The following is a 67,219-nucleotide window of genomic DNA, read 5'->3' as shown; positions in this document are numbered from 1 at the left end:
CCTCTTCCTGTTCTTTTCATTTCTCCTCCTTTTTGTCTTCATCCAGTTCTTCCTTCACCTCTTTTTCCTCTTTCTCCTTCTCTTTCTCCTCGTCCTTCTCCTCTGCCTCTGTATGTTTTATCCTCTGCATGTTCATCCTCCGTGTGTTCTTCTTGTTCTTCGTAGGCCTTCTCCTTATATCCCTCCTTCTCCTCCTCCTCCAACTTATCCTTCTCCTATTTCCTTCTGTTTTTCTTCTTCCTCTTCCTGTTACTCTGCTGTTCTGCTTACCCCCCTGTTCTTTATCCTCATCCTCCTGTTCCTTCTGTTCTTTTTCCACCTTCTCCTCTTCTTCTACTTCCTCCTCTTCCTCCTCCTTCTCCTTCCTTCTCCTCCTCCTCCTCTTCTCCTACCTCATATTCCTCTTTTTCTTTCTCCTCCTCCTCATCCTGTTTTTCCTCCTGTTCTTCCTCCTCCTCCTCTCCTTCCTAATTTTCTTCCTGCTATTCCTCCTCCTCCTCTTCTTCTTTCTCTTCCCCCTCACCCTCCTGTCCCCCCTCCTCCTTTTTTTTGAAAGAATCATAGAATGGTTTGGGTTGGAAGGGACCTTTAAAGGTCACCTAGTCCAACCCCCTGCAGTGAGCAGGGACATCTTCAACTAGATCAGGTTGCTCAGAGCCCCATCCAATGTGACCTTGAGTGTTTCCAGGGATGGGGCATCTACCACCTCTCTGGGCAACCTGTGCCAGTATTGCACCACCCTCATCATAAAAAATTTCTTCCTTATATATTTCTGTCTCCTCCTCCTCTTCCTCTTCTTATTCCTGTTCCTTTTCCTGTTTCTCCTCCTCCTACCTCCTCTTCTTCCTCCTCTTGCTCATTTCTCATCTTTCTCCTCCTCCTCGTCCTGTTCCTTTTCATCCTCGTCCTGTTTTTTTCCTCCTCCTTCTCCTCATCTTCCTTCCTGTGTTCCTCCTTCTCCTCCTCCTCCTCCTTCACTTTTTCCTCCAACTTCTCCTCATCCATTTCCTTTTGTTTCTCCTCATCCTTCTCTTGCACTTTCTCCTTGCCAATTGCATGAGGTTCAACAAGGCTAAGTGCCGGGTCCTGCACCTGGGTCATAACCCCTTGTACTGGGCACTGGTGAGGCCGCACCCCGAATACTGTGTTCAGTTTTGGGCCCCTCACTACAGGAAGTGGTTGAGTCACCATCCTTGGAGGTGTTTCAAAGACGTGTAGACGTGGCGCTTTGGGACATGGTTTAGCGGTGGACTTGGCAGTGTTAACTAACGGTGGGATTCGATGATCTTAAGGGTCTTTTCCCACCTAAATGATTCTATGATTCTATGAGTCTATTAATTCTCTATTGCTGTCGTCTTCCTCTTCTTCTTCCTCCTGTTTTTCCTTTTCCACCTCCTCACTCTCTTCCGCCTGTTCTTCCTTCTTCGGTACTTCATCCTGTTCTTCCACATTCTCCTGCTGTTCTTCCTCCTTCTCCACCTGTTCCTGCTGTTCTTCTGCCTCCTTCTCCTGTTCTTCTTCCTCCTCTTCCTCCTCAGTTTTCTCCTTGTCCTCCTGTTCCTCCTTCTCCTGTTCTCCCTATTCTTCCTCCTCCCTTCCTCTTTCTCCTCTATCTCTTTCTTTTCCTCTTCCTCCTGCTCCTCCGCCTTGTCCCGTTGCTTCTGTTCTTCCTGTTCTTCCTCCTCTTCCTCCTATTTTTCCTCATTCTCCACCTTCTTTTCTTCCTCATGCTCTTACTTCTCCTTCTCCTCCTCCTTGTCTTTTTATGCCACCTCCTCCTCCTTTTTCTTCCTCCAACTCCTCCTCCTGTTCCTTTCCTTCCTCCTCTTGTTCAGCCTGCTCCTCCTCCTCTCCTTTTTCCTCCTCCTCTTCATGTTCTTCCTCTTCCTCTTTTTTTTGTCCCTCTTGTTCTTTGTCCTCCTCCTTGTGTTCCTTCTCCTCCTTCTGTTCTTCTTCCTCCTCCGCCTTTTTTTTCCTTGTCCTCCTCATGGTCTTCTTCCTCTTCATCCTCCTTGTCTTGTTCTTCCTAGTACTTCTGTTCTACCTCCTTCTCCTCTTCCTCTTTTTTCCTCCTCCTTCTCACCTCGTTCTTCCTGTTCCTTTTGTTTTTCCATCTCCTCCTCATCTTCCTCTTTATCCTTCTCCTCCTCCTCTTTTGCCTTCTTTTCCCGTTCCCCCTGTTCCTTCTGTTCTTCCGCCTCCTTTTCCTTCTTCTGTGCTTTCCCACTGTTTTTCCACTGGTTCCTCAAGTTACTACTCCTTTTATTGCTCTTCTTCCACCTCTTGTCTCCTCCTTCTCCTCCGTGGTCCTTCGTTGGATTGTCTCCAGTACGTCCATGTCTCTTGTACTGGGGAGCCCAGAACTGGACACAGCACGCCAGGTGTGGCCTCACCAGTGCTGAGGAGAGAGAGGGGAAGGATCACCTCCCTCCACCTGCTGGCAAGACTTCACCTAATGCAGCCCATTCACCGGTTTTGCAGGAAGGACACATTGCTGGTGTCCCCCAGGTCCCTCAGGGCCTATTCTGTCGAGCTGCTTTCCAGCCGGGTGGCCCCCAGCATATATTGGTGCAGGGGGTTGTTCCTCCCCAGGTGCAGGACATATCACTTGAGCTTGAAGTGACGTTCAGACAGGTCTTCTCTAAACATATGGATCTCATTGGTGCCCCAACCGAGGTTGACTGAGTTGAAGAGCACCTAAGCTGCTCCTTATTTGTGCCGTTAGAGATTTCTAGAGATTTCTAAGGTGGGCAGTGGGGAGGATAGACTTTTTTTTGATGGTGTCTCATTGCTTATAGAAGCTCTCATTCACCAAGCCTGGCTCGAGGTTAAACTAACCGTGTGACAAAGTGAGAAACTGTTGGAGATGGCAGACCATGAAAGGAGAAAACTGGTTGGCCTAGTTAAGTTAAACTAGTGAGACAATAAAGGGAAAAACTGCCAGACAAAAGACACGGAAGCAGAGCGTCAGGATAAAAGGGTGAAGGAGGGAATAGAAGGTGCAGCTGTTAATGAGCTGGGGATGCCCGGGGTGCCAGTCAGAAGCCCTGTACCTGCTCCGTGCAGCCTGCAGCAAGACAAGAAACCCCCTTGTGTAGTCTGAGAATCGCATGCCTTTTGGATCCGGTGCCAAGTTCACTGGTCACCCTCCTGATCAGGGTCAGTCTGTGCCCAAAGCCGCTAGCATCCGCAGCACGGTGTGGGTGTTGTGACGTATCGCATGCTGTGATCGTGGGGTGGTGTTTCTCCGTGTAGGGGGAAAGGTCTGTTACAGAGACTGCTGCTCTCCCCAGATGCACACACCAAAACAGACTGATGAAAATACTCTAAACCAATAGTCCTGCAAAGAAGCAGTTGTTTCACGTGCCCTCGGGGGCCATCTCCAAAAAGCTGAATACGCTGCACAGAAATGTCACCTGGATCGTGCTGCCCCGAAGGCAAACCACAGCTTGCCTAAAAGGCCAGTCTAAACACAGAAAACACCGGACAAGCTGTGGCCCACACGGTATCCAATGACGGGCCAGTTTCTCCTCCTGTTACTCACAAGCTCCAAAGCTGTCATCTGCAGACCAACCTCTCTGGCAGGGTGCAGCACCTCCCTTATTCTTTAGGCAGTCAGACAAACCAGCATGGAAAACTACGATCAAATAACAAAGTTGTCTCAATTCGCCTGCGTCCTGACTGAAGCGGTAACAGCCCCACACCCAAAAAACCAAGAGATGAGCACATATCCAGCCTTTCATAAAGACCGGAGGACCGTATGGAAATTTCTTTCCGAACCCACAGGCAATCCTATGCCTGCCTAGTAGCATGAAGGGCTTGGCTATGTGTGCATTTCCTACTGTGGTAGAGATGGCAGAGTAGGAACCAGAGTTCTGGTCATCCTTTCATCATCTGGATTTGAGCTGAGAAACCTTCTAGGAAGGTCAGCTTTCCCAAGCTCATCCACAGTCCAGCAAACAGCAAAAGGGTATTCCATTTGAATATGAGTCTCCTTTGTCTTTTCGTGACGCAGTTGGGTCTGAAGGGTTGGAGGTCTCCAGTTTCTGCCCAGCTCGGTCCTGGCTGGAGAATGGGAGCAAATGTTCTTGGAGGAGACGTAGGGGTGGGCACACACAGACACAGGCAGGAGCCTTCTCTTTGGAGAAAACGAGGGCAAGAAAATGCAGAGGGCAAAGGCCAGGTCAGTCCCCTCGAGACCACGTTGCCTCGCGTCATAGAATCATAGAATCATAGAATAGTTTGGGTTGGAAGGGACCTTTAAAGGTCACCTAGTCCAGTCCCCTGCAATGAGCAGGGACATCTTCAACTAGATCAGGTTGCTCAGAGCCCCGTCACACCTGACCTTGGATGTTTCCAGGGATGGGTCCCTGGAGGGGGACGTGGATCGGGGACAGAGCTGGGAAGGGCTGTCTGGAGAAAGTCTTTGCTAAAACTGTTTGAGGACCACGAGCAAATTCAAGGTGGAGAATGGGGAAATCCTGCATTTCTGAGCCTGTGGCGGTCCCCAGGGTGCTGTCATGTCCAGTCCCCGCCCCATGGTGTGTCCCCAGCATGTGTCCCCGTGTCCCCGTGTCACAGTAGCCCTCTGTGGGGTGCCACGCCCCACAGGGGCATCACAATGGCCGGGCTCTATACCTTGCTCCTGGGGCTGGTGCTGCCCCAGTTTCTCGCGGATTTTTGCCCGGAGAGAGCAGTGCATCGATCCGGGAGATCCTGCGGCCATGAGGAGGATGAGAGCGCTCAGAGGTGAGGGGCTGGCGGGAGGTTGGGGGCTGATGCCTGCTGGAGGCAGTGTCCACCCCAGCCGGGTGCTGGGGGCTGCGTCCCCATCACCTCTCATCCTGCTGCCAGGCACCTCTGAGAGGGCTCTGGCTCCATCCTCTCCCTGCCCTCCGCGGGGCAGCTGGGGACCGCTCAGAGACAACCTGGCCCGGCCGGCTCTTGTTGGGGCTGCCCAGCCGCAGCCCCCCTGGCCTCTCCTCGCAGAGCCCCATGTCCATCCCCTGCCCAGCTCAGGGCCCCCGCGCTGGACTCGCTGCAGCGCGTTGCTGCCCTTCTGTCACTGGGGAGCCCAGAATGGGCCCAGTCCCCCAAAGTGGTGTTCCCACTGCTGCGGTGAGGGGAAGACTCCCTCCCCTCATCCCACTGACTGCCCTCTTGCCAGTGCAGTCCAGCACAGGCTGTTAGTGCTGGGGGAGGCTGGGGAGATCCTCACCCCTCCCTGGTGCGAAGCCCCGCAGCCAGCAAAACCGTTTATTTCTTTTCTTCCAGCTCTCTGCCCATGCCTGGGTTCCCAGTCCAGACCTGCGCGTTCTGAGGACAGAGGCAGGGCAACGGGGACTGTCCCTGCAGCCGTCACTACCTTTGCGGCTGTCGGGACTTCTCTGCTAAAGCGGCTGCAAGACAATGAGGTGAGGCGGGGGGGTGAGGGCTCCCCTCCATGCCGCTGGCTTCCCTGGGTGCTGCGGCAGAACGGCACCTCTGCCCTCCTGCAGGCGCTTTGTCCCCCAGCGCCGATCCTGCCGCTCAAGCTGGACTAATGCCACCGCTCCCCACTCCTTTCCCCAGGAGCTCGCAGCACTCTCCTGGGCAAGGCAAAGCCTCTGGCATAAATCCCAGCATCTCCCAGCGCCTTTGCCCAAGTGCCCGAGGCCCCTCCTTAGCTTTGGTTTGGGAACTGTCCCATCACCGGGGCTCCTGCCTGTGCCCCAAGGTGCAGGGTGCTCGTGGCTTCCCCTCCTCAGGGCCTGGTCTTGTTCCCACACCTTCCCCTTTGTCACGGTCCATTTGGATCTATCAAATTTACAGGACAACGTTCTCTGTAATTGTAATTGAAACTTTATTTCATGAGCTCATTAAGAAATACAATAAACAAACACGACAAACAGGGGTTCAATCGCCTTTTGCCCAGACTAGTCTGTGACGTGAATTCACTTCTTTGCCAGTCAAGTCATAAGGTTTCGTAACTTACAACCCGTAGCTCTTAATATCGTGCACCTATGAGCAAAAAAAGAATTAGTTAGCTAGCCGATGGGGGGAGGGCCCATCCTGCCTCCTCCGTCACGGTGCGGGCGTCCCCTGTATCACACCGGGAAGCACGAAAGCCTCAGCAGTTCAGCTGCTGTTGGATCCGCTTCAAAAGTTTTCTGAGTAAGCTGATGTTTTAAACCCTCCAGCTTGGAGGTTTGGTCTCTACCATTTCCGTAAGTTAGTGGATCCTAAGGTTTCTGAGGAAACTGCCAGACAAAAGATGATGCTGCCGCAGACAGCAATCTGCAGTGATAATGGCTGCATCACGGCCCTGCAGCTCTTTCTGGCCACCTGCCCTGCCTACGTGGGGCTCTTGCTTTGACCTAATGGCACTGCTCCCAGCACACATCAGGCCTTCGCATGAGCTGGGTTAGCCAAAATCTAGGCAGGAGTTGAGTGAACAGTCACACCCTTCCTCGCCTGGCACTTTCCCCCTGACCTCCGCCGTCTCCCGTCCTCGGGAGTGACTTCCGAGGCTCCCGCACGGCCTTTTACCCTGGCGGAGTCGATCTCCCTGTCTGGCTCTCTGCTGATGTCAGAGGCGCCACGGAAGATCTTGCTGTTCCCCGTGGCTGTCCTGACCGATGCCTGCAGCTCGTACCTCGTGCCCGTGTCACACAGATGATTTGGGGGGCAGCAGGTCTCTCTCGTGGCTCCCTGGGAATGAGGGCAGAGCAAGTCCCATCACTCCCCTTCGTGGTCTGTCCCCAGGGTGACCGAGTGGAGACATACCGGGAGCTGGAGAGCGTCTTGCAGGGAGACGACGGCTGCTTGACGAGCGGTGTCGTGAACCGCCTGATAGCGGAGGCGTCCAGGGACATGCGAGCAGCCCAGGTGAGCTTGTTCTCTTTCAGGGCCACCAAAGCAGCCTGCCTCCGGCCCTGGTTTTTGGGGAAATAGAGAGTGGCGCAGAGATGTCCCTCGGTTATTCAGACCCAGCGGAGGTCCTAAGGGAGAGGCTCTGGGGACTCGTCATTACAGGGAATTTGGAGAGGGGACGCAGAGAGCTCTGCAGAGAAGCGGACTCAGGGCTGTTCCTAACTGAGCGAGAGCTGGGTTCAAGCTCAAGGTTATTTCTCCTGCCTTGAGGAGGAGCCATGGGAACCCACCAGCCCCACGGAGAGGTCCCAGGGGGGTGTCGAGCCTGCGACAGTTTGTTCCTGGCATCTCCATGGAGAGGGGCCAGCAGCACAGGGTTGTGCCGGGGAAAAGCCTCCCTCGTCTCGCCGGGGAGCTGCTCGCCTACCCCAGGGTACAAGAGGCGGCAGCTGCCCGGCCCCGAGCACAACTGTCCCGAGGGGTCTCGCAGAGGAGACAGGGTCATTCAGCCTGTCCGAGTGCCTCAGCCGTTTTTCTTGGGAGTGTTTAACCTGTGACGCTTTTGCAGGGTGTGACAGGTGATGTGAAGACGGCCGCTAGCGACGTCCTGGTGGCGCTGGCCCGCTCCCACTTCCACTTTGTCATGTCCGAGCTCCAGAGCCACCTGAAGGCCATGGGGAAGGTCCCTGATGAGATTGTGCTCCTCACCGTGGGCAAAATGGCCCGCAGCTACGGTACGGTACTGGTTTGGGTAGGGGTCTGTGCTAATGGGGAGAGGGGATGCTCCCCCTCCCTAAGTGCTCTGTGTTGAACGGGGGGGCTATGGAGTTGCTGTGCCTCCTTGCTCCGTGCCAGGGCCGGCTGGCAGCTCTGCCTTACCAGCCCGATCCCAGTTTCTGAAGGGTGGGAACCCGTTGGAGACAAAGCCGTGGGGTCTCTGCCCCCCACTGTCCTCCCCATTTCTCCAGAGGGCTTCCTGTGTCCCCCTTGGGGAGGGCAGCCCTCCCCACGCCCTCTGGCATGTCGTGCATGGCCCAGCAGCCCCAGCCCTGCCAGGGACGGACCCCAGTCTCCCACGTCTCTCACTGACCCTCTCGGTCCCTCTGTCCCTGCCTGCTCTGCAGCTCTGCGGTGCATCCCCTTTGTGGGAATGACGCTGCTCGCCCTGCGCGCCGTGCTGAGCCGGGTGGGGAGTGGCCGGATCCTGCGCGCCGTCTGCAGCGGTGAGTGTCGGCTCCTTGGCCGGGGTCCCAGGGGCTGGGGCTGTGGGGGCCGTCGATGCCTCCATGTGATCTCAGAGGGAACGTGGTGGGTGTCAGCCCGCAGTGAGGTCAGGCCTCGATGATCCCAAACTGCTGTGAGTGTGTAGAAGAGAGGGGGAAGCCCGGGAGGTTTCCGCGCGGCGAGGAATTCCCGGGTCCCTTCCCACGGCTTCTGTTCCCCTGCTTTCCTCTGGGCTTGAAATGCCTGCTCTGAAAGGGCGTGTGTGTGGGAAGGGAAGGGGTGGGGAGGGGAGGGGCTGCAGTGAGAAATGCTGGAGGGGAACAGGCCATTGAGGAGGAGAAGGTGTGATGGGGAGGAGGAGAGAAACAGCGAGGTGTTTGAATCCAGACGCCTCAAGAGCACACATTGCCCTCAGATCCAGATCTGGTCCTGGGCTGAGCCCTGCCAAGCCGGGGACTGTCCTCAAAGCGGGCTTGGGCAGGGCGTCCCTGCTGCAGACTCTCACATGCTGCCTTTTCCTTTCTCCTGGTGCAGTTCTGGAGCAATGGTCCAAAGGAGTCAATACCTACTTTGGCAACCAGGAGCAATGCCCCTTCCCTCGCAAGGGGGTAGCACAGTCCTGTGAAGCCATTTACCCGGTCTTCTGCTATGCGGTGGCAAATTGGCTGGACTGCAAGGAGGAAGAGGTGAGAAGTGCTGCTTTCCACACCTGGGGCTGCAGCAGAGATCTCCGTCTGTGCCCCAGTGGGGTGCGAGCAGAAGGGGGAGGGGAGGGGTCTCCGTGACGGGAAACAGCCGAGTCCTGGGGCCTTTCTGCAGGGAGGGCTGGGGTACCAGCTTGGGGAAATGCTCTCTCTCCTCTGGAGTGAGCCCTTCTCCTGCAGGGCAGAAGGGAGAGGGAAACCCCTCCCAGTGGGAAGGGCAGACTGGTGTCCAGGGGGTGCTGAGCGCTAGGCAGACCTTCGGCCCTCCAAGCAGCGCCTCTCCCTTCCCTCTTCAGGACAAGCAGGCTGTCCTCGGGGCAGTGGCTGCCATGATGGAGGTCCTTCTGCATGAGGAGCAGCACCGAGAGCATGCCTGGGAGCAGGTCTTCTGGCTCCTGCACCAATATCAGGAGATCCGAGACACCTCCCGGGTCACCAAGGTGAGGTCACCAAGGCGCAGGGCCTGGCATGGCTGCTGGGGTGGGTCTGTGCAAGTGCCAGGGGGAGCTGGGGAGCTGTGGGGTGCCAGGAGGAGCTGGGAAGCCCTTAGAGGAGAACAGGGAGAGCAGAGGAGGCCTGAAGCTTCCCGGGCTCTTCGGGCAAGAAAAGAGAAACGCAGGGCGGGGCAGGAGGGAGGCAAGAGTCCCTGGGGCTCATCTTCTCAGGAAGGCAGGCATTGCCCCCTCCCTGGGGCTCTGTGTGCGGGAAGAGCTTTGCCCTAATGCCCAGGGCCGTGTCCAGCCCCGTCCATGAGGGGCGAGGTCTGATGAGTGGGAAGTGCCGGGAAACTGAGTTGTCAACCGCGGGCTCTGTTCAGAGGAAGGAGACCCTCCTGATGTTGCTCTGAGGGGAGGGCAATCCAGGAGTCCCATGCAGGAGGGTTTAGGGTTTTCCCTGGGAGCTGGTGTTAGGGACTCCCCTTATCCCAGATGTGCTGGATTTTCCTTTCCCAAGTGCCTTTAGGTGCCTTTAGCCTCTTCTTCCTCCCCCGTTCTCTTGTAGAGCCTAAGTTATGTCTTGGACGTGCTGGAGGGAGTTCAGACCCCAATCCCACAGGGCACGGCTCTTGCCATCAGCACCGCTGTGCATCGCCAGGTAAGGGGAGCCTGCGCCCTGCTGCCAGCCTAATTGCCATGGAGGGGAAAGACCTGCCAGCTGGCAGGGCAGGGCAGGGCAGGGCAGGGCGTCCCTCCACCGGGACCTTCCTGCAGGCCAGGAGCACACCAGGATTTGTGATCCAGGTGCCACCTTAAGGCTGCAGGAAGCCTGATCCGGGCTGTTTGGAACGGGCCCGAGGGGCAGCCCTGTTCCCACAGCAATTTCCCTCTCGGCCAAGTCGCAGGAGGACTCTGGCGTGCTGGCACCCTAAGGGCAGCCTTTTGACACTGTCAGCCTCAGCTCCTGGGCAGCCTGGGCTGCTGCAAACCTCTGTGTGTGCCCAGGGCCATCGTTGGGTGGGCTGGGTTTTGGCTGTGGGTCCCGTGCCCAGGGAGCTCAGGGAGAGGGGAGCAGAGAGCACCGTTTCTTTTCAGTCCCTCTCAACGCTGATGTAGCTTTCTCTAAAACGCACCTTGTTCCCACAGCTCTCCGATGTGACCAAGGAGCCTGGCCCGGCCCATAAGGCAGTGCTGTCCCGCTGCATCGTGCTGCAGGGTAAGGAGAGGAGACTGGGCGATGCCCCGCCGTGCCGTGGCAGCTCTCTCCCTGTCCTTGGTGGTCAGGAGCAGCTGCCTGCTAACGCAGAATGCGATTTCTTCCCCACAGCACGAATGTGCCCCGCGGAGACGGTCGTGTTTCTGCGCTCCCAGCTGAGCAGTGGGAGCGAGGCCGGTCGCGTGGCAGCCCTGGGCCTGCTGGGAGCGCTGGCCCGCTCTGACGGTCAGTGCCCGGACCAGGGACACGAGGCAGGGGTTGGGGCTGCTGGGCTGAGAGCAGGAACGGGCTGAAAGTGGTGCACCTGCACCCAAAAGGAGCTGCAAAGAGCAGGTCCCCCAGCTGAGCTGACACCCCACAACAGGGATTGAGCTCTCCCCCGGCAGTTAGAAATGGCGGCACCCCAGGGACGATGATCCAAGCTCAGTAACACAGACAGGCTGGTGGGCGGGCGGGTGGGCTGGTTTGCACAGGAGCTGCTTGTACCCATGCTGTTTGTGTCATCCTCTGTGTTACCACATTACCATGGCTTTCAGTCCCTATAAAATAGCTGTGCCTCTGTGGCTACGCCACTGCCTCCTGTGAAGTCAGAGTCAGGCCCCACTTTTCTGTCCCGTTGGTGTGCGAAAAACTTGGAAGCTTCAAGGGATCCCTTCTGCCATCAGGGCTTTGCCTCAACGCACACCTCTCCATATCTCTTCCAGCACCTGAGACGAGAGAGAAGCTGCCCCAGGTGGTGGAGGCCGTGCAGTCGGTGTGCAACCACCCGAGTGCCCAGGTGAGCTGGTTTGGGAAGGGACAGTGCTGCCAGGAGAGGCAGAGAAACCCTTTCCCCTGGGGCAGAGCTGGGGTGCCTGGGGAAGCGCCGGCGCGTTGCCCAGGCAGTGGGTGATGGCTCCTCCCCGGGGAGAGCTGGCAGAGTGGAGCAGGGAGGTCGCTGTGCTCTGTGGGGCAAGTGCCTGTCCAGCCTGGTGCTAAAGCCCAGCCCTGACGCCGGGAGCAAAAGCTTTTGCGGTGCCCTTGTCATCTCTCCACGAGCCACAAAGGCTGCCCCCAAGCAAAGGCAGCTTCCCTTTGGGCCTTGAACAGGAGGAACGTAACCGCACTCTCCCCTGGCAGGTGCGGAGGGCGGTTCTGGAGTTCATCAGGGAGCTGCTCAGCTCCGGCTCCCAGAGCTGCTGGGCATGGGATGTGGTGGGGCACATCTTCATCGAGTTCAGCCGGACCTCGGGCAGACTGGTAAGGGCAGAGCAGGACACCCAGGGCTTTGACCAGTGCCTGGACTGTGCTGAGAGCTCCTGCAGGTGTCCTTGGCCATGGAGAGCTCCACGCTGCAGGGCCATCAGCGCTGGCACTGCCATTGGAGCGGCCTCCAAATGGCTGTTCCTTGTGGGTTCCTTGGCACCGCGCACAGCCCTGCTGAAGGGCAAGTTCCTCACCTCTGCTTTGGTGTCATGACAGCAGCATTTGGGCCCTGGGGTACTGTGCAGACAGGCAGCGGCGCTCTCTGCTCCCAGGCTTCCCAGTCCTTCCCAGGGTCCGGGACCTGGTCCTCAAGCTGGGTCCGACTGTCCTTGTCCTCCTTCAGGAGGTCAGTGCTGCCGGGGGGCTGGCACAGGAGCACTGGTGAGTCGTGCCTGAGCCTCGTCGGTCAGGAGCTGAGAGTAACGGGGGTTTTGCCAACTCTGTCTTACAGGTGGCAGGAGGCCTTTTTGCCTGGGAAACGCAGGAGGATGGAGCTCTTCGAGCCCTGTGCATGGACATCCTGGGCTCGCTGGATGTCTCTCTGAGAGGGATGACCAAAGTGAGTTGCCCTCTGCCCTGCTACTGTGGCTACTTCTTGCCTTCAGGACATTTTTCCTCATGCTCCCCCATGCCCTGAACCTCTCCCCTCACGTGTGCTGAAGCACCCAAGGCTCAGGGAAACGCAGACCATGCTTTTTGTCTTTGAGCTGAGTGGAAATGCCAATGTGGCGAATTGCCCGGTTCTTCTCTGCAGCTCCTGTGGCCGAGGCTGCTGCAGTATGTGGTGCCAGCCCAGTACAGCGGCATGCTGATCCCGCTCTCCCGCTGCCTCCGAGCCCTAGTTGAGAGACGGGAGAGAGCAGGGTGCAAGGAAGAAGAGGAGGAGCCGGATGCCATGGACTCCCAGGAGCGAGGTAGGAGCCCCAGTGAGTGCTGCTGGGTTTGGCCGGGCGTCGGGCCAGTCCATGTCTCCCTGCGCCCCACCAGACCTGAGCAGGAGCCAAAAGGAAAACCAAAGGGCAGAGTCAGGCTCTGCTGCTGGATATGGGAGGCTCTGCCCTGCATTGCCCCTTGCCCGGTGCAGGGGCACAGCTCTCCTGCTCGCAGCACTCTCCTGGTGAGCCAGGGCTCATTCCTGGCCATGCTGGAGCTGCCTTCATCTCATGCTGGGCAGCCCTGGGGAGCCCCACCGGGCCAGCGCTGTGGCAGCACAGCTGCCCTCAGCCCTCAGCCTTGTGCGGGGCATCGGAGGTGCAAAGGGCAGGGCATGGCGGGGGCTCGTTGGCTCACCCAGCCTTCCTTCCTCCCCGCAGCCCAGCTGCCGGCGCCCCAGGTCCTGTTTGTTCGACTGCTGGTGAGTAGTGGGGCCCTGGGGAAAGGGCTTTTCTGGCCAGGGGTGGTGGGAGAGCCCAGGGCAGAGATGCTGCTGAGGCCAGCGCCGGGAGCCCCTGAGGAGGAGGCGGCATGCCCGAGCCTGCCCGAGCCTATCGGGGATCCCACTCCTTTCTCGGGGCTGGCAGCTCCCCGGGTGAAGCCATCGGCTGCCTGCTGCTGGCCGAGCGGCACCGAGCTCCCTCCCTCCCTCTGTCCCTCCCGGGAGAAGCTGTGGCTCTGGCAGCAGGAGCGACCCTTCTCTCCTGCCCTTGCCTAGGTGGTGGCGGCGGCTCCTAACGCGAGCAGCGAACGCGCAGTCGCTGCCTTGCAGCTGCTGCAGGCGCTCCACGGCAGGATCCACAGAGCCTTGGGGGCGGCGTGGGCGACCGAGATCCCCCTTGTGCTGCAGTACCTGGAAGGTAAAGAGCAAGTGGGAAGGGAGGGGCTGGCGGGGAGGGAGGGGGGGCAGGAAAATGCAGCTTCCCAGCGTGAGAGAGGAAGAATTGTCCCCAGTTGCCCAGCGCTTGCTCTGCTGCCTTTCCCCTTCCAGGGAGCCAGCACTGAGGCTGGGGCAGCCGTCCCCTGGCATCAATTCGGCCCAGGGGATGGACGGGGCTGTTGATGTCCCCTTGGATGGCAGGCCTTGGTGGCACCCCCATGTCCTGCCCGGACGGTGTTTGGGGGAGGGACAGGACTGGTGCTCCTGGAGCGGGTGCAGCCCCTGGCTTTGGAGGACCAAGTCCCCAGGCCAGGCCAGGTTTGCAGCAGCCGTCCTTGGCAATAGCCAGGGGGAAGGGCTGCAAACGGGCAGAATGCGGTGGGTCATTAAGGAGAAAATGTGTGTTGCTGGTGCGTGCTGTGACTCAGTGGTCGGAGTTGTGCTGGGAGCTGCAGTCAAGCAGTGGGGATCAGCTGCGGTCAGTGCGTCCTTCCCCAGCTTGAATCAGTGGCTCTGAGAAACGCCCCTGGGATCCCTCCCGTGTCTTTGGCCTCGCGAGGGCTTTGGCGTGGGTGCTTGTAGGCCTTTTCCAGGCTGATGGCCTGGGACTTTTGGGAGGTCTGACTGCAGAGGAGACCACTGGGCTCTTCTTTGGTGTGAGGTTAAACAGCAGCGAGAGCTTTTGCTTCCTCTTGCTTTCTAGGAAGAACCGAGAGCTCCCTGGACTCTGCAGAGTGGGAGCACCGCGTGCTTAAGGTACAGCATCCTTGCGGGGGGGTTCACAAATAAAGGGGGAGAAGAGGGAGCAGACAAAGTTGTGGGAGGAAGCTCGGGGCTGCCTGTGCAGGCACCAGGAGGTGGGGGCACCTCCTGAGCACCCCGTACATCCCCCCGGAGTAGGTGCCTGCCCGCTCAGAGGAGCTGCTGTCTGCACGGCTGATGGCTAATGCCCTCTAACGCTGTGGCACGCACCTTAGCGCTGCCGCCTCCTCTACGTCCGCCGTGCCGGGGGGTCTCGCCGGAGGTGTTAGGAGAAGAGGGAGGCTGGTGAAAGAGGGTTGGGTGGGGCGGGGGAAGAGACCGCCGTTCCCAGCAGCTCCTGGAAAGGGGCCTGGCCAAGGGCAGGGCAACACTCGCTTCCTCTCCTGTTCACCCCAGTTCCTGCGAGCGTCGCTGGAGCCCATTGAGGACAAGGCCTGGACCGTGGGCCTGAGCCGGGAGCTGAGCCAGCAGCTGGGCAGCTCTGCCCCCGGCTCCTGGGAGAAGGTGTGTCTCCTGCCCTGCGCTGGGGCTGGGACCGGCGCCGGTGCTCTGCCCACGCAGGCGGTTTTCATTGCTTCCCCTTCCCTCAGGCTCCCCCAAAAGGAGCTTCGCTTGGGGTTGCCCCAGCGACTGGCTACAGCCTGGCACCACGGCCGGCCTTGCCCGCTCCCAGGGGCAGTCGGGTCCGCCTGGGGCCAGCCCTCTCCTGACAGGTCGGGCTGTGACCGCATCTCGGGCTCGGCCTCTTCTCTTTCAGCTTTTCCTGCACAAGGCTCTTGGGACGACGCTGGCAGCTTGTCGGGACCTCAGGCACGTCCAAGGGCAGGTGCTGAGGTTCCTCCAGGAGACCAACCCTGTGGAGCTGTCTGAGGCCCAGGTGAAGTGACGCTCACGTCCTGGGCATCCCCTGCTGTTCCTGGGGAGAGGGAGGGCTGCTGGCCCTGCTCCAGACTTCCTTGATTTCCCCCTTGCCGCCGTTTCCCCCTTGCTGCAACGTCCTGCCTGGCTGTTGTTGCTGGCCACGTCTGAGTGCCTGGGCTGGAGCTGACTCCCCGTTTCTCTGTGGTTGCAGGGGATGATTTCTGTTGTGTCCCACGCTGCCGAGAACCACTTCCACCTGGTCTTGGACGCGGCGACTATGTTCTCTGACGCTTTCACCAGAGCCTGGTTCCGTCAGACTTCCACGGGCCGGAAGGTAAAGGATCCAGGGTTTTGCTGTCTGGCTTTCCTTTTTTGGCCTTATTTCCACTGCTACACCTGCGGCAGCCAAACCGTGGCAGCCGTCTTTAGATTAACCCTCTTGTAAGAGTTACGTGAAGCCTGTGTGTCAGAGGGGACATCCTGGCACTGGGGCCCCTGAGGTGTCTTTGGAAAGGACAGGGTTTGACACCTTGTGGATGAGAGCCACCCAGCCGGGGCAGCTGCAGCGGTTGCTTGCTTGCAGCCACGTTGCTCCTGACTTAACTTCAGCAGGAGCTGGCGACAAGGTGGGGTGGGCACGGTGCAACACTCTGCCCCTTCCTGAAAGCTGGGGGCCGGGAGCAGGAGCCTGGTGAGGTCTCGCTGGCTCTGCTCCCCCCCGGGGGCTGTGGGGAAGCCTTTCTGGGCAGGGCCGGGCCCTGCAGAGAGAGCGGTGCAGCCTGGCCTGGGGAGGTGAGCAGGCTGGGCTCCTCTGCACCGCTGACCCGCGCAGGCTGCGCGACTTTGAGCAGCACCATGGCAGGCTATGTCAGATACCTTTCCACAGAAAGGTTCCAGACAGCTCCCCGACCTCTCAAATCAGTGGTAAAACCGCCAGCAGTGTGTGTGATGCTGGCTGCACCTCCTCCCCATCCCCACGTGAGAACCCAAGCTGCGGGATGGAAACAGCTCCCGTCCCCGGAGCTCGCAGCTCGAGGAGCGGCTTGGGGAGCTGCTGGAAGGTGCCCAGGGAAACAAGGAGCTGGTGAGGGTGGGGGCAGGGCCTGCCACAGGAGCCCGCAGGAGCCCTGGGGCTGACGTCTCGGGGCATCTCTGTCGACACAGGTACAGCGGCGGCGGAAGATGGAGAGAGCCCAGGCTGTTTGCGCTGCTCTCATGCGCACCTACAGCGGCATTGCGCTGCGTGCCCCCAAGGAGCAGCTGCTCACCCGCGTGGACAAAGAAATCGTGGGCAACATCCTGCAGCTCTTCAGAACCCAAGAGAGGGTAAGAGCATGGGGCGCACAGGGCAGGGATGCCTGGGTGCCCCAGCTCCAGCCTCTCAGGGCTGGGGTGTCCCGAGATGGACGGTCTCTTTCTAAAGATCCCCAAGGAGGGGTTGTCCTCAATGTCCAGACCCAACCGCCCATGGGTTCCCCCTGCCCATGCTCCTCTTCCACCTCTCAGCCCTCCAAAGAGTTCACGGGGTGCTTTGCTCTCTCTGGCCTCAGAACTTGCAGCTCAAGCTCGCCCTGGTGCAGAGCATCACCGAGGTCAGCTGTGCCATCCAGGCTGTGGGCGACTGCGGCAGCTTTGAGCTGTCGTTAAAGCAGGAGGCGACGTGGACCCTGCTGGTGAGTGCCCGTAGCCGGGGCAGTCGCACAGGGGAGTTTTGGGCTGCGCCATCAGACGGGTTTCCCCAGAGGCACGACGGTCTCGCAGCTTCATGCGAGCTCCTGGAGCTGTCCCCCGCGTGGGTGGGGCCCACGGGTGCTGGTGCTGGGTGGCTGTGGCTGGGGAGCAGGGTGAGGAACCCTGCGGTGCCTTTGGGGATCTGTGGGGGTGACAGGGCAGTGTCTGCCCAGGCCTGGCAGCAGAGCCTGTCCCCGGGGGAGGTGGGAGGCCTGTCCCGTGTCCCTGCCCTCTGCCAACTCTGCGCTTGTCTCTCTGGGACTTGCAGGACTGGATAAAGGGGGAGCCCTGGGACTCCGTGGTGTACGGAGTGTTTCAGGTCCTGGAGGAGTTGAGGTGAGGTCTGTTCCCCGGGCGCTGGGGACTCCCGGTGTGCCCCATCCCAGCTGGTTGGGGCAGCCCCAGTGGCCTCGAGCATGGGGCCGGGAGCTGCTGGGGCTGTGGAGTGGGAGGGTGTTCCCCATTTCGGGTGTCTCCCAAAGGGAAGGGAGCCCCAGGGGTTCCTTAACCTGGGGGTGGGGGGTTGCCGCTGCCTGGGAGGAGGCAGGAATTGCTGGAGCTGAAGGCAGTGCTCGCTGGCATGGGCTGGGGGTGTTGCATTTGGGGCCCTCGATTAGGAGGAACCCAGCTGTGGTTTGAGCCACTCTGGAGAGGGCTAGTAAATGCCCTTTCTGTTTTCTCTTCTTTGTCCTCTGGCCAGCAAGCTGAGGCCACCTCTGAGCAGGGAGGAACATCGCAACCTGCTGGCGGTGTGCTGCCAGAGTGTCTTGTCCTATCCGTCCAAGGAGCGGATGGACAAGGGAAGGAAGACAGTGAGGGCAACTGTGAACATGCAGGTACCCACCGGCAGTGCCTGCCCGCCTCTGGGTCAGGATCCCACCTCGTGCACCCTGGCAGCCCCCATGATGCAGAACCGCATCTCTCCTTTCCTGCTTTCAGCTTCTGCACAGGAGAGGCATGGAAGACCTGGGCCGTCTGATAGCAACGCTTCTGGAGGCAGAGAAGACCTCTGCCTGCTTTGACGACATGGTCCATGTGAGTAGGCATGGGGCAACAGGGAAAGTGTGGCGGGGGCAGAGAATCGAGGCCTTAGCGGGTGAATAGCAGGTGGATACCTTTCCTGAGGGAAAGTGGGGCTTTGGCTGCTCGCTCCGAGTCTGTGCGTCTGGCTGGGGCCAGGGGCTGAGCTGGGGAACAGGAGCACCCAGCCACTGCAGCCTCAGGACAGGCAGAGAAGTGGGCCCTGCCGGAGGGAAAGCCAGGAGCCAGCCCCGAGCTGGGCGAGAGCAGCCTGGGGGAAGGCTGGAGTGGGGAGACGCCGGCAGGGAAGCAACACCTGGCTCAGGGCAGAGGCGGTTGGAGAGAGTGAGGCGGCGGAGGCAGCAGGGCCAGTGCTCGGTAGGGCCGGGGGCCGTGCCGGGAGGGACCAGAGAAGGAGGGAGAGGGAGAGGGATCTCGGGGAGAGAAAGATACCTGTTGCGAGAGAGATGCACCCTGCCTCAGGTCCTGAAGGGCTGGCTCACCTCAGCCGAAGAATGGAAGCAGGAGAGAGCCCTGCGGGTTTGCGCCCATGTGCTGGGAGCTTGCAAAGAGCGATTTGAGCTCATGGTGAGTAGGGACCCGCCGCATGCCCTGGTGCCCCCTTCCCACCATTCATGGCCCCGGAAGGGAGCCCTGCCCAACTGGGTGCTGGGTTTCGGGGCTCCTGGGATTATGGGGCAGCCCTTCTGCCTGCCCCTCTGCCTGGTCGCTGCTCAGGGAGCAGGATGGGCAGTAGAGGCGAGCGGGTGCTGTGGCTGCCTGCGACCCTTTTCCTGCTGCTCTCCCCTGCAGAGAGGACGTCCTTGCAAGCAGTTTGGCTGCCTGGTGGGACTGCTGGGGACTCTGAGCAGCGACCGCCAGGAGGCATGGGTCTGCCTCGACTACCTTCTCCAAATGCAAGGTGAGGAGCGCGGGCGCTTCCCAGCCTTGCTCAGCCTGATCCTCCTTCCCTTCCTGGCCTGGCGCCAGCGGGGTCCCAGGTCCCCGGGAGGGAGGGGGGAGGCAACGTGCTCGGCTGGTTTTGTGCCCCCACCCTGTTAACCCTCTGCCTCCCTGGCCATCTCAGGAAGGATCCCTGGGAGAGGGTCGCTGAGTCCCACCTCCCTGGGGCATGTGTGAGGCTGAGTGGTCAGGGCCATCCCCCACTGCTGTCTGAGAGCAGCGCGTTGTCACCAATGCTGGGGGCTGTTCCACTCCACGTCTGTCCCCCTCCACGTTAGAGAGATAGAGGGTGGTCAGACAACTCGCTTGGATGAGGTCCCTGACATTTCGGAGGGTGCCTTCCCCTCGCTCCCTGCCTTGAGCCTGGAGAGAGGGGCAGCTACCCAGGCAGTCTCCGAACTCATCCCTGCCAGGGAAGACATCTCCTGCTGAGCTCAAGAGAGGAAACCAATCCGCTGCCCAGAGCAAACTGGGCAGGGAGGAGAGATCTGAGCTGCAGGCCCGGAGCGTGCTGCAAAGGGTTGTGTTCAAACCCTCTCCTCTTCAGGCAGCAGGGTCTGCCTGTGCTGAGGAAGTCACGGGGAGGCTTCCTGCCTCCCAGAGATGAGGGTGGCCTGTGCGGGAATAGCGGACGCAGCTGCTGGGAGCAGAGGCTGCTGAAACCCTGAAGCCCCAGCAAACGGTTCAGGAAGGAAGAGGGCTCTTTCCAGCCCGTCATTTGTCAGCCATTTATCGGGCTTGGGAAGTCCTGCTGCACCGAGCTCCGGAGGGCCCTGGCTTTCCCTGTGGCCTTCACTGCCACCACTTGGGTTCTCCTTTACTGGTATCTGGGGCCAGAGGTTGGGTTTCTGTAGACGTGACTCCTCTTTTCTCCTGGTGTTTGTTCCAGACAAGACCGTGAAGGCAGATGAGAGCAGGTGCCTTTGTGAGGAGCTGAACAACCCAGGCACGAAGACTCAGATGGAGACCTGTACCAAAATAGGAAAGGTAACTGGCCCCAAAACAGCAGGGTGGGGCCCAGCTCCTGGGCTCCTGCACGCCTCCCTGCTCCCCTCCAGTCTCTCGCTGTCTCCAGAGCAAGCTGTCCAGGACGGCTGTTGTTAGCAAGTAGCAGGAGGCTTTGAGACAAGGCTGTCGTTTAGGCACGCTGGAGCAGATACCATGGTGTGTGCGTTTGTGCGCGTGTGTGTGTGTGAGTGCTCTTGTCAGAATACAGATTTGGTAGGTGAGCAAACAGCATGGGGGAGGCACTTCCAAATCGCTTAGCTGCATCAGATGTAAACACCACTGCATGCACAGCAGGAGGGACAAGTGATTGCCCCCTCCCTGACTGCCAAACTAACAGTCCCGTCAAGTTTCCTTTCCTTTCTGAATTGCTGGAGCAGAGCTGTGACGCGGTCTCTCCTGTTCCTGACTTCTCTCCAGGCTGTTTGCAAATGCATCCCTCCAGCACAGGCTACGGACTTTCTGACTGCCGTCCTGGACAGCTTGCTGCGTGTCACACCCAGTCGTGCAAGAGCAGTGTGGAAGTGGGTGTTCGTCTTCCTGGTGGAATGCAGAAAGGAAATACTCCAGGAGGTAAAGGAGACCTTTTTTTCCATTTGACTTTGCCTTTTCTCCTGTTGGCTGTTGCACTACACCCTGTGCAGTTGGCATGGGCTCAAGAAACGCCGCCTGTGTGCCGAGCCGAGGGGCTACTGCTGGTCTGAGTCATGCGTTAGCACCTGCTGCCGGCTTCTGCTCCAGCTGGTGACAAGGATATGGGCACTTCTTGTCCAAAGTCTCACATTGGTCCAGGTCCTTCCCATGAATGAGGTGCCAACCTTGCCGTTCCTCCCCTTCCTCCGTGGGTCACTGTCAGTCCTCCCTGCCCTGGGACCCGCTTCGCCCTGCTCTTTCTTCACTGGTCCCCAATTCCCTCTACTCTGAGATTTGCTGGGCACGTGAGGTTTTCCACAGGTTGGATACTTGTTCATTGCTCTCCTTGCTTTCCCCGACTGTGGTGTTACCCAGCCTGCGAGGTGCCCTTCCTTTAGCCACCAGTTGCTGCCCGTTTGTAGCCTGGGAGCCTCTGGCCTCATGCTCTGCCTGCCCTTTCAAGGCTCCTCTTCTCCTCCGCTCGCGCTCTGCTGCGCTCCACTTGGGCTCTAGGGCCACCAGCAGCTCGCTCGGCCCAGACCAACCCCGTGGCTGTCCGCCGCTGGCAGAGGTCGGTCACAGTGATGGCAACCACGGGTGGCAGCCCACAGGATCGCACCCGGCTGAGCTAAAGCTCACCCAGCTGTTAGGCTGCTGCTGTTAGGGCCAGGGCAGGGCGTCCCTGTGCCGTCCCTGCAGAGCCCATGGCCGCTCCGGGCCGCGGGAGCGCCGCATCCGTGGGCCGCGGGGTCACCCCTTGCTGCTTCCCCAGGCGCAGAGCAGGTTGTGGCTGCACCAGGGGCCAGAGGTAGGCAGCCGTGGGAGAAGCTGGGGTCTCCCACGGGCCGAGGGACCTGGCTGCCTCCTTGTCCTTATCGTGGCCACGGCTTGTAGCTTCGAGGGAAGGCCCTCTGTGTGAGGAAGGGGTTGGCGCTTTGGGAAAGGAGGGTAGAGGCAAGGAAAAGTGTCCCCGGAGAAGTGGGTTCCTCTGGAAGGAGTCACGTGCCCTTGCACAGGCCCTGCAAGGCATCTTCAGGGTCTCGAAGAGCGTGTTTGGTCTTGCTCCTGCATCGCTACAGACACGTGGGGAGAGCTGGGTGTGAAAGTGCTGGGTGTGAAAGGTGTCCGTGTTTTCTGTGTGCACACAGGGCGCGCAGCTGCTCATACGGCTGGGCCAGGCACATGCAGGGACTGAGGCTCCGCGTGCGTGTGCGTGCGTGCGTGTGCGTGCGTGCGTTCGTGCACACAATTGCCAAGAGCACACTCGGCTCCAGCCGTGAGCCAGGGTCAGGCAGGGTGGAACCTGCAGGAGGGGTAAAGGATGCACCGAGCCCTTCTTTCTCCTCTTCTTCCATTCAGGTGCCAAAAATCCTGAACACCCTTTGCGCCTACATGCAGCAGAGCACCCACAGGCCCTTCCTGCTCCGTGCGGTGTTTCTCCTTGCCCGCTTTCACCGGGAGCCCGTGATCAGCAGTCTCCTCCAGAAAGGCCTGCTCATGGACAGGTACGTGCACTGCCCACTCCCCCACCACAGTCGAACAGAGACCCCACAGCTTGCTCGTACTGGGGGGTCCAGTTGAGAAGCAGGTCTTTTTCTTCTGCCTGAACAGTCTTGAGCGTTGCAAGACTGCGTGCTCGTGTCCCTGCTGTGCGTGGGGCGTTGTAAGCCCCGCTGCAGATGAGGAGGTTTGAGGGCAGTGCAGGGCTGCGGGGATACGGGCTCGGGGGTGAACGTCTGTTCCCTTGCAGTGACACGGTGGAGCTGTGGAGGAGCCTGGGGAGAAGCATCCTTGGGATTCAGGTCCTGAGGTGCTTAGTGGAGAAACTAAACAGAGCAGGAAACAACCGCCGGGGAACTGACTCCTCCGCTTGTGAGCAGCACAACCGTCAGACTGCTCTGGAGACTCTGACGGTACGTGGAACAGCAGACACGTTTCTGCAGCTTTCATCTGCTTTCTAACCCATGCTTTGTCGCGAGGGAATCGGGTGCCCTTTGCGGATGCCCGTGGAGACTCCCAGGGCGCTGTGCTGGGCCGGCCTCAAGGAGTGTGGGGAGCCAGGACGGTTTTGTGCTCCTGAGCCACAAGGCTGTCGCAGAAGTGACAACTGCAGAGAGTAACCCCCCGCCCCAGGCAGGTGGGGGAACCAGGCGGTGGGAAGCGGCCTTGCCTGAACAGGTGGTTCTTGGTCGTGTTTCTCTGCAGATCACCCGTGCCATCTCGGAGGTGGTGCTTTCCCTGGGGAGCACGGAGGAGCTCAGGCAACTGCTTCCCCACCTCCTTCCCAGCCTCCTGAGGTGGGCCAGTGAAACGCTGGGCGAGGAGAGGCTGCTGTCCCCCACGAGCAGCTGGAGACAACTGTTCCTCGAGGGCTGGGTGCTTGAGGAGAAGCCGTGCAGGTAAGGAGCCGAAGGGCCGGATGGAGGGGCTGGCTTCATTTCCCCTCGCCAAGGCACGTGGCTTTGTGGGGCTGAGGGAGTGCTTCACCTGCCCTGCTTCCTAGACGTGGAAACCGGTCATCATGGTTGGTTTTACTTCTGTTCGTTCCTGGAGAAACTCCAGCTCCCGGGCGGGAAGGTCTTACGCAGCTCGTACTGCGGGCGGCTGTCATCTTGCCTCCTGCATACCCTTGCATGCACAATAGCATTGCACTCCCTCAGTGGACCCCCGCTGGGAGCAGTGGCTCTCGTGGGCACTGGTGTCGTTCTTCGCAAAGTGCTGGTGGGAAGAGGTATTAGGTGTTGCCTTGGTTGCCATCTAGCATGGAGTCAGTCTAGGGGCGTGGGTTTTCTTCTGCTTCAGCGGGTTTGGGGCATGACGAAAACGCCAGTGTTGCTATCTGCAGCCTTGAAGGCTGTGAAGCATCATGTCAGGGGTATTTAGCTCTGCTAAAGATAAGTCTTCCCTAAGGTGCTGCGATTTGAGATTTCTTTGGGTTTGTGGTGGTGTTATTTGGATTTGGTTTGTTTTGTTTGTGTTTGTTTATGTTGTGTTCTGTTTCTTCTGCCAGGATTTTCCTTTCAGCTATAGAGTTGGTGCTAGGGAAATGCGTGGCGCAGAAATGGATGCAGCTGCTCTTGAATCGGGCGGTGTGGGCTCGCCTGGAAGACCCCCTGGCTCACCCTGAGGGGGTGTGTCTGCTGAGCGGGTAAGAGCCGCAGGGATGCATCTGGCTGCCTCCTGTGGAGCTGTGCCCAGGGAAAAGGCTGCTGGGACCCTTCCGGCGTTCCTGGGAAGCCGTCCTGAGCTAAAGAACAGTGTCTGCATCGGAGCAAGGGAATTTTGGAGACCTGGCCTGTGGCCTTCCTGGGTAACCAACTGTGTGTCCCTGACTTGTGTCCCCTGCGCAGCGTCCTGCTCCGTGCTGGGCTCGTCTCCCCCTGCCTGGTGAAGAACCTCTTGCCGTGGCTGGATTCCTGCTCGGTTAAGCTGCGGGTGACGGCTGCAGCTTTCTTTGCTGAGGTAAGGTGGGGGTGGGGAAGGAGGGGTTCGAGGGGTTTTACTGAGATGCTGCCGCTTGGGACGTCTAGCTCACTAGACTCACTAGCGCGAGTGGCAGAGGAGCGAGATTCTGCCATCCAAACGAGCGTCTGTCTTCAAACCCAGCTGGAAAGGGCGGAGCGCGAACTGAAAGCCGTGAAAGAAACGGCAGCAGAAGTCAACAGCTGGAGAAGGAACATGAGGAGACGAAGTTAATGCTCCAGAGGAAAGAGGGGAAGGCGGCTGTTGGCAGAGGGCTCAGGCAGAAGTACACAGGGAGCAGGAAGAAACCCCGCAACTGTGGATTCGTCCCCTCTGACCTTGTTGAAGGACTTTCAGATGAGGGTTGACCTGGTGACACCGGAGTCTCTCCAGAGACAAGTGATTGGCAGCAGGACACAGCTGATGTCTGCCCTGTCTTCCTGGATCTTCTTATTAAATCTTTTGTTAACGATCTCTCTGCGTAGTCTCGCTCTCTCTCCTGGGTGTATGAGAACTGAAAGGACTGGGTGCCAGCTACTGGGGGGCTGGTGTGGGTGGACTGGGTGCCAGCTACTGGGGGGCTGGTGTGGGAGGACTGGGTGCCAGATACTGGGGGGCTGCTGTGGGTGGACTGGGTGCCAGCTACTGGGGGGCTGGTGTGGGTGGACTGGGTGCCAGCTACTGGGGGGCTGGTGTGGGAGGACTGGGTGCCAGCTACTGGGGGGCTGCTGTGGGTGGACTGGGTGCCAGCTACTGGGGGGCTGGTGTGGGTGGACTGGGTGCCAGCTACTGGGGGGCTGGTGTGGGAGGACTGGGTGCCAGTTACTGGGGGGCTGGTGTGGGAGGACTGGGTGCCAGCTACTGGGGGGCTGGTGTGGGAGGACTGGGTGCCAGCTACTGGAGCCAGCCAGCGGGTGTAGGCACCACGCACCCCTGATTTGTGGTGCCAGCTACTGGTGTGGGTCCCAGTGCAGCCAGTGCAGTGACTGGGGGGTCCCAGTGCAGCTAGTGGAGTGAGTGGGGGGTCCCAGTGCAGCTAGTGCAGTGAGTGGGTGGTCCCAGTGCAGCGAGTGGAGTGAGTGGGGGGTCCCAGTGCTGCTAGTGGAGTGAGTGGGGGGTTCTCAGTGCAGCGAGTGGAGTGAGTGGGGGGTCCCAGTGCAGCGAGTGGAGTGAGTGGGGGGTCTCAGTGCAGCGAGTGGAGTGAGTGGGGGGTCCCAGTGCAGAAAGTAGAGTGAGTGGGGGTCCCAGTGCAGCGAGTGCAGTGAGTGGGGGGTCCCAGTACAGCTAATGGAGTGAGTGGGGGGTCCCAGTGCAGCTAGTGGAGTGAGTGGGGGGTCCCAGTGCAGCTAGTGGAGTGAGTGGGGGTCCCAGTGCAGCGAGTGCAGTGAGTGGGGGGTCCCAGTACAGCTAAGGGAGTGAGAGGGGGGTCCCAGTGCAGCTAGTGGAGTGAGTGGGGGGTCCCAGTGCAGCTAGTGGAGTGAGTGGGGGTCCCAGTGCAGCTAGTGGAGTGAGGGGGGGTCCCAGTGCAGCTAGTGGAGTGAGGGGGGGGTCTCAGTGCAGTTGGTGGAGTGAGGGGGGGGTCCCAGTGCAGCGAGTGGAGTGAGTGGGGGGTCCCAGTGCAGCTAGTGGAGTAAGTGGGGGTCCCAGTGCAGCTAGTGGAGTGAGTGGGGGGTCCCAGTGCAGCTAATGGAGTGAGTGGGGGGTCCCAGTGCAGCGAGTGCAGTGAGTGGGGGTCCCAGTGCAGCCAGTGGAGTGAGTGGGGGGTCCCAGTGCAGCGAGTGGAGTGAGTGGGGGTCCCAGTGCAGCGAGTGGAGTGAGTGGGGGGTCCCAGTGCAGCCAGTGGAGTGAGTGAGGGGTCCCAGTGCAGCTAGTGGAGTGAGGGGGGGGTCCCAGTGCAGCGAGTGCAGTGACTGGGGGGTCCCAGTGCAGCTAGTGGAGTGAGTGGGGGGTCCCAGTGCAGCGAGGGCAGTGACTGGGGGGTCCCAGTGCAGCTAGTGGAGTGAGTGGGGGGTCCCAGTGCACCAAGTGCAGTGAGTGGGGGGTCCCAGTGCAGCGAGTGGAGTGAGTGGGGGGTCTCAGTGCAGCGAGTGGAGTCAGTGGGGGGTCCCAGTGCAGAAAGTAGAGTGAGTCGGGGTCCCAGTGCAGCGAGTGCAGTGAGTGGGGGGTCCCAGTACAGCTAATGGAGTGAGTGGGGGGTCCCAGTGCAGCTAGTGGAGTGAGTGGGGGGTCCCAGTGCAGCGAGTGGAGTGAGTGGGCGGTCCCAGTGCAGAAAGTAGAGTGAGTGGGGGTCCCAGTGCAGCCAGTGGAGTGAGTGGGGGGTCCCAGTGCATCTAGTGGAGTTAGGGGGGGGTCCCAGTGCAGCCACTGGACTGAGTGGGGGTCCCAGTGCAGCGAGTGGAGTGAGTGGGGGGTCCCAGTGCAGCGTGTGGAGTGAGTGGGGGGTCCCAGTGCAGCGAGTGGAGTGAGTGGGGGGTCCCAGTGCAGCGAGTGGAGTGAGTGGGGGGTCCCAGTGCAGCTAGGGGAGTGAGTGGGGGGTCCCAGTGCAGCTAGTGGACGGAGTGGGGGGTCCCAGTGCAGCCAGTGGAGTGAGTGGGGGGTCCCAGTGCAGCGTGTGGAGTGAGTGGGGGGTCCCAGTGCAGCTAGTGGAGTGAGTGGGGGGTCCCAGTGCAGCTAGGGGAGTGAGTGGGGGGTCCCAGTGCAGCGTGTGGAGTGAGTGGGGGGTCCCAGTGCAGCCAGTGGAGTGAGTGGGGGCCCCCAGTGCAGCTAGTGGAGTGACTGGGGGGTCCCAGTGCAGCTAGTGGAGTGAGTGGGGGAACCCAGTGCAGTGCGTGGAGTGAGTGGGGGGTCCCAGTGCAGCTAGTGGAGTGAGTGGGGGGTCTCAGTGCAGCGAGTGGAGTGAGTGGGGGGTCCCAGTGCAGCGAGTGGAGTGAGTGGGGGCCCCCAGTGCAGCTAGTGGAGCGAGTGGGGGGTCCCAGTGCAGCGAGTGGAGCGAGTGGGGGGTCCCAGTGCAGCCAGTGGAGTGAGGGGGGGGTCCCAGTGCAGCGCGTGGAGTGAGTGGGGGGTCCCAGTGCAGCTACTGGAGTGAGTGGGGGGTCCCAGTGCAGCGAGTGGAGTGAGTGGGGGCCCCCAGTGCAGCTAGTGGAGTGAGGGGGGGTCCCAGTGCAGCTAGTGGAGTGAGTGGGGGGTCCCAGTGCAGCGAGTGCAGTGAGTGGGGGCCCCCAGTGCAGCGAGTGGAGTGAGGGGGGGTCCCAGTGCAGTGCGTGGAGTGAGTGGGGGGTTCCAGTGCAGAGAGTGGAGTGAGTGGGGGATCCCAGTGCAGTGCGTGGAGTGAGTGGGGGGTCCCAGTGCAGCTAGGGGAGTGAGTGGGGGGTCCCAGTGCAGTGCGTGGAGTGAGTGGGGGGTCCCAGTGCAGCCAGTGCAGTGAGTGGGTGGTCCCAGTGCAGCGCGTGGAGTGAGTGGGGGGTCCCAGTGCAGCTAGTGGAGTGAGTGGGGGGTCTCAGTGCAGCGAGTGGAGTGAGTGGGGGGTCCCAGTGCAGCGAGTGGAGTGAGTGGGGGGTCTCAGTGCAGCGAGTGGAGTGAGTGGGGGGTCCCAGTGCAGCTAATGGAGTGAGTGGGGGGTCTCAGTGCAGCGAGTGGAGTGAGTGGGGGGTCCCAGTGCAGCTAGTGGAGTGAGTGGGGGGTCTCAGTGCAGCGAGTGGAGTGAGTGGGGGGTCCCAGTGCAGCGAGTGGAGTGAGTGGGGGCCCCCAGTGCAGCTAGTGGAGTGAGGGGGGGTCCCAGTGCAGCGAGTGGAGTGAGTGGGGGGTCCCAGTGCAGCTAGTGGAGTGCGTAGGGGGTCCCAGTGCAGCGAGTGGAGTGAGTGGGGGTCCCAGTGCAGCTAATGGAGTGAGCGGGGGGTCCCAGTGCAGGTAGTGGAGTGAGGGGGGGTCCCAGTGCAGCGAGTGGAGTGAGGGGGGGGGTCCCAGTGCAGCGAGTGGAGTGAGTGGGGGGTCCCAGTGCAGCGAGTGCAGTGAGTGGGGGCCCCCAGTGCAGCGAGTGGAGTGAGGGGGGGTCCCAGTGCAGTGCGTTGAGTGAGTGGGGGGTTCCAGTGCAGAGAGTGGAGTGAGTGGGGGATCCCAGTGCAGTGCGTGGAGTGAGTGGGGGGTCCCAGTGCAGCTAGGGGAGTGAGTGGGGGGTCCCAGTGCAGTGCGTGGAGTGAGTGGGGGGTCCCAGTGCAGCCAGTGCAGTGAGTGGGTGGTCCCAGTGCAGCGCGTGGAGTGAGTGGGGGGTCCCAGTGCAGCTAGTGGAGTGAGTGGGGGGTCTCAGTGCAGCGAGTGGAGTGAGTGGGGGGTCCCAGTGCAGCGAGTGGAGTGAGTGGGGGGTCTCAGTGCAGCGAGTGGAGTGAGTGGGGGGTCCCAGTGCAGCTAATGGAGTGAGTGGGGGGTCTCAGTGCAGCGAGTGGAGTGAGTGGGGGGTCCCAGTGCAGCTAGTGGAGTGAGTGGGGGGTCTCAGTGCAGCGAGTGGAGTGAGTGGGGGGTCCCAGTGCAGCGAGTGGAGTGAGTGGGGGCCCCCAGTGCAGCTAGTGGAGTGAGGGGGGGTCCCAGTGCAGCGAGTGGAGTGAGTGGGGGGTCCCAGTGCAGCTAGTGGAGTGCGTAGGGGGTCCCAGTGCAGCGAGTGGAGTGAGTGGGGGTCCCAGTGCAGCTAATGGAGTGAGCGGGGGGTCCCAGTGCAGGTAGTGGAGTGAGGGGGGGTCCCAGTGCAGCGAGTGGAGTGAGGGGGGGGGTCCCAGTGCAGCGAGTGGAGTGAGTGGGTGGTCCCAGTGCAGCTAGTGGAGTGAGTGGCGGGTCCCAGTGCAGAAAGTAGAGTGAGTGGGGGTCCCAGTGCAGCGAGTGCAGTGAGTGGGGGGTCCCAGTACAGCTAATGGAGTGAGTGGGGGGTCCCAGTGCAGCTAGTGGAGTGAGTGGGGGGTCCCAGTGCAGCGAGTGGAGTGAGTGGGCCGTCCCAGTGCAGAAAGTAGAGTGAGTGGGGGTCCCAGTGCAGCGAGTGCAGTGAGTGGGGGGTCCCAGTGCATCTAGTGGAGTTAGGGGGGGGTCCCAGTGCAGCCACTGGACTGAGTGGGGGTCCCAGTGCAGCGAGTGGAGTGAGTGGGGGGTCCCAGTGCAGCGTGTGGAGTGAGTGGGGGGTCCCAGTGCAGCTAGGGGAGTGAGTGGGGGGTCCCAGTGCAGCGAGTGGAGTGAGTGGGGGGTCCCAGTGCAGCTAGGGGAGTGAGTGGGGGGTCCCAGTGCAGCGTGTGGAGTGAGTGGGGGGTCCCAGTGCAGCTAGTGGAGTGAGTGGGGGGTCCCAGTGCAGCTAGGGGAGTGAGTGGGGGGTCCCAGTGCAGCGAGTGGAGTGAGTGGGGGGTCCCAGTGCAGCTAGTGGAGTGAGTGGGGGGTCCCAGTGCAGCTAGGGGAGTGAGTGGGGGGTCCCAGTGCAGCGTGTGGAGTGAGTGGGGGGTCCCAGTGCAGCGTGTGGAGTGAGTGGGGGGTCCCAGTGCAGCGAGTGGAGTGAGTGGGGGCCCCCAGTGCAGCGAGTGGAGCGAGTGGGGGAACCCAGTGCAGTGCGTGGAGTGAGTGGGGGGTCCCAGTGCAGCTAGTGGAGTGAGTGGGGGGTCTCAGTGCAGCGAGTGGAGTGAGTGGGGGGTCCCAGTGCAGCGAGTGGAGTGAGTGGGGGCCCCCAGTGCAGCTAGTGGAGCGAGTGGGGGGTCCCAGTGCAGCGAGTGGAGCGAGTGGGGGGTCCCAGTGCAGCCAGTGGAGTGAGGGGGGGGTCCCAGTGCAGCGCGTGGAGTGAGTGGGGGGTCCCAGTGCAGCTACTGGAGTGAGGGGGGGTCCCAGTGCAGCGAGTGGAGGGAGTGGGGGGTCCCAGTGCAGCGAGTGGAGTGAGTGGGGGGTCCCAGTGCAGCGAGTGGAGCGAGTTGGGGGTCCCAGTGCAGCCAGTGGAGTGAGGGGGGGGTCCCAGTGCAGCGCGTGGAGTGAGGGGGGGTCCCAGTGCAGCGTGTGGGGTGAGTGGGGGGTCCCAGTGCAGCTAGTGGAGTGAGGGGGGGTCCCAGTGCAGCGAGTGCAGTGAGTGGGGGGTCCCAGTGCAGCGAGTGGAGTGAGGGGGGGTCCCAGTGCAGCGAGTGGAGTGAGTGGGGGCCCCCAGTGCAGTGCGTGGAGTGAGTGGGGGGTTCCAGTGCAGAGAGTGGAGTGAGTGGGGGATCCCAGTGCAGTGCGTGGAGTGAGTGGGGGGTCCCAGTGCAGCGTGTGGAGTGAGTGGGGGGTCCCAGTGCAGTGCGTGGAGTGAGTGTGGGATCCCAGTGCAGCTAGTGGAGTGAGTGGGGGGTCCCAGTGCAGCGAGTGGAGTGAGTGGGGGGTCTCAGTGCAGCGAGTGGAGTGAGTGGGGGGTCCCAGTGCAGCGAGTGGAGTGAGTGGGGGGTCTCAGTGCAGCGAGTGGAGTGAGTGGGGGGTCCCAGTGCAGCTAATGGAGTGAGTGGGGGGTCTCAGTGCAGCGAGTGGAGTGAGTGGGGGGTCCCAGTGCAGCTAGTGGAGTGAGTGGGGGGTCTCAGTGCAGCGAGTGGAGTGAGTGGGGGGTCCCAGTGCAGCTAGTGGAGTGAGTGGGGGGTCCCAGTGCAACGAGTGGAGTGAGTGGGGGGTCCCAGTGCAGCGAGTGCAGTGAGTGGGGGGTCTCAGTGCAGCGAGTGGAGTGAGTGGGGGGTCCCAGTGCAGCTAGTGGAGTGAGTGGGGGGTCTCAGTGCAGCGAGTGGAGTCAGTGGGGGGTCCCAGTGCAGAAAGTAGAGTGAGTGGGGGTCCCAGTGCAGCGAGTGCAGTGAGTGGGGGGTCCCAGTACAGCTAATGGAGTGAGTGGGGGGTCCCAGTGCAGCGAGTGGAGTGAGTGGGCGGTCCCAGTGCAGAAAGTAGAGTGAGTGGGGGTCCCAGTGCAGTGAGTGCAGTGAGTGGGGGGTCCCAGTGCATCTAGTGGAGTTAGGGGGGGGTCCCAGTGCAGCCACTGGACTGAGTGGGGGTCCCAGTGCAGCGAGTGGAGTGAGTGGGGGGTCCCAGTGCAGCGTGTGGAGTGAGTGGGGGGTCCCAGTGCAGCGAGTGGAGTGAGTGGGGGGTCCCAGTGCAGCTAGGGGAGTGAGTGGGGGGTCCCAGTGCAGCTAGTGGACGGAGTGGGGGGTCCCAGTGCAGCCAGTGCAGTGAGTGGGTGGTCCCAGTGCAGCGCGTGGAGTGAGTGGGGGGTCCCAGTGCAGCTAGTGGAGTGAGTGGGGGGTCTCAGTGCAGCGAGTGGAGTGAGTGGGGGGTCCCAGTGCAGCGAGTGGAGTGAGTGGGGGGTCCCAGTGCAGCTAATGGAGTGAGTGGGGGGTCTCAGTGCAGCGAGTGGAGTGAGTGGGGGGTCCCAGTGCAGCTAGTGGAGTGAGTGGGGGGTCTCAGTGCAGCGAGTGGAGTGAGTGGGGGGTCCCAGTGCAGCGAGTGGAGTGAGTGGGGGCCCCCAGTGCAGCTAGTGGAGTGAGGGGGGGTCCCAGTGCAGCGAGTGGAGTGAGTGGGGGGTCCCAGTGCAGCTAGTGGAGTGCGTAGGGGGTCCCAGTGCAGCGAGTGGAGTGAGTGGGGGTCCCAGTGCAGCTAATGGAGTGAGCGGGGGGTCCCAGTGCAGGTAGTGGAGTGAGGGGGGGTCCCAGTGCAGCGAGTGGAGTGAGGGGGGGGGTCCCAGTGCAGCGAGTGGAGTGAGTGGGTGGTCCCAGTGCAGCTAGTGGAGTGAGTGGGGGGTCCCAGTGCAGAAAGTAGAGTGAGTGGGGGTCCCAGTGCAGCGAGTGCAGTGAGTGGGGGGTCCCAGTACAGCTAATGGAGTGAGTGGGGGGTCCCAGTGCAGCTAGTGGAGTGAGTGGGGGGTCCCAGTGCAGGTAGTGGAGTGAGTGGGCGGTCCCAGTGCAGAAAGTAGAGTGAGTGGGGGTCCCAGTGCCGCGAGTGCAGTGAGTGGCGGGTCCCAGTGCATCTAGTGGAGTTAGGGGGGGGTCCCAGTGCAGCCACTGGACTGAGTGGGGGTCCCAGTGCAGCGAGTGGAGTGAGTGGGGGGTCCCAGTGCAGCGTGTGGAGTGAGTGGGGGGTCCCAGTGCAGCTAGGGGAGTGAGTGGGGGGTCCCAGTGCAGCGAGTGGAGTGAGTGGGGGGTCCCAGTGCAGCTAGGGGAGTGAGTGGGGGGTCCCAGTGCAGTGTGTGGAGTGAGTGGGGGGTCCCAGTGCAGCTAGTGGAGTGAGTGGGGGGTCCCAGTGCAGCTAGGGGAGTGAGTGGGGGGTCCCAGTGCAGCGTGTGGAGTGAGTGGGGGGTCCCAGTGCAGCCAGTGGAGTGAGTGGGGGCCCCCAGTGCACCGAGTGGAGCGAGTGGGGGAACCCAGTGCAGTGCGTGGAGTGAGTGGGGGGTCCCAGTGCAGCTAGTGGAGTGAGTGGGGGGTCTCAGTGCAGCGAGTGGAGTGAGTGGGGGGTCCCAGTGCAGCGAGTGCAGTGAGTGGGGGCCCCCAGTGCAGCTAGTGGAGCGAGTGGGGGGTCCCAGTGCAGCGAGTGGAGCGAGTGGGGGGTCCCAGTGCAGCCAGTGGAGTGAGGGGGGGGTCCCAGTGCAGCGCGTGGAGTGAGTGGGGGGTCCCAGTGCAGCTACTGGAGTGAGTGGGGGGTCCCAGTGCAGCGAGTGGAGTGAGTGGGGGCCCCCAGTGCAGCTAGTGGAGTGAGGGGCGGTCCCAGTGCAGCGAGTGGAGGGAGTGGGGGGTCCCAGTGCAGCTAGTGGAGTGAGTGGGGGGTCCCAGTGCAGCGAGTGGAGCGAGTTGGGGGTCCCAGTGCAGCCAGTGGAGTGAGGGGGGGGTCCCAGTGCAGCGCGTGGAGTGAGGGGGGGGTCCCAGTGCAGCGTGTGGAGTGAGTGGGGGGTCCCAGTGCAGCTAGTGGAGTGAGGGGGGGTCCCAGTGCAGCGAGTGCAGTGAGTGGGGGGTCCCAGTGCAGCGAGTGGAGTGAGGGGGGGTCCCAGTGCAGCGAGTGGAGTGAGTGGGGGCCCCCAGTGCAGTGCGTGGAGTGAGTGGGGGGTTCCAGTGCAGAGAGTGGAGTGAGTGGGGGATCCCAGTGCAGTGCGTGGAGTGAGTGGGGGGTCCCAGTGCAGCGTGTGGAGTGAGTGGGGGGTCCCAGTGCAGTGCGTGGAGTGAGTGTGGGATCCCAGTGCAGCTAGTGGAGTGAGTGGGGGGTCCCAGTGCAGCGAGTGGAGTGAGTGGGGGGTCTCAGTGCAGCGAGTGGAGTGAGTGGGGGGTCCCAGTGCAGCGAGTGGAGTGAGTGGGGGGTCTCAGTGCAGCGAGTGGAGTGAGTGGGGGGTCCCAGTGCAGCTAATGGAGTGAGTGGGGGGTCTCAGTGCAGCGAGTGGAGTGAGTGGGGGGTCCCAGTGCAGCTAGTGGAGTGAGTGGGGGGTCTCAGTGCAGCGAGTGGAGTGAGTGGGGGGTCCCAGTGCAGCTAGTGGAGTGAGTGGGGGGTCCCAGTGCAGCGAGTGGAGTGAGTGGGGGGTCCCAGTGCAGCTAGTGGAGTGAGTGGGGGGTCCCAGTGCAGCGAGTGGAGTGAGTGGGGGGTCCCAGTGCAGCTAGTGGAGTGAGTGGGGGGTCCCAGTGCAGCTAGTGGAGCGAGTGGGGGGTCCCAGTGCAGCGAGTGGAGCGAGTGGGGGGTCCCAGTGCAGCCAGTGGAGTGAGGGGGGGGTCCCAGTGCAGCGTGTGGAGTGAGTGGGGGGTCCCAGTGCAGCTAGTGGAGTGAGTGGGGGATCCCAGTGCAGCTAGTGGAGTAAGGGGGGGATCCCAGTGCAGCTAGTGGAGTGAGGGGGGGGTCCCAGTGCAGCTAGTGGAGTGAGTGGGGGGTCCCAGTGCAGCGAGTGGAGTGCGTAGGGGGTCCCAGTGCAGCGAGTGGAGTGAGTGGGGGGTCCCAGTGCAGGTAGTGGAGTGAGGGGGGGTCCCAGTGCAGCGAGTGGAGTGAGTGGGGGTCCCAGTGCAGCTAATGGAGTGAGTGGGGGGTCCCAGTGCAGGTAGTGGAGTGAGGGGGGGTCCCAGTGCAGTGCGTGGAGTGAGGGGGGGGGTCCCAGTGCAGGTAGTGGAGTGAGTAGGGGTCCCAGTGCAGCGAGTGGAGTGAGCGGGGGGTCCCAGTGCAGGTAGTGGAGTGAGGGGGGGTCCCAGTGCAGCGAGTGGAGTGAGGGGGGGGGTCCCACTGCAGCGAGTGGAGTGAGTGGGGGGTCTCAGTGCAGCTAGTGGAGTGAGTAGGGGTCCCAGTGCAGCTAGTGGAGTGAGTGGGGGGTCCCAGTAAAGCTAGTGGAGTGAGTTGGGGTCCCAGTGCAGCTAGTGGAGTGAGTGGGGGTCCCAGTGCAGCGAGTGGAGTGAGTGGGGGGTCCCAGTGCAAGTACTGGAGTGAGTGGGGGGTCCCAGTGCAGCTAGTGGAGTGAGTGGGGGGTCCCAGTAAAGCTAGTGGAGTGAGTGGGGGTCCCAGTGCAGCCAGTGGAGTGAGTGGGGGGTCCCAGTGCAGCGAGTGGAGTGAGTGGGGGGTCCCAGTGCAAGTACTGGAGTGAGTGGGGGGTCCCAGTGCAGCGAGTGCAGTGAGTGGGGGTCCCAGTGCAGCTAGTGGAGTGAGTGGGGGGTCCCAGTGCAGCTAGGGGAGTGAGTGGGGGGTCCCAGTGCAGCGAGTGGAGTGAGTGGGGGGTCCCAGTGCAGGTAGTGGAGTGAGTGGGGGGTCCCAGTGCAGTGCGTGGAGTGAGTGGGGGGTCTCAGTGCAGCACGTGGAGTGAGTGGGGGGTCCCAGTGCAGCGAGTGGAGTAAGTGGGGGGTCCCAGTGCAGCCAGTGCAGTGAGTGGGGGTCCGAGTGCAGCCAGTGGAGTTAGTGGGGGGTCCCAGTGCAGCGAGTGGAGTGACTGGGGGTCCCAGTGCAGCTAGTGGAGTGAATGGGGGGTCCCAGTGCAGCGAGTGGAGTGAGTGGGGGGTCCCAGTGCAGCGAGTGGAGTGAGTGGGGGGTCCCAGTGCAGCGAGTGGAGTGAGTGGGGGGTCCCACTGCAGTTAGTGGAGTGAGGGGGGGGTCCCAGTGCAGCTACTGGAGTGAGTGGGGTTTCCCAGTGCAGTTAGTGGAGTGAGTGGGGGGTCCCAGTGCAGCTAGTGGAGTGAGTGGGGGGTCCCAGTGCAGCGCGTGGAGTGAGTGGGGGATCCCAGTGCAGCTAGTGGTGTGAGTGCGGGTCCCAGTGCAGCTAGTGGAGTGAGGGGGGGGTCCCAGTGCAGCTAGTGGAGTGAGTGGGGTTTCCCAGTGCAGTTAGTGGAGTGAGTGGGGGGTCCCAGTGCAGTTAGTGGAGTGAGGGGGGGGTCCCAGTGCAGCTACTGGAGTGAGTGGGGTTTCCCAGTGCAGTTAGTGGAGTGAGTGGGGGGTCCCAGTGCAGCGCGTGGAGTGAGTGGGGGATCCCAGTGCAGCTAGTGGAGTGAGTGGGGGGTCCCAGTGCAGGTAGTGCAGTGAGTGGGGGTCCCAGTGCAGCTAGTGGAGTGAGTGGGGGGTCCCAGTGCAGCGAGTGGAGTGAGTAGGGGGTCCCAGTGCAGCGAGTGGAGCGAGTGGGGGGTCCCAGTGCAGCGAGTGGAGCGAGTGGGGGGTCCCAGTGCAGGTAGTGCAGTGAGTGGGGGGTCTCAGTGCAGCGAGTGGAGTGAGTGGGGGGTCCCAGTGCAGCTAGTGGAGTGAGTGGCGGGTCCCAGTGCAGCGAGTGGAGCGAGTGGGAGGTCCCAGTGCAGCTAGTGGAGTGAGTGGGGGGTCCCAGTACAGCTAGTGGAGTGAGTGGGGGTCCCAGTGCAGCGAGTGGAGTGAGTGGGGGGTCCCAGTGCAGCGAGTGGAGTGAGTGGGGGGTCTCAGTGCAGCTAGTGGAGCGAGTGGGGGGTCCCAGTGCAAGTACTGGAGTGAGTGGGGGTCCCAGTGCAGCGAGTGGAGTGAGGGGGGGGGTCCCACTGCAGCAAGTGGAGTGAGTGGGGGGTCTCAGTGCAGCTAGTGGAGTGAGTAGGGGTCCCAGTGCAGCTAGTGGAGTGAGTGGGGGGTCCCAGTAAAGCTAGTGGAGTGAGTGGGGGTCCCAGTGCAGCTAGTGGAGTGAGTGGGGGTCCCAGTGCAGCGAGTGGAGTGAGTGGGGGGTCCCAGTGCAAGTACTGGAGTGAGTGGGGGGTCCCAGTGCAGCTAGTGGAGTGAGTGGGGGGTCCCAGTAAAGCTAGTGGAGTGAGTGGGGGTCCCAGTGCAGCCAGTGGAGTGAGTGGGGGGTCCCAGTGCAGCGAGTGGAGTGAGTGGGGGGTCCCAGTGCAAGTACTGGAGTGAGTGGGGGGTCCCAGTGCAGCTAGTGGAGTGAGTGGGGGGTCCCAGTGCAGCTAGTGGAGTGAATGGGGGGTCCCAGTGCAGCGAGTGGAGTGAGTGACGGGTCCCAGTGCAGCGAGTGGAGTGAGTGGGGGGTCCCAGTGCAGGTAGTGGAGTGAGTGGGGGGTCCCAGTGCAGTGCGTGGAGTGAGTGGGGGGTCTCAGTGCAGCACGTGGAGTGAGTGGGGGGTCCCAGTGCAGCGAGTGGAGTAAGTGGGGGGTCCCAGTGCAGCCAGTGCAGTGAGTGGGGGTCCGAGTGCAGCCAGTGGAGTTAGTGGGGGGTCCCAGTGCAGCGAGTGGAGTGACTGGGGGTCCCAGTGCAGCTAGTGGAGTGAATGGGGGGTCCCAGTGCAGCGAGTGGAGTGAGTGGGGGGTCCCAGTGCAGCGAGTGGAGTGAGTGGGGGGTCCCACTGCAGTTAGTGGAGTGAGGGGGGGGTCCCAGTGCAGCTACTGGAGTGAGTGGGGTTTCCCAGTGCAGTTAGTGGAGTGAGTGGGGGGTCCCAGTGCAGCTAGTGGAGTGAGTGGGGGGTCCCAGTGCAGCGCGTGGAGTGAGTGGGGGATCCCAGTGCAGCTAGTGGTGTGAGTGCGGGTCCCAGTGCAGCTAGTGGAGTGAGGGGGGGGTCCCAGTGCAGCTAGTGGAGTGAGTGGGGTTTCCCAGTGCAGTTAGTGGAGTGAGTGGGGGGTCCCAGTGCAGTTAGTGGAGTGAGGGGGGGGTCCCAGTGCAGCTACTGGAGTGAGTGGGGTTTCCCAGTGCAGTTAGTGGAGTGAGTGGGGGGTCCCAGTGCAGCGCGTGGAGTGAGTGGGGGATCCCAGTGCAGCTAGTGGAGTGAGTGGGGGGTCCCAGTGCAGGTAGTGCAGTGAGTGGGGGTCCCAGTGCAGCTAGTGGAGTGAGTGGGGGGTCCCAGTGCAGCGAGTGGAGTGAGTAGGGGGTCCCAGTGCAGCGAGTGGAGCGAGTGGGGGGTCCCAGTGCAGCGAGTGGAGCGAGTGGGGGGTCCCAGTGCAGGTAGTGCAGTGAGTGGGGGGTCTCAGTGCAGCGAGTGGAGTGAGTGGGGGGTCCCAGTGCAGCTAGTGGAGTGAGTGGCGGGTCCCAGTGCAGCGAGTGGAGTGAGGGGGGGGTCCCCGTGCAGCGAGTGGAGTGACGGGGGGGTCCCAGTGCAGCGAGTGGAGTGAGTAGGGGTCCCAGTGCAGCTAGTGGAGTGAGTGGGGGGTCCCAGTACAGCTAGTGGAGTGAGTGGGGGTCCCAGTGCAGCGAGTGGAGTGAGTGGGGGGTCCCAGTGCAGCGAGTGGAGTGAGTGGGGGGTCTCAGTGCAGCTAGTGGAGCGAGTGGGGGGTCCCAGTGCAAGTACTGGAGTGAGTGGGGGTCCCAGTGCAGCCAGTGGAGTGAGTGACGGGTCCCAGTGCAGCGAGTGGAGTGAGTGGGGGGTCTCAGTGCAGCTAGTGGAGCGAGTGGGGGGTCCCAGTGCAGCGAGTGGAGTGAGTGGGGGCCCCCAGTGCAGCGAGTGGAGTGAGTGGGGGGTCCCAGTGCAGCTAGTGGAGTGAGTGGGGGGTCCCTGTGCAGCGAGTGGAGTGAGTGGGGGGTCCCAGTGCAGCGAGTGGAGTGAGTGGGGGGTCCCTGTGCAGCGAGTGGAGTGAGTGGGGGGTCCCAGTGCAGCGAGTGGAGTGAGTGGGGGGTCCCAGTGCAGCCAGTGGAGTGAGTGGGGGGTCTCAGTGCAGCCAGTGGAGTGAGTGGGGGTCCCAGTGCAGCCAGTGGAGTGAGTGGGGGGTCCCAGTGCAGGTAGTGCAGTGAGTGGGGGGTCTCAGTGCAGCGAGTAGAGTGAGTGGGGGGTCCCAGTGCAGCGAGTGGAGTGAGTGGGGGGTCCCAGTGCAGCTAGGGGAGCGAGTGGGGGGTCCCAGTGCAGCCAGTGGAGTGAGTGGGGGGTCTCAGTGTAGCCAGTGGAGTGAGTGGGGGTCCCAGTGCAGCGAGTGGAGGGAGTGGGGGGTCCCAGTGCAGCGCGTGGAGTGAGTGGGGGGTCCCAGTGCAGCTAGTGGAGTGAGTGGGGGGTCCCAGTGCAGCGAGTGGAGTGAGTGGGGGGTCCCAGTGCAGCCAGTGGAGTGAGTGGTGGGTCTCAGTGTAGCCAGTGGAGTGAGTGGGGGTCCCAGTGCAGCGAGTGGAGTGAGTGGGGGGTCCCAGTGCAGCGAGTGGAGTGAGTGGGGGGTCCCAGTGCAGCTAGTGGAGTGAGTGGGGGGTCCCAGTGCAGCGCGTGGAGAGAGTGGGGGGTCCCAGTGCAGCCAGTGGAGTGAGTGGGGGGTCTCAGTGTAGCCAGTGGAGTGAGTGGGGGTCCCAGTGCAGCGAGTGGAGTGAGTGGGGGGTCCCAGTGCAGCGAGTGGAGTGAGTGGGGGGTCCCAGTGCAGCTAGTGGAGTGTGTGACGGGTCCCAGTGCAGCGCGTGGAGCGAGTGGGGGGTCCCAGTGCAGCTAGTGGAGTGAGTGGGGGTCCCAGTGCAGCGAGTGGAGGGAGTGGGGGGTCCCAGTGCAGGTACTGGAGTGAGTGGGGGGTCTCAGTGCAGCGAGTGGAGTGACTGGGGGGTCCCAGTGCAGCGAGTGGAGTGAGTGGGGGGTCCCAGTGCAGCTAGGGGAGCGAGTGGGGGGTCCCAGTGCAGCCAGTGGAGTGAGTGGGGGGTCTCAGTGTAGCCAGTGGAGTGAGTGGGGGTCCCAGTGCAGCGAGTGGAGGGAGTGGGGGGTCACAGTGCAGCGCGTGGAGTGAGTGGGGGGTCCCAGTGCAGCTAGTGGAGTGAGTGGGGGGTCCCAGTGCAGCGAGTGGAGTGAGTGGGGGGTCCCAGTGCAGCCAGTGGAGTGAGTGGGGGGTCTCAGTGTAGCCAGTGGAGTGAGTGGGGGTCCCAGTGCAGCGAGTGGAGTGAGTGGGGGGTCCCAGTGCAGCGAGTGGAGTGAGTGGGGGGTCCCAGTGCAGCTAGTGGAGTTAGTGGGGGGTCCGAGTGCAGCCAGTGGAGTTAGTGGGGGGTCCCAGTGCAGCGAGTGGAGTGACTGGGGGTCCCAGTGCAGCTAGTGGAGTGAATGGGGGGTCCCAGTGCAGCGAGTGGAGTGAGTGGGGGGTCCCAGTGCAGCGAGTGGAGTGAGTGGGGGGTCCCAGTGCAGCGAGTGGAGTGAGTGGGGGGTCCCACTGCAGTTAGTGGAGTGAGGGGGGGGTCCCAGTGCAGCTACTGGAGTGAGTGGGGTTTCCCAGTGCAGTTAGTGGAGTGAGTGGGGGGTCCCAGTGCAGCTAGTGGAGTGAGTGGGGGGTCCCAGTGCAGCGCGTGGAGTGAGTGGGGGATCCCAGTGCAGCTAGTGGTGTGAGTGCGGGTCCCAGTGCAGCTAGTGGAGTGAGGGGGGGGTCCCAGTGCAGCTAGTGGAGTGAGTGGGGTTTCCCAGTGCAGTTAGTGGAGTGAGTGGGGGGTCCCAGTGCAGTTAGTGGAGTGAGGGGGGGGTCCCAGTGCAGCTACTGGAGTGAGTGGGGTTTCCCAGTGCAGTTAGTGGAGTGAGTGGGGGGTCCCAGTGCAGCGCGTGGAGTGAGTGGGGGATCCCAGTGCAGCTAGTGGAGTGAGTGGGGGGTCCCAGTGCAGGTAGTGCAGTGAGTGGGGTCCCAGTGCAGCTAGTGGAGTGAGTGGGGGGTCCCAGTGCAGCGAGTGGAGTGAGTAGGGGGTCCCAGTGCAGCGAGTGGAGCGAGTGGGGGGTCCCAGTGCAGCGAGTGGAGCGAGTGGGGGGTCCCAGTGCAGGTAGTGCAGTGAGTGGGGGGTCTCAGTGCAGCTAGTGGAGTGAGTGGCGGGTCCCAGTGCAGCTAGTGGAGTGAGGGGGGGGTCCCCGTGCAGCGAGTGGAGTGACGGGGGGGTCCCAGTGCAGCGAGTGGAGTGAGTAGGGGTCCCAGTGCAGCTAGTGGAGTGAGTGGGGGGTCCCAGTACAGCTAGTGGAGTGAGTGGGGGTCCCAGTGCAGCGAGTGGAGTGAGTGGGGGGTCCCAGTGCAGCGAGTGGAGTGAGTGGGGGGTCTCAGTGCAGCTAGTGGAGCGAGTGGGGGGTCCCAGTGCAAGTACTGGAGTGAGTGGGGGTCCCAGTGCAGCCAGTGGAGTGAGTGACGGGTCCCAGTGCAGCGAGTGGAGTGAGTGGGGGGTCTCAGTGCAGCTAGTGGAGCGAGTGGGGGGTCCCAGTGCAGCGAGTGGAGTGAGTGGGGGCCCCCAGTGCAGCGAGTGGAGTGAGTGGGGGGTCCCAGTGCAGCTAGTGGAGTGAGTGGGGGGTCCCTGTGCAGCGAGTGGAGTGAGTGGGGGGTCCCAGTGCAGCGAGTGGAGTGAGTGGGGGGTCCCTGTGCAGCGAGTGGAGTGAGTGGGGGGTCCCAGTGCAGCGAGTGGAGTGAGTGGGGGGTCCCAGTGCAGCCAGTGGAGTGAGTGGGGGGTCTCAGTGCAGCCAGTGGAGTGAGTGGGGGTCCCAGTGCAGCCAGTGGAGTGAGTGGGGGGTCCCAGTGCAGGTAGTGCAGTGAGTGGGGGGTCTCAGTGCAGCGAGTAGAGTGAGTGGGGGGTCCCAGTGCAGCGAGTGGAGTGAGTGGGGGGTCCCAGTGCAGCTAGGGGAGCGAGTGGGGGGTCCCAGTGCAGCCAGTGGAGTGAGTGGGGGGTCTCAGTGTAGCCAGTGGAGTGAGTGGGGGTCCCAGTGCAGCGAGTGGAGGGAGTGGGGGGTCCCAGTGCAGCGCGTGGAGTGAGTGGGGGGTCCCAGTGCAGCTAGTGGAGTGAGTGGGGGGTCCCAGTGCAGCGAGTGGAGTGAGTGGGGGGTCCCAGTGCAGCCAGTGGAGTGAGTGGGGGGTCTCAGTGTAGCCAGTGGAGTGAGTGGGGGTCCCAGTGCAGCGAGTGGAGTGAGTGGGGGGTCCCAGTGCAGCGAGTGGAGTGAGTGGGGGGTCCCAGTGCAGCTAGTGGAGTGAGTGGGGGGTCCCAGTGCAGCGCGTGGAGAGAGTGGGGGGTCCCAGTGCAGCTAGTGGAGTGAGTGGGGGTCCCAGTGCAGCGAGTGGAGGGAGTGGGGGGTCCCAGTGCAGGTACTGGAGTGAGTGGGGGGTCTCAGTGCAGCGAGTGGAGTGACTGGGGGGTCCCAGTGCAGCGAGTGGAGTGAGTGGGGGGTCCCAGTGCAGCTAGGGGAGCGAGTGGGGGGTCCCAGTGCAGCCAGTGGAGTGAGTGGGGGGTCTCAGTGTAGCCAGTGGAGTGAGTGGGGGTCCCAGTGCAGCGAGTGGAGGGAGTGGGGGGTCCCAGTGCAGCGCGTGGAGTGAGTGGGGGGTCCCAGTGCAGCGAGTGCAGGGAGTGGGGGGTCCCAGTGCAGCGAGTGGAGTGAGTGGGGGGTCCCAGTGCAGCCAGTGGAGTGAGTGGGGGGTCTCAGTGTAGCCAGTGGAGTGAGTGGGGGTCCCAGTGCAGCGAGTGGAGTGAGTGGGGGGTCCCAGTGCAGCGCGTGGAGTGAGTGGGGGGTCCCAGTGCAGCTAGTGGAGTGAGGGGGGGGTCCCAGTGCAGCTAGTGGAGTGAGTGGGGGTCCCAGTGCAGCGAGTGGAGTGAGTGGGGGGTCCCAGTGCAGCCAGTGGAGTGAGTGGGGGGTCTCAGTGTAGCCAGTGGAGTGAGTGGGGGTCCCAGTGCAGCGAGTGGAGTGAGTGGGGGGTCCCAGTGCAGCGAGTGGAGTGAGTGGGGGGTCCCAGTGCAGCTAGTGGAGTGTGTGACGGGTCCCAGTGCAGCGCGTGGAGTGAGTGGGGGGTCCCAGTGCAGCTAGTGGAGTGAGTGGGGGTCCCAGTGCAGCGAGTGGAGGGAGTGGGGGGTCCCAGTGCAGGTACTGGAGTGAGTGGGGGGTCTCAGTGCAGCGAGTGGAGTGACTGCGGGGTCCCAGTGCAGCGAGTGGAGTGAGTGGGGGTCCCAGTGCAGCCAGTGGAGCGAGTGGGGGGTCCCAGTGCAGCGAGTGGAGCGAGTCGGGGGTCCCAGTGCAGCGAGTGGAGTGAGTGGGGTTTCCCAGTGCAGTTAGTGGAGTGAGTAGGGGTCCCAGTGGAGCTAGTGGAGTGAGTGGGGGGTCCCAGTGCAGCGAGTGGAGTGAGTGGGGGGTCCCAGTGCAGCGAGTGGAGTGAGTGGGGGTCCCAGTGCAGCGAGTGGAGTGAGTGGGGGGTCCCAGTTCAGGTACTGGAGTGAGTGGGGGGTCTCAGTGCAGCAAGTGGAGTGACTGGGGGGTCCCAGTGCAGCTAGTGGAGTGAGTGGGGGGTCTCAGTGCAGCCAGTGGAGTGAGTGGGGGTCCCAGTGCAGCCAGTGGAGCGAGTGGGGGGTCCCAGTGCAGCTAGTGGAGCGAGTCGGGGGTCCCAGTGCAGCGAGTGGAGTGAGTGGGGTTTCCCAGTGCAGCGAGTGGAGTGAGTGGGGGGTCCCAGTGCAGCTCGTGGAGGGAGTGGGGGGTCCCAGTGCAGCTAGTGGAGTGAGTGGGGGGTCCCAGTGTAGCTAGTGGTGTGAGTGGGGGGTCCCAGTGCAGCTAGTGGAGTGAGTGGGGGGTCCCAGTGCAGCTAGTGGAGTGAGTGGGGGTCCCAGTGCAGCGAGTGGAGCGAGTGGGGGGTCCCAGTGCAGCTAGTGGAGCGAGTCGGGGGTCCCAGTGCAGCGAGTGGAGTGAGTGGGGGCCCCCAGTGCAGCTAGTGGAGTGAGTGGGGGGTCCCAGTGCAGCTAGTGGAGTGAGGGGGGGGTCCCAGTGCAGCTAGTGGAGTGAGTGGGGGGTCTCAGTGCAGCGAGTGGAGTGAGTGGGGGGTCCCAGTGCAGCGAGTGGAGTGAGTAGGGGTCCCAGTGGAGCTAGTGGAGTGAGTGGGGGGTCCCAGTGCAGCGAGTGGAGTGAGTGGGGGGTCCCAGTGCAGCGAGTGGAGTGAGTGGGGGGTCCCAGTGCAGCGAGTGGAGTGAGTAGGGGTCCCAGTGGAGCTAGTGGAGTGAGTGGGGGGTCTCAGTGCAGCTAGTGGAGTGAGTGGGGGGTCCCAGTGCAGGTACTGGAGTGACTGGGGGGTCTCAGTGCAGCGAGTGGAGTGAGTGGGGGTCTCAGTGCAGCTGGTGGAGTGAGTGGGGGGTCCCAGTGCAGCTAGTGGAGTGAGTGGGGGTCCCAGTGCAGCGAGTGGAGCGAGTGGGGGGTCCCAGTGCAGCGAGTGGTGCGAGTGGTGGGTCCCAGTGCAGCTAGTGGAGCGAGTGGGGGGTCCCAGTGCAGCCAGTGGAGTGAGTGGGGGGTCCCAGTGCTGCTAGTGGAGTGAGTGGGGGGTCCCAGTGCAGCTAGTGGAGTGAGTGGGGGTCCCAGTGCAGCTAGTGGAGTGAGGGGGGGGTCCCAGTGCAGCTAATGGAGTGAGTGGGGATTCCCAGTGCAGCTAGTGGAGTGAGTGGGGGTCCCAGTGCAGCGCGATGTGATCAGCGCGACCCACTTACTCCACGTAGCATCGGTTGCATGATGTGTAGAGGGGACGCTCCCTTTGAACATCCAGCCCAGCACCGGCAGTCGGGGTGCCAGGAGGAGCTGTGCTTCTGTACCAACCACTTCCGAAGCAGCTCGAACCCCTTCATATGCTGCCAATATCTCCTTCTCAGTTGGAGTGTAGCGGGCCTCCGATCCTCTGTATCCCCGACTCCAGAACCCTAAGGGTCGACCTCGAGTCTCCCCTGGTGCTTTCTGCCAGAGGCTCCAAGTAGGACCATTCTCCCCGGCTGCAGTGTAGAGCACATTCTTCACATCTTGTCCTGCCCGGACTGGCCCAAGGGCTACTGCATGAACTATCTCCTGTTTAGTTTGTTCAAAGGCTTGTTGTTGCTCAGGGCCCCATTTGCAATCGTTCTTCTTCCTGGTCACTTGATAGAGAGGGCTTACAATCAGGCTGTAATCTGGAATATGCATTCTCCAAAAGCCCACAACGCCTAAGAAAGCTTGTGTTTCCTTTTTGCTAGTTGGTGGGGACATGGCTGTTATTTTGTTGATCACATCCATTGGGATCTGACGACGTCCATCATGCCATTTTATTCCTAAAAACTGGATCTCCTGTGCAGGTCCCTTGACCTTACTTTGTTTTATGGCAAAACCGGCTTTCAGAAGGATTTGAATTATTCTCTCCCTTTTCTCAAAAACTTCCCCTGCTGTGTTGCCCCACACGATGATGTCATCAATGTACTGCAGGTGTTCTGGAGCCTCACCCTGTTCCAGTGCGGTGTGGATCAGTCCATGGCAAATGGTAGGGCTGTGTTTCCACCCCTGGGGCAGTCGGTTCCAGGTGTACTGGACGCCCCTCCAAGTGAAAGCAAACTGTGGCCTGCACTCTGCTGCCAAAGGGATGGAGAAGAAGGCATTAGCAATGTCAATGGTGGCGTACCACTTGGCTGCCTTTGACTCCAGTTCGTATTGAAGCTCTAGCATGTCCGGCACGGCAGCACTCAGTGGCGGCGTGACTTCGTTCAGGCCACGGTAGTCTACTGTTAGTCTCCACTCTCCAGTAGACTTTGGCACTGGCCATATGGGACTGTTGAAGGGTGAGCGAGTCTTGCTGATCGCTCCTTGGCTCTCCGGTCGACGAATCAGCTCATGGATGGGGATCAGGGAGTCTCGGTTGGTGCGGTATTGTCGCCGGTGCACTGTTGTGGTAGCGATTGGTACCTGTTGTTCTTCAACCCTCAACAACCCCACAACAGAAGGGTCCTCTGAGAGACCGGGCAAGGTGGACAGCTGTGGAGGGATTTTTATTAAATAAAAATCATCCTATGAACATCCCAAGCACTGAGGATTTGTTAGTAATAGTAGAAGGCTGCTAAAGAGCAATTGTAGTTTTAGAGTCTCTGAAGTGATAGTAGAGTAGGGAAAAAACAGGCTGAGGAATGTAAATATCAGTAGATTAGGTAACGGAATGCAGGCGCAGGAAGCGTTCGCGTGGACACCTGCTTTTGACCAATCTGTGTATGTTAAGATTCGTGTGCTTGCTGACTGTAAACCAATAGAGGATTCGTAGATGCGCGTGTTAGTGTGGCTAGCTTATAAAAGTAGCACAATATCTTGAAATAAAGGAGAATGACCATACCCACATTGGGACTCCTCATTACTCCGGGAACGCGCTCCTATTCCGACCCCGGGTCACTCCGACATCTGGTAGCAGAGGATGTGGAAACCTGCTGGGCTCGTAACCCAGAGGTCTGGTAGCAGAGACTACAATTCTTCGAGACTGCGGTAAGCGCAGCGAGAGAAGGGGAGTGGGAAACCAGCGACTGGGAGTTGTACTATTCTATTGCTCAAACAGATAGAATAGATATCGGTGCAGGGTGGCCAACTGCCTCCCAGAGGGTGCGCTGCCATCATGGAGAGTGAGGCAGCAGCTGCGTTGCTCGCAGGACTACTCTCTAAGAGAGGGATCGAGACAACGGTGAAACAGCTTATCAAGCTAATTAAGTTAGGACAACGTTTGGGACATTTTAAAGACACTCACCCGTTGTTTTCTGTGCTTGAATGGCGGGAGCTGGGAGAACTAATGTGGCAGAAGCTTACTGGAGGTGATAAGAAATTTGAGAAGGACATTAAGTCTGTGTCAGACTTGTGGGGAGACGTACTAGACACTTTAAGAGCTATGAAAGCTGAACGGGAGGTGGCGTGTGCGGCTGTTCAGATGCTGGCTCCGGACCCCATGCCGGAACAGTCTAAGAGCATGGAATCCAAGGCGGGACCTTTCGCGCGATTTTTTGGGCTGCCTGCTGTGAAGGGTATGACGGGGTCCACCTGTAAGACTGTTGCCGAATTGCGCGATAGAGTTGAGCGGGACTTAAAAACGCCCGACAGTCTATGTTCGCCATCTTGCCCGACAATATCATCTGCGCCACAGCAGCTGGAAGTTGCCGGGGCTAAAGCACAGCAGCAGTGTGAGGCGAACGCGGAAGAGCAACCACTGGGCATGAAGGGGGAGGAGTGGCCAGCTCCACCCACCCCCCCGATTCCAGGCGGGAAACGTGCCGCCCTCCTCCCACCGCCCCTCCTCTCCACCCCCCCTTGCCACTCTCCGATGATTCCTCCGGTGCTGCCACACCGCCATCCAGCGGAAAAGAGAAAAATTCCACAGACAGTATTAATCAGCTGTTAAAAGAGGTTGTGCAACAACTAAAGGACTTGACTTCACAGACTCAGCAAAAAGGAGAACCTTGGTCAACCGCCGGTTCGAGAGACAACTTGCCACCCTGTTTCTCCGGACCTACCGCGGCTACCCATCCCGGCCGATGGAGTGGAGTTGTTCGGGATGCTATTTTGGATGGACAGTGGGGAGTTGTATCCGACATTGGCCCCATGGCTTTTCCGGTGGTACAGTACAACGGTCAAGGAAAATGGGAACCGCATGATTGGAAGATTCTACAACAAGCCAAAAATACTATATCGCAGTATGGTGTTAAATCGGAAGCCTCGCGACAAATTGTTATTTGGATTTTTTCTGCTGATTTGATGTGTCCTCATGATTGTCAAAGTCTGATGAGGCTTCTGTTGACACCTACACAGTTTTTGTTATGGGGATCGTCATGGTCTCAGAGGGCAGTGAATGCTGCTGCCCAACATCAACAACAAGGGGATCCATTATATGGGGTCACAGCAGAAATGCTCATTGGTGGGGGACGTTATGCTGATATAAATGTCCAACTAACTTTTCCTGTCAATGTTACAGTTATCTTCTAAGCTTGCTTTAGATGCGTTTCTTTCCTTACCAGGATCGGAAGGCCCTTCTTTCAGCTCAGTGACGCAAGGTGCAACTGAGAAGTATAGCAACTTTATTGATAGGCTTTGGGATGCAGTAATGAACCACCCAGATTTGGGAGAGAACAATAAACAACAAATGTTTAGAATTTTGGCCTTTGATAACGCCAATAACACTACCAGGGCCATTCTAGCCAGTCTGCCCAAAGGGGCAGGAGTGGAAGAAATGCTTTCTCGGGTGGAAAAAGCAGGAGTTCAACAACAAAATGAGTCGATGGCAGCTGTGCTGCAAAGTGCTGTCAAAGAAGTAGTGCAACCGTTGGCAGCTGTTGTTAGGCGAAAACACTCTCCAGGAATAGTTCAGCCCTTTAAAGGCATCTGCTATCGTTGCGGGGAACAGGGGCATAGCAAGCGAAATTGTCGTGCTCCCGTATGGTGCGATAGGTGTCAAAAAAATACCCATGCTACTAAGGTCTGTTCGGGAAACTTCAAATTGAGCGCGAGGAGAGGCCGCGTGCAGAAACAAATGCCCCCTCAGAACAACAGCAGCAATCAGGGTTTTTACTAAAACACTCGGCTGCCACCAAAGGAAGTTTGGGAGTCGACCTGGAAACAACAATAGATTTCACTTTAACCAATACAGAAGTGTGCAAAATCCCTAGCAATGCGGTAGGGCCTTTAGTAGCTGATAGTAATAGGATAGGTGGAATCCTTTTAGGTCGATCTTCTGCAGGAATAAAAGGATTGATCGTAATTCCTGGAGTCATTGATGCAGACTATACTGGTCAAATTCATATTATGGCCTATACAATTAGTCCTCCTCTCTTCATCCCAAAGGGCAGTCGGATAGCCCAGATATTAGCTTTTAAAAATCCTTTAAATCGATCAAACCAAGATTGGGAAGAGCGTGGGTGTAAAGGATTTGGTTCTACTGGACCTGCTGTATGTTTCACTACAAAATTAGACCATCGCCCACTCGAAACTGTGACTTTGACTCAGGATAACCTTTCAATAAGAATCAATGCAATGTTAGACACTGGGGCCGACATAACTATTATAAATCGAGCAAATTGGCCGTTGCAGTGGGAAATAGAAACCCCAAAGGCATTAATTGCAGGAGTGGGAGGGAACTCAGCCTCATATATAAGTAGTAAACCGGTTCAAGTGAGTTTCCCGGAAGGCCAGAGGGCAACACTGAAGGTCCATGTTTTGTCGCTCCCTGGAAATTTGGAGGCATTAATTGGACGTGATGTTCTCAGTCAGATCGGGGCAATGCTGACTACAAAGCATTTTTAGTCATGGGCACTGGGGAGCAATCGCCCAACCCACCGTTAACATGGATCTCCAATGACCCTGTTTGGGTTGACCAGTGGCCCATGACTAAAGAGCGATTGCAAATAACTAAACAACTGGTATCCGACCAACTTATAGAGGGACATATCAAACCATCTGTCAGTCCATGGAATACTCCTATTTTTGTCATCCCTAAGAAAAGTGGGAAGTGGCGTTTACTACATGATTTGAGGAAAATAAATGACCAAATGTTGCCTATGGGAGCCTTACAACCTGGAATGCCATCACCTAATATGTTACCTGAAAATTGGCACATACTTATAGTTGATTTAAAGGACTGCTTTTTCACAATCCCACTGCACCCTCAGGACACTCAGAGATTTGCCTTTTCCATACCCTCGATAAATAAAGCAGCACCAGCAGAGCGGTATGAGCGGGTGGTACTTCCACAAGGGATGAAAAACTCTCCTACATTGTGTCAATTATATGTCGCCTGGGCACTGCAACCGATAAGAAAAAAATGGCCTGCAACTATCATCTGTCATTATATGGATGATATTTTGTGCTGTCAACAAGTTCCTTTTGAAGTGCATCATATACAACAATTAACAACCATGCTAGCAGACAAGGGACTTGTAATTGCACCAGAAAAGATCCAGAGGTCTCCACCTTGGAAATACCTAGGGTGGATCATTGAACAGGCAAAAATTCGTCCACAAAAAATGGCATTAAAAACTCCACTCAAAACATTGGCTGATGTGCAGACGGTCTTAGGCGACATCCAATGGGTTCGCAACTGCGCTGGCATTACCAATGCAGACATTAAACCACTAATTGAATTACTGCGTGGCACTCAGCCTGCAGCTGAAATTCATATGACGGACAAACATCACGTAGCCTTACAGCACATTATAAACAAACTTACTATAGCCTGGACTGCAAGAAGAATCCTTGAACTGCCACTTTCTTTGCTTATCTGTAACACCGAAGAATCACCTTTTGCCGTTATATGTCAATGGCAAAACAAGAAGGGGGAGACGAAGGGACAACAGGGAATGAACTCCGTGACTGCCATTGACAACACGAGTAATGATAACTTGCCAAATTCCTCCTTTTTTCAAATTTTGGAATGGGTTTTCTTACGGGTACAACCACGTTGCAGTATACAAACTCGTCCTGAAGCCGTAGGGGAATTAATCCGAAAAGGGAGAACGCTAATTATAGAGCTGACAGGACAGGAACCAGCAGACATCAGTATTCCTGTTAACGCTGTAGATGTAGAGTGGTGGATACGCCACGTGCTGGCCTTTCAAGAATCTCTGTTAGGATTTAGCGGAAAGGTGCATTCTCAGCAACCTCAAGGGAAATTGTGGCAGATTCTAAAACGAAATCAGTGGCTAGAAAAATCTAAAGTGGTTGATAGCCCGATACTCGAAGGGTTGACGGTATACACAGATGCGGGAAAACGTTCTAGACAAGCTGCGTGCGTATGGTGGGAAACAGATCAATGGTGCAAAAAGATTTTGCAAGGGCAAGCTGGAGATACTTTACAGACTTTAGAATTAATGGCAGTGGTATGGGCATTAGGGAATTGGCTTGATCATCCTTTGAATGTGGTGACTGATTCTCTATATGTAGCTGGGCTTATACCAAGAATTCAAGATGCGCTGATTAGGGAAACAAATAATCCTCAGCTAGGGAAACTATTTATTCAATTGAGATCGACCATCTCCCAGCGAGCGGCTCCGTGTTGTGTCATTCATATCCGTAGCCGTCAATGGGAGTTGGGTTTAGGACAAGGCAATCAGATAGCGGACAATCTTGTCAGTCCAGCGTGTCATGTACCACCTGTAGATAAATTTTTACAAGCTAGGCAGGGTCATGAAATATTTCATCAAAACTCAAAGGGTTTAAGAAGGCAATATGGGTTATCAGAAAACGAAGCTCGCTCTATCATACAGGCCTGTCCCAAGTGTGGAAATCATGGACCTGGAATAGGGCTGGGCGTTAATCCAAAAGGTCTCAAGGCTTTAGAGCTCTGGCAGACTGACGTCACTCACATTGCTGAATTTGGGCAGCTCAAATACGTACGTGTCACCATAGATACCTTCTCTAAAGTAATATGGGCCACGGCTTTATCGGGTGAGAAGGCTCATCATGTGTGTAAGCACCTCCTTGCTTGCTTCGCAGTGTTGGGTGGGCCAGAACAACTGAAAACAGACAATGGCCCTGCTTACACCAGTCAGAAGTTGAGAACCTTTCTGATGAGATGGGGGGTCAAGCATATTACTGGCATCCCACACTCACCGACGGGGCAGAGCCTTGTAGAACGCACGCATCAGGTATTGAAGGACTATCTAGCAAAGCAAAAGGAGGAAGAAAAGGACCCGCAAATGAGACTGCATAAAGTCCTATTTACTCTAAATTATTTGTGTCTGATGGGAGACAGAGAAGAGCCATCGATTATAATACTTCACCAAAACCTTAAGTTTAACTCTCATACAACGCTTCCAAAACTAAAAGTAATGTATCGAGACCCAGTCACTGGCATGTGGCTGGGCCCAGTTTCGGTAATATTTAATGGGAGGGGATACATGTGTGTTTCCACAGATAAGGGACCAATATGGGTGCCTAGCCGAGCGGTGAAGCCTGCACTCTCACAAGAAGAGGAAGACGTATCAAAGGAATTGTAACGACCGAGACTGCACGTTGTTATGAACTCTCCTTATAAAATAGAAAAAAGCAAAATCAGACGCGAAGACTGTCACCGATGTAAACCCTGGGTGTTATGTGAATGTTATCAATGTGGGAAAAAATGGTGGGTTCGGCTTAATCACGCTAATCGATGGTGTGATCACTGTTATCAAAAAGAAATTGATTTGACTAAAATATTATTGATTACTGGGCATGAGATAACTAACACACTTTCATATCAGATCAGCTGTAACCAGTGGACTAGATTAACTGCTGAAAGAGCTTGCTTGCCTATTATTTTAGGTGTTGAGTGTAAACGACATAACCTGGTGCCAGAGATCTGGAAAGTACCCTTTAACCAATGGGTTGCAACAAAAGAAAAATGTCAAAAGCGGTTCGCATGGAAAGTAAAGCAAAACAACTACGAAACCTGGTGATTGGAACATTAGTAATAGTGATGGTAGTCCCCGTGACCATGTCCATACATCACATAGAGCCTAGGGAAAATATGTGGGCTACCTGGGCAAACAAAACAGGTCAATCTGCGTTTTGTTTGTCTCTTGCTACGGCAACAGAGCCTTTCAGAACCTGTTTGGTGGGCGTGCCTGGTTTCCGGGTAGAAAAGTTTGCCAACTTCAGCAAAAATAATTGTTCCAACATTAACGAAGTGAGTAAATGCACTGCCTCACTGATAAATGGATTAAATCGTACATTGCCGTGGGACCCCCAAGAATTCCTCTTGTCATGCTATACTTTGCATCCCAGCTTCTCTCTTCAGTCAGCACGGGCCAGTTGCCAGATTTAGGTGACAGGTCCCCATCATGACTGCACAGTACCAGTACCAGCCCCGGTTCCACCACAGTTGGGAGCAGCAGTTTCCCCCCCCAGGGCAGAGAGGGGGAGGACAAAAACAACCCAAAAGCACCCCAACCCCCCCAACCCCACCACCGGGGCAGGAAGGGGCAGCACACACGTTGGCATCGCAGGGTCACCGATGCCGGCCCCATCCCTTCCCCTTGGACAGGAAATTCACCTCCCCGCAAAAATCACGCTTGGGATGGGAAATCGTGGGGATAGGAAACCATCCTGGGGCTGAGAAATCATCATTGGGATGGGAAACCATCATTAGGACGGGAAATCGTCATGGGGGTGGGAAATCAGCATTGAGACAGGAAATCTGCAGGGTAGGAAATCATTGAGACGGGAAGTTGTGGTATGAAAAATCAAACCCTTGCAAGGCTGGCTGAACCAATTGCTGGCGGAATGATCGCCATGGGTCCGCCCGACCCGGAGCCCCAGGCCGGCCCCAGCGTGCCCCCGAGGCTCCCCAATCCCCTGCCGGTAGTCCTGAGACCCAGCATGGAGCCGGCTGCCTCCACGCCCCTGGCTGACAGCAAGAAGGAGACGGCACCGGCGGCGGCATCGAGCAGCGAGGCAGCACTGGGGCAGCTGCCAAACCCAAGTAGCCGCAGCTGGCTGCGCCTGTCGCCCATGGGGGGCCAAACCCCACAGGAGGGGCTGCCGCAGCAGCTGTGCATGCCGCCACGGCTGCTGTGCCCTCCCGCCGACTCCGTGCTATCCCTCAGGCCCTGGGGAGGCCTCATGGCTGTGCCCACCCATCTCGAGGAGCAGGAGGAGTCGGTGCCCATCACACCTGAGCAGCGGCCCAAGCAGGAGCGCATCAAGAAGCTGGCCCAGGAGGAGCGGGAGCGGGTGGCCCTGCAGATGTCACCGGGTCAGTTGCAGTTTTTTGGGCAGAGGGAGATCGACATGGAGATAGCCAATGAGTACGACTGCCCATAACTCACCAGTCCAGCACCATCCCCCGTAGCACCCACGCGCAGAGGAGAGCCCGGGGCAGAGACCTGCACCCAGCTGCTCCAGCCCCAGCCCTCTCCCAGACCCCTGTCTTCCTTAATTCATTAAAAGACGGGTGTTCACTTTGCAGCGCCTCTCTCTGCTTGCAGTCATTTGCGCAGCGGGACGGGGTGTGGCAGGGTTAATGCAGCCCCTGCCCACCCCGCGGGTGGCTGAGAGGATGGGTAGACGGGGCATCGCCCCGGGTGGCGGGCGCCCGTGGGAGAAACCACGTTGATTATCATCAACGCTGGGAGGACGGAGGCCTCCATCACTGCCCCAGTACCAGCATCAGCGCCCCAGTACTGGCATCTGCATCGCTGCCCCAGCACAGCATCACTGCCGGCGAGCTGCATCCAGCCCTGCGATGGAGCTGCAGCTGCCCCAGGGGGCCAGGCAGGGACCGGCTGAGCGCAGAAAACTCAGCTCGCAGCTGGCTGGCGAGCAGGCATCACTGGCCAGGGCTCGCATGCCAAGACCCCGGAGCTGACGCTGCACCGGCTGCCCAGCTCGCTCCACCCCCTCTACGGCCTCGTCCGTCGCTGCCTGGACCTCATCCAACAAACCCCCCTGCCCACAGGTGAGCCCCGAGCTGATGTGATGAAAAATTCGCACTGGCCCGCGCTGACCGAGGCGAGAGGCTTGGATGCAAAGTATAGAATTACAGGGGCAAATATTTTTTCATGCGCATGCCGTGCTCCAGCCCAACTGGGGCACCCTAAATGTGCCTTTACACAGGGTTCTTATACCCTTCAGTCCTTCAGGGACCAGACGACTTGACTAATCACTAGCACCCACACTACCGATTACTAATCAGAGTCAAACTTTGCAAAGCAACTCTAGTTTTGCAGCATTCTTGCTGCTTCCTATTGATACAGAAGTCCCTGCAGTCAGTCTTGCTAGAGTTACTGATCTGTGACACCAAACGATGCTGGGGGGGTTTCAAAGACGTGTCAGATGGGCTCGTGTGGTGGTGCGTTCCCCCCGCTCTCCTAGGCCGCTTGTTGATCTCAGAAATTTCCGTGAAACCTCGGTCTTGGAATTCTGAGTCTGGCGGTTGAGCGCTCCTTGACTGTATCAGAAACTCTGCACGGCTGAGGCTGGGAACGTCCTCCCACTGCCTGGCCCGGGTGTCAGGTAGAACAACACCGAAACCTTGAGAATTTTTAGTAATTGCCACCTGGGACTGCGGCCAGGATGGAAATTTACGGATGACCAAAGCCAAGCATCTTGCGAACCTATAAAGGGTGGTCCTAAGTGAGGCCCTTTTTGCTCTCCTGGACCGCAGCGGCTGCGCCCAGCATCTCCCTCAGAGTGGGAGCCTCTCAGAGCTTGCGACCTCTCGAGTCTGAGATATTCGGAGGCCTGTCGCCAACGACGGGACCTGGGCTGAACCCCTTCACTCCTCGAAGCTCATCCCTTCGCCTGTTGAGAAAGAAATGCCTAGACGTTCGACGTGAATATTTCTTCACTGAAATCAAGGGGAACTTCTAACAGGTATACCTTCTGTACATATATATTTTTTATATTTCTGCCTGTCTGTATGTGTGGACTAATAGTAAGCATAATCTGTAATTAAGTCGTGATTATAGTAGACTCTACTAACACTTATTTCGTAAATATTAAATTAGTAATGATTAAGTGCTACTAAAGTTTGTTAATTATTAGTTGATGATTAAGCGCTGCTAAACTGTGAATGAACCCTAGACTGCTGCTAAACACATATAATCCCTGAGATATAAACCCTTAGACGATTTTCCTTTATATGTTTCATCCATGTAATAAGTAATAGAGTGAACCTTGCCATCGAATTCTGTTAGGTCGCACCTTCATAAATCTCTGTTAAAATCACTTTCTGCTAATACCTTTGATGGTGATTCTTTAAGCGGCCTCTAAACCACTCATTCGCGACAGCTAGGATGCTGGCGTTATCTTGGCTGACCTGGGGTGTCCTTTATCCTTCATGGACAGCCCTGAGCTTCCCAGAGGCAAAGTCCTTCTTTCCAAGGCTGGGCTGTCCTTTTGTTTGTTTTACTTCAGCATGAAAATACCAAAGTCTTCAGTAAAACTCCACTACCTCATCACATTACAGCACATCATGTGAACTCATAACTACAAACAAAGTTAATACACTTTCATACTATAAAGACTGGTTGATTAAATAGTTCGGGAGGGAAATTGTCATAACGTGCCTTATGGGTCCCACCAGCCAAAGCCCCCAAAAGCCACTGACAGGGTGACGAAGAGCCAGCAAAGATGCCACCCGCGGAGGATCGGTCTCCTTTAGTGATTAGCTTTGCTGCTGCAAACCAGAAATCTCCCTGCAGCACTCAGGGCATTTCAGCATCCCCGGCAGAGCGACCCCACGGCATTTCATCTCCCTTGATCCCTGCTGTTCCCAAGACCGACATGGCTGACCAGCAGCCTGTGCCCCAGGACTACAGCTCCCGGCATGCCCTGGGAGCCAACATGGCCACCCGGCAGGCCCAGGACTACAGCTCCCGGCATGCCCTGGGAGCCAACATGGCCACCCAGCAGACCCAGGACTACAGCTCCCGGCATGCCCTGGGAGCCAACATGGCCACCCAGCAGACCCAGGACTACAGCTCCCGGCATGCCCTGGGAGCCAACATGGCCACCCAGCAGGCCCAGGACTACAGCTCCCGGCATGCCCTGGGAGCCAACATGGCCACCCGGCAGACCCAGGATTACAGCTCCCAGCATGCCCTGGGAGCCAACATGGCCACCTGGCAGGCCCAGGACTACAGCTCCCGGCATGCCCTGGGAGCCAGCATGGCCACCCGGCAGACCCAGGACTACAGCTCCCGGCATGCCCTGGGAGCCAGCATGGCCACCCAGCAGACCCAGGACTACAGCTCCCGGCATGCCCTGGGAGCCAACATGGCCACCCGGCAGACCCAGGACTACAGCTCCCGGCATGCCCTGGGAGCCAACATGGCCACCCGGCAGACCCAGGACTACAGCTCCCGGCATGCCCTGGGAGCCAACATGGCCACCCAGCAGGCCCAGGACTACAGCTCCCGGCATGCCCTGGGAGCCAACATGGCCACCCGGCAGGCCCAGGACTACAGCTCCCGGCATGCCCTGGGAGCCAACATGGCCACCCGGCAGACCCAGGACTACAGCTCCCGGCATGCCCTGGGAGCCAACATGGCCACCCGGCAGACCCAGGACTACAGCTCCCGGCATGCCCTGGGAGCCAACATGGCCACCCAGCAGACCCAGGACTACAGCTCCCGGCATGCCCTGGGAGCCAACATGGCCACCTGGCAGGCCCAGGACTACAGCTCCCGGCATGCCCTGGGAGCCAACATGGCCACCCAGCAGACCCAGGACTACAGCTCCCGGCATGCCCTGGGAGCCAACATGGCCACCTGGCAGGCCCAGGACTACAGCTCCCGGCATGCCCTGGGAGCCAACATGGCCACCCGGCAGACCCAGGACTACAGCTCCCGGCATGCCGCAGGGTGTGCCTGCCTTGCTGTCTGACCCTGCGAGGACACCGTCGTCCTCGCCCGGCCCGGCCCTGCCCCCCACAGGCCCCAGGGCCGCCCCTCCGGGGCTGCGGGGGTCCCGGAGCCCCGGTGGAGCCGGGAGGAGGAGGGGAGAGGGAGAGAGCGGCAAAGAGGGGTGGGGCAGGGCGGTGGGGTGGCCCGAGAGGAACGGGAGACGGACAGAGGGACGGGAGCAGGACAGAGGGACGGCAGGAACAAGGGAGGGGCTGGACAGGGAGTGGAGAAAGGAAACCCCTGGAGGGACAGGGAGAAGGGGATGAGGGGAAGGGGCAGGGGCAGCCAGGAACGTGGTAATGAGCAGCGGGACAGAGGGACAGAGAGAGCAGAGGAGGGCAGGAGGAAGGACAGAGGGACAGAGAGAGCAGAGGAGGGCGGGAGGAAGGACAGAGGGACAGAGAGAGCAGAGGAGGGCGGGAGGAAGGACAGAGGGACAGAGAGAGCAGAGGAGGGCGTGAGGAAGGACAGAGGGACAGAGAGAGCAGAGGAGGGCGTGAGGAAGGACAGAGGGACAGAGAGAGCAGAGGAGGGCGGGAGGAAGGACAGAGGGACAGAGAGAGCAGAGGAGGGCGGGAGGAAGGACAGAGGGACAGAGAGAGCAGAGGAGGGCGGGAGGAAGGACAGAGGGACAGAGAGAGCAGAGGAGGGCGTGAGGAAGGACAGAGGGACAGAGAGAGCAGAGGAGGGCGTGAGGAAGGACAGAGGGACAGAGAGAGCAGAGGAGGGCGTGAGGAAGGACAGAGGGACAGAGAGAGCAGAGGAGGGCGTGAGGAAGGACAGAGGGACAGAGAGAGCAGAGGAGGGCGTGAGGAAGGACAGAGGGACAGAGAGAGCAGAGGAGGGCGGGAGGAAGGACAGAGGGACAGAGAGAGCAGAGGAGGGCGGGAGGAAGGACAGAGGGACAGAGAGAGCAGAGGAGGGCGGGAGGAAGGACAGAGGGACAGAGAGAGCAGAGGAGGGCGGGAGGAAGGACAGAGGGACAGAGAGAGCAGAGGAGGGCGGGAGGAAGGACAGAGGGACAGAGAGAGCAGAGGAGGGCGGGAGGAAGGACAGAGGGACAGACCGACACAGGCAGGCCGAGGGAGCGGGACAGAGGGGAAAAAGGGAAGGAGACCGGGAAAGGGAGAGGCAGGGACAGGGAAGAGAAAAGATCTGCAGAGCAGCCAGCGCTGTGAACTCGCAGCTGACTGCCTCTTCTCTGAAAAGATGTGAAAACTGCAGTTAATGACGACACCAGCAGCTGCACCCGCCCGGGGCCTGCTCCTGCCCTGTCGGCTCCTCTGCCACCAGGGACATCACAAGCACCTGCCCAGCAGGAGCGTCCTCACTCCCAGCACCCCGGGCTTTTCCCCTCCACCTCCGTCGCTGTCTCCCGTCTCCCCCTGCTCTCCTCGCACCCGGGCACCTTCTCACCCCCCCACCCCCTCCAGTGCCTCTCTCTGTCGCGGTGTTTGTGTGGCCGATGTCACCTCGGAGGCGTTGTCCCAGCCGCGCCGCCTGCATCTCCTGCTCTTCTCCCTCTGCTCTCACCGTGACTCCGCCCGCCCTCTGACGTACTTCTGACCTCAGAGGCCCTTTCACCCTGCCTCCCTTCTGCTGTTAAATCCTGTTCCCGCACGAGAAGTGACAACCGGTCGGTGTCCCCTCCGTGCACCTTCCCTGCACTCTCCTGAGCTGGACAGACGGTGGGAACTGTCACCATCGGCCCGCCTGTGCTTGAAGTCTTCTCCTGGCACAGGCGCAGCTCTGGGTGTGCTTGGTGCGTACCGTGCTTCCCGAAGGAGAACAGCAACGCTCCGAGCTGCTCCTGGGCAGTGTCCAGCTGGGAAGAGCTGATTTGAAGGCAGGTTTGCCGCAGGTCCTGAGGCTGGTCCAGGGGTGCTCCCTGTCCCCCCGCTCGGGCACAGCTCCCACATCTGGCTCCTTCCAGCAGGATTTGGGAAAGCCCGTTCCCAGCTGAGCTCCAGGCCAAGGGCACGGGGCAGAAACAGCCCCCACCCCCGAGGGCCCCGCCCCCAACTGGCTTCTGTCCCCAGACCACTAAAACTTCCAAACAGGCTCTTCCTCTAACTGCATTATCTTCAGTTTAAGAAAAGAAACTGTATGCTCCCAGATTCAGCAGTCTGACTAAGACTGTTAGAGGATGATTTGGGCTTCAGTTCCAGAACAAAAGAATCTCCATTACAGAATCTCAGCCACCGCCTCCATGATTGTCGTCACTGACCCACAAAAACTGTGTTGTAAAAAATAAAATTACCCTCTCCTCCCCAGATCTTTGTTCTCATACCCTCAGACTACCACGGTAATAACCACGTAATTATTCTGTAAGTCCCACCGATCTGAAACCCCTTGAAAGCATTATTGCCTGACGTGACTGACAGCACTTTTGATAAGGGAGAACCATCACTAAGCACGCACCCACCCGTTAGTCCTTTTGCCTCTGTGACCGAGCATGTCTACACGGATATCTCTGCCTGACAGGAGAAGACCGGCCCGAAAAAAGCATCTTACATTGTCTTAGCTCCAGAGTAAGCAAGGAATTTATGATAGTGGTACAAACAAGTTTAAGAGAAAGCAGGATAGCGGAACAAGCAGAAAATGTGCTTCTGATGTCACTTTTGGCACAATTCCTGATTGGGCAGGCACAAGCACCTGGCTTTTGTGCAGGTGTTTATGCCACTGCTGGGTTAGTACCTGACTGAGCAGGCGTGGGAACCCGGCTTGTGCGGGTGCTTGTGACGTCACGGGTGGCTGACTAGGTGACATGGCTGACACGGGAACCTGGCTTATCCTGCTGTTTTAATGTCACAGGTCGATTTCTAGCTCATACGGCAGCCGTGGGAACCTGTCTTGTGCAGGTGCTTGTGATGTCACTTGTGGCACAGTTCCTGATTGGGCAGGCACAGGAACCTGGTCTGTGCCTGTGCTTGTGATGTCATTTACGGCATAGTTCCTGTTTAGGCAGGCGTGGGAATCTAGTTTTTGCAGTTTCACACGATGTCACTTGTAACTTAATAGTTGCCAGCGCAACTATTGTGGGTGCTTGTGATGTCACTTGCGGCACAGTTCCTAGGTAGTACAGGCCAACAGGGAAGCACCGGAGAAATACCTCAAAGGAATCAAGGTGTGTTCCTCTAAAAAGATGACACAGCCTACAGCCCAGCTGAAGTGCCTCTGCACCAATGCACGCAGCTGGGCAACAAACCAGAGGAGTTGGAAGCCACCGTGCTGCTAGAAAGCTACGACCTAGCTGCCACTACCGAAAGGCGGTGGGACGAATCCCACGGCTGGAGCGCTGCTGTCGATGGCTACCAGCTGTTCAGAAGGGACAGGCGAGGAAGGAGGGGCGGAGGGGTGTCCCTCTATGTCAGGAAACGGACAGGTTGTGAAGAGCTCTCTCTGAAGAACAAGAATAGCCACGAGCAGCTTGAAAGCTTATGGGTAAGAATTAGAGACCGAGCCAACAAAGGGAACCCTTCTGCCCTTACGTGCAGTCTTGCCCCGTTCTGACCCACTCAGAAAGCTCTGACAAGGATCGTCTCACTCACTTAATCACAACTAAGAGTCCCATGACAGCCTCTTTCCTCATGTTATTTCCCACCGAGTACCAAAATGACAGCTCCTAATTACAGGCCCTTAGAGCAGCTTCCACTGCGCGTCCCCTGCTACACACAACAGAACAGCATTGTCCTCTCCCCTGCTGTCACGAAAGAGTGGTTTAGAGGCTGCTCAAAGAATCACTGTTGACGGTATTAGCAGAAAGTGATTTTAATAGGAATTTATAAACGCGCCACTTAACAGAGTTCGATGGCAAGGTTCGCTCTATCACTTACTACGCAGATGAAGCACACAAAGGAAAAGAGCACGGGAAACTGAGATGTCCTTGGCTAGTGTAAACACTCCTTAGCAACAACTAAAACATCAGCGTGTTACCAACATTATTCTCATACTAAATCCAAAACACAGCACTATACCGGCTATTAGCCAGAAAATTACCTCTATCCCAGCCGAAGCCAGTGTATTGTGTCAGAACTGAGTTGGGATGACTTATACAGAGGCCGAGAAGGAAAAGGTTAAGGAAGACCCTCCCACTGAGTCACGAGGTTCAGAGTAGACCCAGCTAGATCCACCCCTAGTCCCAGACTTGGTCGACGGTATATGTCTAAGGGATTATATCTGTTCAGCAGCAGCCTAAGGTTCATTTACAATCTTAAGATAGATCATAAGATTTTAGCAGACTATATTTGCTAGCAGATACTTCCATCAATACACACACACACGCGGATGCAAAGATGGATAAATATACAAAGATATATCTGTTAACACTCCCCCCTCGAGTTCAGTGAAATACTCACCTAAAATGTCTTGGCATTTCTCAATGGGAGAAGGGTTGAGCCTCAAGGAGTATTGCAGCCCAGGTCCTGTGCCAGCCGGCGACGATCCTCCGAATACTGCAAACTCGAGAGTTTGCAAACTCTGAGGAGCATTCATCTCGGAGGGAGATGCTGGGCGCAGCTCGCTGCGGTCCAGGAGAGCTCAAAGGGCCTCACTTAGGACCACCCTTTATAGGTGCGCAAGATGGTTGGCTTTAGTCATCTCCACACTCGGGAAGAGCTGTTCACACACCCCTGGCAACCAGCCTTGCTGCCTGCTCTGCTGCTCAAGACCATGAGAACTTTTTGGCCTGGCCCCCAGCAGAAAATGTGATCTGTCTCACCACCTCTAATTTCAAAGTTTCAGGGGTGGTTTTTTATGTTTGAGGGTTTTTTTATAATCACTGCACAGCACAAGTCAAAACCACACACCTGCGTTTTAAGGAGAACTGTAAGCTACAAGAATAAAACTATCCAGTCTGTGTAATCACGCTTCTTTCCAGGATACGTCGGTCATTTTTTTTACATTTCAGTGGGCAGCTTTACATTAAAATCACTAAATTCTGATATGGAATTAGCAAAACGTAGTCTATAAATCTTTGAAAAGAACAATACATTGAGGGAAAACTGCTCATATAAACTGTAAATTACATGTCTCTGCTGTCAAAGGTTATAACGCTTTTGAGTATCTTTGCCGTCTTCACCTCCTTTCTCTTCACTTTCTTCTGATGACATTAGAACTGCCGTACCTCAACATAACATTAAACTGTTCAAGCACTCTTGCAAATTTTATGAAATCAAAATGCCTTACTGTCCTAGTTGTGGCTGGGATAGTTAAATTTCTTCACAGTAGTTTGTATGGGGCTATGTTTGGGATTTGTGCTGAAAACAGTGTTGATAACACACTGATGTTGTGGTTACTGCCGAGCAGTGCTTACTCAGAGCCAAGGCTTTTCTGCTCCTCACGCTGCCCCGCCAGCGAGTAGGTTGGAGGTGCACAGAAAGTTGGGAGGGGACAGAGCTGGGACAGCTGACCCCAACTGACCAAAGGGATACCCCATACCGTATGGCGTCGTGCTCAGCATTAAAACTGGGGGGGAGGGTGGCAGGGGGGCCGCTGCTCAGGGAATGGCTGAGCATCAGATGGTTGGTGGTGAGCAATTGTTTTCATTTGCATCACTTGTTTTTCCTGGGTTTTATTTTCCTCTCTCTGTTGATTTTTTTTTCCTTTTCCTTACAATTTTCTAAAACAATTTCTTTTTCATTATTAAATTGTTTTTATCTCAACCCACGAGTTTCTTTCTCACTTTTACCCTTCTGATTCTCAACCCCATCCCACCAGGTTTTGTTAATACTATCATGTTAATGACACAATGGATCCTGCCAAACCTACAACCTGCAAAACCTGAAGACCAACTTATGCAAGAAACGTTCCAGAAATTACAATCAGCACAGAGAAGCGTAAATATCGATCTTGGTCTGACCTTGCCAAAACTGCTGGGAGAGCTGTCATCAGCCTCAGTGACTAACAGCAGGCAAGACTCTCTCAGCTGGCTGAGCTCAGATGGAGCTCCTAGGAAAACAGCTATTTCAAAAGTCATGCCTTGCTATTTTGGGAAAGCGTTTCCAGGAAATCTTTTTAATACTCTAGAATGGTAAGACGAAGCATGGTAACCTCACTCCAAGTTCTAGCTCTGCCACAGATTACCTTTTTTTTCCCCCCCTCTCTTCACCAAAAGGGTGGCGCTTCTTTCTGAATGCAAGAGGAGTTACATGGGGTGTACAGACAGCCCATGGAAAACCGAGAAATGAGTCTGTGATCACTTCCATCCCCATTCCTTGGCCCTCCAACACTCCTTTCACACTCCTTTCCTCGCCAGCAGTCAGGCCTTACGCAGTCTGCGCAACATGTACAAGACGCTGACTTCGCCAGGTATTGCCCAAATCATCTCCTACTCGAGTTCTGATCAGCTCAACTACTGCCACAGCCTTTTCTGTCCTTACGTGCGGTCTTGCCCCATTCTCACCCACTCAGAAGGCTCCTACAAGGATCACCTGACTCACAGCCTTAATCACAACTAATAGTCTCCTTAACACCCTGAAGTTGTTTCCGTCACTTCACACATACAGTTAATGCAGCCTTTCATGACTTAGCCTCCTCCCTCATGTTATTTCCCACCGAGTACCACGACGACAGCGCCTAATTCCATGTGCTGAGAGCAGCTTCCACCGACTGTCCCTTGCTACACGCAATAAGAACAGCATTGTCCTCTCCCATGGCCATCTCCATGCTCGGGAGGAGGTGTTCACACACCCCTGGCAGCTGGCCTTGCCGCCTGAACATCCTTGCTGTGCTGCTCAGGGACACGAACGCTGTCACACTATGGCTGTACCCACATCACCGTTCCTCATTCTGAGTGACACTGCCCATTTCTGTGTATTCCCACCTGCCCACAGCCATCTGCTGTTTTCGATCTTGTAAACAGTTTGGAAAAGCACGCTTTTTTTCTTTTTTAATACCTGCTTTCACCTCACTACAGGACAGGCCCAGAGTCCATGACTATGGCTGGTCAAGCCTGTAGCAACACAGAATTGTGTAGGGATGAAAAATACCCAATAGTTCAGCTCCTTTCAACTGTTTAAGACAAGGCTTTTGGCTAGAACACAGACAAGAAAATTTAAAACCAGAACTAACCTCCACTCCCTCCTTGATTGGCACCTCTTTCTTCATCAGTTCTTTGCATTTCTTCAAGTTCCTGGGGACTACATAGCAAGATTTTCCTGTTTAAAAGAAATAAGGAAAATCAGCCACAAATATGCAGGAAACCTGCCAATCACATACATGGTGCGCACACAGTAGCACTACCAAGGCCCTGCATATACACAAAAGATTAAATTAATGCACCGGGGAGGAGAGAGCAGGAACAGCACTCTGGCACCCACGACTGGTAACAGAGACGTTCTCCCAGCACCCTGTGCCCTCTCACCTGTTCTGGTCTCTCTGCATTGTCCTTTCCTCATCTCCAGCCACTGGTTTTGACCTTCAGTCAGATCTGCACTGCTTGTAAAATTCCCCGTTTCAAGGAAATCAACAAGACAACCACGTCCTCCTGATCCTTGTCTCTTATGGGAATTTGGTCTGGCAACCAATACAGCAAGGCTTGCCCCAGAGGTAGGTGGGATGAGATTTGTTGTTGTTCTGCAGGGAAGCACAGCACAAAGAAAACCTGGTGAGGTTTAAGCATGAACAACTTTACTGGGCTTTCTGCAGATGCTGTTAACGTGCCAAACTTCCCAGCCCCCCTGGGCTTCCAGAAGGCTTATTTTGGCTTGGACTAGAGTATCAGTTAACACCTGCACTGCCGAAGCCTCAGAGACCTGAGTGTGCTCCTCACAGCTCCGTAGTGCTGTACCCTGTGGGAGGTGAGGCTCAGGGTGAGCAGTGCACACAGATACGTGCTGGAAGGCAGCGCAATGGGAACATATATATGAGACCGGTGGGGAAAAGGTCAAGTATCGACACTGGGAAACGTGGTGCCAGTTCAGTGTCTGCAGCAGGATCCGGGCAGCCACAGTACTGAGCAGCGAGTCTCTCTGGAGACTGTGAAGCAACAGTTACCCCTCACTCCCGCGACCCGCTCTAGATGACATCCCACTGCTCGCATCCTTGCCCTCCCTTTCCCCTCCAGCTTTCCACAGGCCGTGGGAGTCGTCCTCCGAGGGTAAGACAAGAGAAAGTGCCCCTTGCTGAACCGCCACCACTTCCTCCACTGGAACCACCATGGGTCTGCACGCAAGGACATAGGCAGTGGCAGCAGTTCACTCCTGTCCTGCTCCCTACATACCCTTTTGCTGACTTGAATGAAGTCTGCTCCCGGGATCTTCCTCGTGCCCACACCAGCCTCCTCCAAGAAGTCCACCATCAGCCACTTCTGTTTGCGCAGGAGGTTATGCAGCGTGACAAAAGCCCGGGGTGCACAAAGAAGGGGGGTGCCGCCCTTCCCCCGGGGCTGGCAGCTCTCCGGTGCTGAGCACTGGAAAAGATTAGAAAACACCCTGAGGGCACCCTTACCCAGAGTCACTGTGCTAGGAGGTGTGACACCTTCTGGGGTAAAGCAGCATAACTCTACTGATCTGTTCTCTCTCTCTAGTCTTCCCTTTCTTCTGAGGGTTTCCATCAGCAGGGTTTGCTCCCGAGTTCTTGGAGATGCAAACCGAAGCCTTTCTGTTACGGCCTAGGAACCAACTCACCCATGAGCTGTTTTTCAGAAAGGGCTACCGTCACTTGTCTGACAGAAGCAGTGCCCAAAGAGAGTTTCTGATGCACAGGGACGCAAACAAGGGATTGCTAAGACCCAGAGTAACTCACATCATGTAAGAACCCACAACAGGCAACTGAATGTGAAAATGAGCCCAAAGAAACTTGCAAAGTGGTGAAACCCTGGCACAGGTTGCCCAGAGAGGTGGTAGATGCCCCATCCCTGGGGGCGTTCAAGTTCAAGGTCAGGTTGGACCGGGCTCTGAGCAACCTGATCTAGTTGACGATGCCCCTGCCCACGGCAGGGGGATTGGGCTACATGACCTTTAAAGGTCCCTTCCAACCCAAACTATTCCATGATTGTATGATCCTATGAAAGGGGTCTTTTCAGAATCAGTATCTACTTCTTTTTCATGTCCATATTTTCCTCACCACTGGGAGGAAACACAGACTCTGCAGCCCCTGCAGTCAAATACGGTTCTGCAGGACAGGGGAAGAAGAAAGTAGACAGACCTGAAGAGGGAATTTTCAAATTTGTGAAGAATCAGGTAGAAACAGGTGCAAGGTGTAGCACAAATTGACAGAAATTTAAACCTGATGGAGCCGAGTAGAAGTGAGTATTAGGGAGAACTAGAGGGGAGCACTGCAATCAAAAGGGTAAGCAATGCAGACAGCTCTAAGTGCACATTTGCACCCGACTGCCTTAAACAAAACAGGCTTGGGATCCCCATTGCTCACTTTGCCCTGGAATGGTCCCATTCCTCCTCTGAAAGCTACTGTGCGCCTGGCGGAGGACAGACACAATCCACACAGACACCAATCAGAGCTTTCCTTGGAAAACATACGTATTTTTTTAGAAAAAACTTGTTACTGCAAGAACCAGGAAGAAAAAAATCCCTGGCAGGTTGACTGGAACCTCCCAGCTGTGGTAAAACCATCCACCCTCCGCACCCTCATTTCCCAAGAGCCGGCAGCACAGTTTGGGTGGGGGGGAAGGCACGTACCAGACCCTGGGGCCGAGAGAGGAGAATAAGCATCTGCCAAGGGATCTGCATCCTACCAGGAGCGCTCCCCACTTGCTTCTCTGACAACAAAGCCCTGGTGCGTGCTCTACCAGGACAGAGAAACACCTCACACGTCTGGAAATCCCCATTTATGAAAGGCTCTCAACAGAGATGGGGTCGTCCATGAGCACGAGACCCACAGGAAGGCCTGGGGACAGCAAAGGCACCTGGTCTGTCCCACCAGAGCACGCCTGCTGCAAAGCTTGGAGCCTCCCGTCGGAGAGGAGGCCACTCTACCTTCCCCTGGCCTGCGGACATGAAACACCAGCTGTCAGGGCTTGGGCTGGTGACTCTCGGGGCAGCAGCGGGAGCCGCTCTGACCCTGGTTGTCGGGCTGTCCCTGGGGCTGAGCACTCGGGCCCAGGGCTGCTGAACTGGGCCAAGGCGGGGCCCGTGGGTGGTGAGGTCTCCAGCTCCCTCCCCCCAGGCCTGTCCTCGCTGGGAGATACCTGCTCCAGCGCCTGCAGCTCTCCTACCCGTTGTCCTGGCATGGTGACTGGCCTGGCCTGGCCTGGCCCTGGCCCTAGCCCTGGCCCTGGCCCTGGCCCTGCCCCCCAGCCCCGGCTGCCCCCTGCCCGTCTCTCACCCATTTCTCCTCAGGCCCCTCGGCCTCTGCCCCCCCCGGCCCCGCCCCAGGCCAGCTGTGACTGACAGGCCTCCTCCGGCTCCGCTGATTGGCTCAGCCGTGGCCAATGGCGTGGCTGTTGCCAGGCTGGCAAGGGCAGCCCGGGCCTCTCCTCACAGAGCTGCCCTGCGCCCGCTCCCCCCCTGCAGCTGCTCCTCCCCAGCCGGGACCCTGGGCCTGCGCAGAGACGGCCCTCAGGAAGGGCCATGGCTCCCGGAGCGGCTCTCTGGGCAGCGCGAGGTGTGTGCACAGCTCTGCCGTCCCTCGGTCCGCTCACGGGGTCGGGGCCTGCCCAGGGAGGGGGGGAGGGCAGGGGACAGGACAGGAGGGGAGCCGCCAGGAGGGGAGCTGCCATGGGTTTGCTGTGGATCGGCAAGTCTTGCTGAAAACGTGGCTGTGGCTGTGCGCCAGCCGCAGCCCTGGGCAGGAGGAGCTGCGTGACGGGAGCCGCTCGCATCGGCCAGGCCGGCACCTGGCAGGAGACGGGGCTCTGCCCCGGGTCACACCGCCCGTGCTGAGCCCAGCACCCAGGGCCTTCCTCAGGCCTCGCCTTCCCCCG

The 67,219-nt window shown here is 58.7% G+C and overlaps 2 protein-coding genes across 2 annotated transcripts; both read left to right on the top strand.

Moving 5' to 3' along the window:
- The first annotated feature begins 6,696 nt into the window (after positions 1–6,696).
- On the top strand, positions 6,697–16,535 carry LOC142077341 (maestro heat-like repeat-containing protein family member 2B). The gene is made up of 20 exons (XM_075139409.1): positions 6,697–6,867; positions 7,421–7,586; positions 7,977–8,075; positions 8,611–8,762; positions 9,077–9,220; positions 9,783–9,875; positions 10,364–10,433; positions 10,545–10,658; positions 11,138–11,211; positions 11,553–11,672; positions 12,130–12,237; positions 12,433–12,592; positions 12,992–13,032; positions 13,330–13,471; positions 14,195–14,247; positions 14,650–14,757; positions 15,011–15,130; positions 15,326–15,448; positions 16,279–16,440; positions 16,500–16,535. The coding sequence occupies exons 1-20, from the start codon at positions 6,697–6,699 to the stop codon at positions 16,533–16,535; spliced, it is 2,256 nt and encodes a 751-aa protein (XP_074995510.1).
- A 5,428-nt stretch (positions 16,536–21,963) lies between these two features.
- On the top strand, positions 21,964–24,402 carry LOC142077340 (maestro heat-like repeat-containing protein family member 2B). The gene is made up of 6 exons (XM_075139407.1): positions 21,964–21,971; positions 22,217–22,379; positions 22,672–22,865; positions 23,477–23,614; positions 23,817–23,928; positions 24,073–24,402. Exons 1-6 carry the CDS (start codon positions 21,964–21,966, stop codon positions 24,160–24,162), a joined length of 705 nt encoding a protein of 234 aa, XP_074995508.1. The 3' UTR covers positions 24,163–24,402.
- The last annotated feature ends 42,817 nt before the right edge of the window (positions 24,403–67,219 follow it).

This window comes from Calonectris borealis, unplaced genomic scaffold, assembly GCF_964195595.1.
Source record: "Calonectris borealis unplaced genomic scaffold, bCalBor7.hap1.2 HAP1_SCAFFOLD_223, whole genome shotgun sequence".
NCBI classification, from domain to species: domain Eukaryota; kingdom Metazoa; phylum Chordata; class Aves; order Procellariiformes; family Procellariidae; genus Calonectris; species Calonectris borealis.
The sequence above is the reverse complement of the archived record's forward strand: the minus strand, read 5'-3'. Positions and strand labels throughout refer to the sequence as shown.

What these genes read in the sequence shown, in the direction of transcription:
- LOC142077340 (XM_075139407.1), top strand. An exon ending in CTGCTCTGGAGACTCTGACG is followed by an intron (nt 22,380 to 22,671) that starts GTACGTGGAACA and finishes GTTTCTCTGCAG; the next exon opens with ATCACCCGTGCCATCTCGGA. An exon ending in CTTGAGGAGAAGCCGTGCAG is followed by an intron (nt 22,866 to 23,476) that starts GTAAGGAGCCGA and finishes TTCTTCTGCCAG; the next exon opens with GATTTTCCTTTCAGCTATAG.
- LOC142077341 (XM_075139409.1), top strand. Translation starts at nt 6,697, where the DNA reads ATGAGGGCAGAGCAAGTCCCATCACTCCCCTTCGTGGTCTGTCCCCAG. An exon ending in GCCGGACCTCGGGCAGACTG is followed by an intron (nt 11,673 to 12,129) that starts GTAAGGGCAGAG and finishes TCTGTCTTACAG; the next exon opens with GTGGCAGGAGGCCTTTTTGC. An exon ending in CATGGACTCCCAGGAGCGAG is followed by an intron (nt 12,593 to 12,991) that starts GTAGGAGCCCCA and finishes TCCTCCCCGCAG; the next exon opens with CCCAGCTGCCGGCGCCCCAG.